We start from the raw sequence: 71,026 nt of genomic DNA on the forward strand, positions 1-71,026 counted from the left end.
CCCGCTCCCGCCCGCCGCACAGGTAAGCGGCGCCCTGCGGGGGGCGGCCAATGGCGCGGCGCGGCCGCTGCCGCCAGCCAATGGAAGCGCGCTTGGCGGCGGCCCCATGGAAATGTGCCTGGTGGGGAGCCAATGGGGCGCGGCCGGGCCGCGGGCGGCGCTTTATCAGCTGCCAGGGCCGGCGGCGGCGGTCGCGGCCGCCCGTCCCTGCCTTGTCCGCGCCCCGCTGTGCAGCATGGCCGGGCTGGGCGGTGGCCCCGCCGCCTTCGGGCGCTGCACGCACGCCGTGGTGCGGGCGCTGCCTGAGTCGCTGTGCCGGCAGGCGCTGCGCAGCGCGGCGGGCCCCGAGGTGGACTTCGCCCGCGCGGAGCGGGAGCACCAGCTGTACGTGGGAGTGCTGCGGAGCAAGCTGGGGCTGCAGGTGATGGAGCTGCCGGCCGACGAGAGCCTCCCCGACTGCGTCTTCGTGGAGGACGCGGCCGTGGTCTACGAGGAGACGGCGCTCCTCACCCGCCCGGGCGCGCCCAGCCGCAGGAAGGAGGTGCGGTAGGGGCCGGGCCGGGGCCGGCTGGAGCGGTGTCCCCGCCGGGCAGGTGGGCTCGGGGCGGCCGCGCCGCCGGGCGTGTCCCCCGGCCAGCCCCGGCGGGCGTGGTGGGGGGCGGCGGCGGCAGCAGGGATTGCTCGCGGAGCGTAGCGGGCCCCGGGCAGCGGCTCTTGCCCGGCCTCCCGCTGCCGCCCCGGCGGCTCCGGCTGGCAGCCCCTGGTGCCGCGGAGCGCGGCTGCGCTGGGGGTTTATCGGAGAGCGGTGTTCTCCTGCTCCTGAAAACAAGGGGACGGCGTAAACTGTGACTATCCTTTCTGGGGAGCGCGGGGTCCCGCTCCGTGCGAACTTGCCCAGCTCGGTCCTGCGGGATGGATCGCCAGTCGGGTGTGCAGGTTTGCGTCCATGCTGCAGCCCTGCTTAGTCCAAACCCTGTTTTCGTTGCATGTTCAACTTGAGCTCTGTTTCAGGCAGCACATTACTGATACCTCCGGTAATTGTACCCACTGGCCTGTGCGCAAGAGCTGGTGTTGGTTTTGGTGCACTCAGTGTTAGCCTGAATGCCCTTGAACCTGATGTCACCTTCCATGTGCAGCCACTGGAGGCCCGGTGGGCTAGAGGTGTGTGGACGTACAGGAGACACAGGCCGTCTCGTTGGAGAGAGGTGTGAAGGATGTGCAGCTGCCGGAGCCTTACTTCAGATATTCTTGGGACTTTTTTTAACATGCCTAGCCCATTCATAAAGGAGTTCATTAGGCATTGCATGCATTGAAGTGCCATCCAGTTATCTCCTTCTCAGTGAGTTGTGAGTAGCAAATTAAACAAACCTTACCCCCTTTGAAGCTGCAACACTACTACACTGGCAACCTGCCTTCCTGTAAGCATGTTGTAACATAACCTTCTTCCCATCTCTGCCAGTTCCCATCTTCTCTGGTACCATAGCTCATCTTGTGACCCGCAAGCATGTCCTGCTGTGCCTGTGGGACAGGGCTGGGCCACTAGCTGTGGTATACCAGTAGCTGCTCTTGGCCATTGAGTGCAATGGATGAGTGTCTCCACTTGGTATTTTTGATATAGTGCCCTTCTTCTAGCAATAAAAAAGCTTACTTGAATTTTGTCCAACAGTGTAACAGTCTGAGATACTGCACAGATCTTGTACATGTGCAATTCCTTGTGCGTACCCATGTGTATTTATTCTTTGAAGCCCATCTGAATGCTCTTAAAGGTGACAGCATCAGAGTAAAGTGTGTTTGCCATATGCTGCTCTCAGAAGCAGCTGTTTCTCAGCCAGAGTCCAAGTGAGTTTTCAGTGGTCCTTCCCATGACGCACTGGTATGTAGCTATGTGACTCCCATTGCCATTTGCACAATTTTCCCCTGTGGGAGAAATATCTCAAAGTGCAAATTCAGTAACTGAGATTTCTCCCAAAGCAGAAATTGTGCAAATTCACAAGTGTGTGTATGTGGGGAATCAGGTCTGGCTCAGTATGGGTTTTTTCCATTTTGAGGTCTCAAACTGTGCCAACACACAGTGAATTACAAGAGACAAAATACAGCAGCAAAGCTGAATGTGAGAGTGGCTGTAACTATTTGCTGTCCCATTTGAGGTGCCATGAGGAAACTAAAAAGCATGAAATAAGGAAGCAAAGGCTGTGGGGTACCTTTTACTCTCTACAAAGAAGGTTACTTTTTCTTCCTCCCTTCAGTGTCTCTAGTTGTTCTGGCTCAGCAAAGGTAGTGGACAAAGAGACATAACCCAAGGTTGCAGGAGTAATGGAGGAGAGTTAGTGATGTGTGAGGCAGAGAGAAAGGGCTTGCTGGACCCTTGAGCAAAACAGTGTTGGATGTGAGCACCTGACAGCATTAGCCCTTTCCTGGGGTTAAAAATAGCAAATTAAGCACCAAATTATTTGATCCTGCCTGTTATAAGTATCAGTCAGGTAAAGCAAACCTTTCTTCTTTTAACAAAAACCCACAAGAAGTCATATTTACTTTTGTCATCTTAAATATGTTAAATTGTTTTAAACCATAATTAGATGTTATTTCCCAGCCCAGCATCCACAAAAATTAAAGAATTGTGCTGCAGGGTATGTATATAGTAACAATTTATGATTGAATTACACAGTTTATTGTCAGTTTGAAAGTAATACAAAATCTGTTCAGTTTATATTGTAGGGGTTTTTTGCTTGACCCATGCCTGCTGGCCCTGAGACCAGGTTTCTTACTGGTCAGCACTCCCTATTTTGCATGAAGGAGTAGTTCAGAAGTGATTGGAAGTAAAGCCTGAACATAGTAAACTTTTACTAGAAATAGCAGAACAGATTTTCTTCTTTCCTTGGGTGACTTGTCCAGGCAGAGTCATGAATCAAGAGAAGAGAAAAAGCTTTGAAGCATAATTTGAACCTTATTAGTTTTCTGGAATGACAGAGCAATCCCTGCCCTGAGTTTTCTGTGAAGTAAAAAAGAAAAAATAATTGAACAAACATCCTCTTAAAGCTATAACAATGCATGCCACTGCAGTGTAGTGCTTCTCTGAACATGTAGCTCTTAATTATTTACAAAAACTCTTCCTCCTGCGAACGTCATTACAGCAGTGCTTTGCAGAGAGGGGGAGAAGATGCTCGTTTCTGCGGGATGATGCCTGGCTGCTCTTGGTCCCTCTTGCATCTGAGGGGCCCCCAGGGCGGCCTCCCCTCCCTGGCATGGTGACTGTGAGTCAGTTGTGTTTATACCTAGTGGGTCTGCTTCGTCTGAGTGGTTAGTGAGCAGGATGTCATCTTGAAAGCTGTAAGATGGTCAAGGCTTTGGAAAGCAGAAATGTTATATGACTACTTTGCCCAGGGCTCTGCGTGCTGTGGTGGAGGGCTTGGCATGTGCCTTGGCATCCTGGCAAACATCTGTGATAACCTTGCTTTCATAAAGAGCCCCCCAATAAGCAGCAGTGTTTCTTGTAGCTTCCTGAGAGGGTGTTTCCTGTTGTAGCCAGAGCTGCTTCTGCTCTTGCTGCCTCCAGCCCTGATTCTGGAGGTTGCAGGTGCTCAGGCAATCCAGCTGTGGCCACCCTGAGCTGAGGGAGCCCAGCACCTGCTCCTGACCCTCCGGTTCATCCTGGTGGGTGGCTGTCGGCAGCCTCCCAATGTCTCTTCTGAGGTTTATATTCAGTCTCTGAATTCCCCATTGAGATAATTCCTGGATGCTGGTGGCAAGTGAAGTTGCTGTGGGGTCTGTCCTAGCATCTGTCCTGTTAATGTCTTTATTGGTGGCCTGGAGGAGATGGGGGGGCATCTGTATCGAGCTGTGAATGGCCCCAAACTGGGATGAGGTGGGGTGAGAGTCAATACCCATGAGGTCCGGGCTGCTGTTCAGAGAGACCTCGCCAGGCTGAGGGGAAGGGGCTGACCCACGGGGACCTTATGGAGTTGAACATGGACAAACGCGAAGTCCTGCCCGAGGGAAGGAAGGGTCCCTAGGTGGGACTGAGTGCGTGGGGACAGCTCTGCAGACAAACCCCTGGAGGGGTCTGGTGGGCATCGCAGTGGCCATGAGCCGGCAGTGTGTCCCTGCAGTAAAGAAGGCCAACAGGATTCTGGGCTGTGTTAACAAGAGCAGAACCAGTAGACTGACAGAGGTGGTTACCCTCTCTACTTGGCACTTGCAGACTGCATCTTACCGAGAACATGGAGCCAGGCTGTTCAGTTGTGTGGCAGGGAGGGCAAGAGGCAACAGGCATAGCTTAAAGCATGAGGTTTTAATGGGGTATAAGGAGAAGGCTTTTCAGTGGGGACAGCCAAGCAGTGGAACGAGGGCCTGGAGAAGCTGTGCAGTTGTCATCCTTGGAGGTTTTCAAGAGCCACCTGGATAAAGCTCTGATCAACCTGGTCTGTTCTCATAGCTGGCCTTGCCTTGAGTGGGAGGTTGGCCCAGAAACCTCCTGAGGTCCCTTCCAACCTGAATTATTCTGTGAGCATGAAACCTGTTGTACGTTAGGATACATGGAGTCAGGCATTTGTCAGTTGAAGTGCCATGAAATCTTCACTGTCGGGACAGCAGATAGTCATTAAATCTGGATGGCTTCTGGTCTGATGGATCTACTGCTAGAAAATCAGAAGGATGAAGCCCTGTGAAACCAGTTTCTTCATGCTGCCTCTGAAAGGCAGTACTCCTGCCTCAGCTGGCTTGGTCAGCCTGGTGTGAAAGTGAACCAAGGCTGTTGTAGGGCATTGTCACTCGTACAGTCAACTGGGTGACAAAGGGAAAGAGGGTGGATGCAGTCTATGTACAGCACCAGTTTCTCAAAGTGCAATCCCTTATTCTTTTTATGTAATGTAAGTGCAAACGCATGAATATTTTAGCAGTACAGTTGCTGTACGCTTGGCTTAACCCAGTTAATGTAAAGCCCAGCTCCTGAGCATGCACTCCTGACCTGAGCTTCCCTGTAAGGCAGGACTCAGCCAGGCTTGTCTTGCTGATTGCTTAACTGTTTAATGGACTTCTGTAGAGAGTGGGCAGGAGCAGTGGAGGAAGGAAGGGATGGGAGAAACAGGGTTGTAGGGTACCATTTCTGCAAAGAATTAATAGAGGGAGAGCTTGTGTCCAGGAGACCTGCCAAGAGGCATGTGGTAGGTCAGACTTTGAAGCCTCATCAGACCAATGAAAGCTGAAGGGCACAGGGGCTGCCAAGGTGCATCCCAAAGACAACAGCCTGGTTGAATATGCAGCTGGAGCCGTGCTGTTTCAGGTGCATTGTGCCTCCTGATAAACTGTCTACCAGATGTGTGAACTGAGCAGCACTGTCTCCATCTCCCCTGTTTCATGCTACTGAAAACCCATAATGCAATATTTAAGAACTGATGCAGCATGTTCTTTCACTGACTAGACTCCTTATTAAGAAGGCTTGTCATCAATTACTGTAACACTGTATGCAGCAGGCAAATTTCTGCAGTAGTTTAATAGCATTGGTTAAGCTTTCGGGCTTTATAGACACTATTGCTTACCCCTCCTGCACAATGGGATTCCTTACTGGTTGTCTGTCTGGAATAAAACAAAATAAAACCTAGGGTTATGTCTGTTCTTGCTCCAAGTTATTGTAGGGAGAAAAAAGAGTTGAATTAAATTTGGTCATGTTCAGTCAGTACTGGGAAAGAGCCCAGTATTTTTTTAGTAAAGTAGAAAAATTAGTCATGCATGTAACAATTTGTTTGCAAGGTCAGACTTACTTCAAGGCATTATGTTTCTGTGTTATCAACTTCTGAACTTATTTTAAAATTCATAGTTTCTGGCGAGTTTTGGATTTGGCAGAAAGGTAAAGGCTTTTGAACTAAGCCAGAGGTAGATAGCTAATGCGGCTAAGCTGGTGTTTTGTTTAGCTGTGTGCAGTCACCAGTGTGCTTGATGTTTAAGTTGAGTAACTCAAATGGAAATGTTGTGATCGCTGATCAGATTGCCAGTTCCAGCACCTTTTGTTCCAGCAGTATGTTCTCAGTTGTTTATTCCTCTAGTATAAACTCTTCAAGTCACCTTCTGAACACAACAGGGTTAGTGGCTGAGAAGAGCCCTCATCAGCACATTGCTCCTACTGCCTAAGTTGTTTGAATATGCTTGGGATAGCACAAAACAGCATTTCCACTATTTCTGTGCTTATGCACAGATGGAAACCCAAAAGCTCAGCAGAATGCACCCACAGTGACCTGGCCTCCTCTTAGCTGCTGCATAGGCAAGGGAGAATAGCTGGTGCTGGGAAAGCTTCAGGAGCTGCTGCAGAAGGGATCACTGTGGTTCATTCCTTGGTTGTGAAGAGGAAACTTCTACCCAAGAGTATTGTTATTCCCCACCCCCCCCAATACCCACTGGGGACAACTTGTGGGGCTGCATTCCTGTGGTGTAGGAGGATAGACAGTCCTTCAGCAGTGAGGACAGGGGATGAGCAGCAAAGGAGTATGCTTGTCAAATCCCATCCTCTCAACAAGCATTGAAGAAGCCTCTTAATTGCCTTTGAGCATCTCTGGGTGCCTCTTCCTGAATCTGCTTGCTGGGTGCCAGGCCTTTGTCCACAGCAGTGCTTCGGTAGAGCTTCCAGCTGTGCTGGGCCAGGTAACCTGCTCCTCAGTGCTGAGCACCCTCAGCTGCCACCGCCCTCCCACCCTGTACAGCTTCTGCAGGGCCGTACAGCCATATGTGAACTAGAGCTTGCACCCTGTGCTGGGCTGCAGTCCCAGATGCAGCTCACTGCTTGCAGGAATTATTCTTAGGCCAGTTGGCAGAGGTTTCTGAGACAACAGAAGGCAAAAAGAGTTTAGTAAGGTATGTATTGCATAGTCTCAGGTAATACTACATAGCTACTGCTAAATGCTAGACACTTCTTCCACTCCCTCTGTAGACCCAGACAGTTCTGTAGGATAATGATGTCTGTTGCAGAGTAATAGAAAAGCTTGGCTCAGGAGAAACAGATTCAAGGCTCTGCTAGCTCCTGAGCCTAATTAGGTTATGGGATTTTTATTTTATAGCACATACTAGTACAAAAGAACCTGTATTTGCTGACTAATCACTTAAACCAGCATCTCTCTGCACAATGGGCAAAGATCTGTTTCATTTCCATGTAGGATTAGTGCTTGCTGATCACTAGAGAGGCAAGAGATTAAACACTTTATTACTTAAAAGAATTCATAGTTCTTTAAACTGTCACAACAAAATGTGGAGGTCTTGTACGTTTGCACTGATGCCTTTGTGTGTCTTTACTGTGCTTTACCCTTGATGTTACAGACTAACTTTGGTGTTCTGCCTAGAACGCTTATGATAGAAAGCACAGAGGTTACCACTGTGTCATTGCTTAGCGCTTAAAACAGCAGGTGAGTAAATATGGGCAAAAGCTTTACATGAAGGTTGACAAAAACTAGGAATGGCACTAGGTACCTTTCCATTCTCTTGTCAGATGGTTTTTCTTGAATACCTTCCCCATTCTACACTGAGCAATATACATTCTCCTTTAGCCTATCCTTTTCACCATCTTCTCAGTCTAACCTCAAAATTAGAGTAAAAGTGTGTAAGATACTGTCAGTGTGTTACTTTCAACTTGAAAACAAGTCAAGAAATACTGGTCAGACGTCAGATAAGATGTATACCTGAGTTTTAACATGGTTCTTAGTTGTCTTTTGCAGAGCATATAATTGGCAGAACCAAATGCAATGATCTTCCACAAAGCATGTGTCACTTCGAGGTTTTCTCCAGGAGCAAACGGGTGATGCCCATCATGGGGTACAGAAGGCATCAGTGTTTCCTTTAATATGTTTCATTAGCTTTTATTTTCAGTGTTTTGGTAGTAGCATATAAATTAACTGAAAAGCACACAGTAGAGGAGAAGAGTTTCTTAAACAGTACTTTGTTCTTAAACAGTATTGAGAGGTTTAAAAAACAATTCTTCAGCCACTATCAGGTAGAGCTGTATCAGGAGTCTGTGTAATGGTAGTTATCAGTAGACACGAGAAGGGATGTTTTAGCCTCCTAAAGCAGACTATTTCAAAAGCAGTTTGATTTGTTTCTGTGGCTCTGCTGCTTCCATCTGCTTTGCAGTTTAAGTGCTGCCTCTTGGTTCAGGTAGGTGGTTCTTCAGTCTTAAAGTTCGTTGCTGATGTAGCTCTGACCCTACGTTAATAGGACTGACACTTTGGGCGAATTATCTATGCCAAAAACTGTATTTTTTCATTTTCAATTTTGCTTCTGTGATCACAGATTTAATGAAAATGTTAGGAAGTAGCTTCTAGTCAGATCAATATAAGTGGACTATATTCATTGTAATTGGTTTCTATCTATAGAACTGTAAAACAATCTTTAAGGACAGTCTAGGAGCAACTTGAGTTTCATGCTTTTCTAGCAGAGGCAATATTTAGACCTTGTTATTAAATTGCAATGTCAAGTTTCTCAGGAATATCCAAGTTGCTGACCAGAAGATTAAAAAAGGGCAGAACCCAAATTAAATGCCTGTTGTTTAATCTCCTGTGGATACTGTTTTATTATTGTGCAAGCCTGATATCAGCTTTTGTACTCTGTTAATCACTGTTCCTTTAGCTGTGATAAATAGCCCTTGGTGAGCTTACGGTTCAGTGCAAATGCTAAGTGGTTAAAGGTTCCAAATAACCATAAGCATTTCCACAAAAAAGTCAAAAGAGCCTTTTCTGCTGCTCTGTTATAAGGCTTGGAGCTACTCTGCTCCTTCCCCAAGAGATTTCTGCCCAGACTTTCAAATTGAACCTAAATGTTTGGTAACTGCTTCACTTAAAAACATTGTAAAAAATAGTTTACCACAGTCACTGCTGGAATTTTGATTTTGAGATTCAAAGGTGGGTTCGTAACATCCCCAGTGTAGGTTGCCGGATAGTTTTTTAATCCCATGCGCCATACAAGCCTGCAACTCCCTACACACTTTGCAGAAGAGAGGGTTGGTATGTAGACTGCAGTGCTGGATCTGACAGCATCTCCAGAGTGGTGGAGCAGAGCATGTGACGCAGAAGAACTCCTGCGTGCTCTGCTTCTGCCTGTTGGCTTCTGAGATGCTCTGGTACAGAGAGCAAAGTCCCCAGCTGAGGTTTACCACGCTGTACCAATGGCACAAGCAGCAGCTGCTCCCAGTTCTGTGCCAGGACACACACACGCATGGAAGCACATATCTTCATTTTCCTTCCTCTGCCTCCCACCTGCTTCTACTTGCAAACTCATCTCTAGTCCCATGTCTCTCCAGTTGAGCCCCTCTCTTGCCCTCTATGTCTCCGGATTGGTGTCCCATAGCCCCTGTGTACTGGTCACCCAGGCCAGGATCCTGATGTGCCCTGCCCACCATGCTCCCATGCAGAGCGCAGGCTGTAGTGCTGCTGGGCTGTACTGCACTTCCCATGGGAAGAATGGGAGCTGGGATGGCATCTCCACTGGCAGGGCACACCTCTGACAGCACCTATGGCAGGGCTGTGCTGTGGTTGAGGCAAGTGCAGCTGCTTGCTGGGTAATACAATGTGTGCAGGTGTCCGTCTGTCACTTCAATTATTTCCCTTTCCACTAAACTCTTCAGTAACTAATGCATTATAGGTTTATATAGCAATCTAGCATTTCTTCTGAGCAGTGTGATGCCAGGTCTTTTAGCTAACATACAGCTTTTATTGTAAAGCAGTCTGTCTTGAAAAGAGATGCAATGCTTATTTCAAGGTCCTTTACTCCACTTTCTAGGAGGAGACATGTCTCATGTTTTTACACAATGCTATTTGTCTAGCTACGTATATAACAGAGTGGAACAGATATTCCTTCATCTTTTATTCCCATTATCTTTTAAATGTTTGTGTTTCTTTGCAGGACCTTCTGGCAGTTGGCTTTAAGGACAGTACTTTCCACATTCTGGTGCCAAGTTCATTGTGCTTACTTGTTGCCCCAATGCTGTATCTTGTCAAGTTTCCTCCAGTTCTAGGGTCCTGATTATTTTATACAAAATGCCTAATGCTGCATTTAAAAGCAGTGTGGTTACCTTGATGCTAATTCAAGAACATGTGTCCTTAAACTCACTGCCTCCAATTGTCCCTCTTGGTGAGGTGACCAGGGCGTGCAACTCTTCAGCAAGCGTGCCTGGTCTAAACACTGACTTTTTTATTAAAATAAGCACATGCAGTTTTTAATTTGTACCAATATTACTGGTTATTCTTCCCTTGCTTGGTTCTCTGGAGGAGGTACTTGGCCTCTGCTGCAGACACAGCATGACTCCACTGAGGATGCTGTGGGAAGTGACCATATAGCAAGCTTTAACTTGCAATACTCCACTTACGCTGAGTATTTTGTGAGCTTAGCAGCTCAGATTAGCCCGGGCAAACAGTGTCTATGCTTCTGAATCTGGGCAGTCACAGTTCTAGGGTGAAGATAAATGATGCACCCACAGCATCAGGTGACAATCTCTTTTCTTGCCTCCTCTTTTCTAGCAGTATTAGTAATTTTTCTTTCAGAAAAAAATTAAAATGAAATGTTTTATGGCCAAGATGCACCTGAGTCAGGTCTTGCATTCACTCAAGGCCACTGATCACATATAAGTCAGCTGATCACACTGTAATGTGCCATTTTTCCTCTCATTTTCAGCCAATAGCAAAACTGAACAAGTATTTCAAAAATAGCTTGTTCAAGACTTGCAGAACTCATTTTCATCTCAGTAGAGTTCAGTATTTGGCACTATCTTTAAAATAATTGTGATAATTTGTTTCTGGAAGGTTTATCTATGTTAATAGTAAAGGAACTGGCGAGCCATGTCTGTCTCCGGATGCCAACTGAAGTTCTCTGGCAGGATGAAATCATCTGTCTCAGCTCAGTCCCAGCTGGCTGCTGAAGCAAACTGAAACAAGACTGCCACATAATTGGACACTATTGGCAGTGTTGTGATTGATTTTTGCATTTCTCTCTTCTTTTTCTGAGGCTTAATGTAAGAACTGTCAGGGAAGCTGACTCCCATACCTCACAAAGGGTGATCTTACAGGGTAAGAATCCGACTTGTGCGTATGTCTCTGCACTTCAGTATTGTTGATGTCCTTTGAGCCACAGACCAGCAGCTGTGGTGATGGTCATCTCCATGCAAACCCAAGCTAGAAAGACAAATATTTTAGAGATGGAGCTAGTTTTTTGCCTGCTCTCCAGAAATAGCAAGCTATGTTTTTTAAAATACTTCAAAAGTTTAGCAGTAAACTCCAGACCATGCCTCTCCGTAAAGGTGAGAAACATTTAGCAGTTCTACAGGAGTTAATTTTGCAAACAGTACAACTGCTTTGGAGAATTTCACCTACCCAGATGGCTGAGTGCGCCTGTCATGACTGTGCTTAAAACAGTAAAAGTGATGAATCTCAAGTATCTCATGTTCTTCTAGCACTGTACAGAGGAGAGATGGTGGGGCTGTTCTAATCACTAGGTATTCACTGAAGTTTAATGCACCAGTTCAAGGCTTGATATCTGTTACAAGCCTCTGATGGGAATACTAGTGCCTGTGCTAGTGAAGTGTGGTAGCAAGAGCTGAAATGAGCAGTGCTGTTGAGAGGCAAATAGAAGCTGATAGAAACAATAGATACTGATGGAGGATGATATGAATTGGATACCTGCATTTTTCCAGTAAACACTGAAGTCTTCTACAAGTTTGCCTGGTTTTTTTGCAAGGTGATATGGGGTGACTCTTGTAGCCACATGTATTCAGAAACTTCCAAATGTGCTCTCCTGGAGTAGAGGGTGTTAGAGGAGGAGATGGCAGCGGCACAGGGTTGTGATAGACACTTTTCCACATTCCTCCTGGCTGCAGCAGCTCAAAATGTGTGCGAAGAACTGGGTTTAGTGTAGTTTCTGAAGAAATCAGGCAGATATTACTCAGCTGTTGGCCTTACTGATATTTGTCTAGTAATTCTTGATCCCTTTGACTGATCTGAACTGGTTTTAAGGAAGGAAACTGTCTGAAAGGTAAAACCCCACCAATGCAGGAAGAGTAGTCAGGGCAGGAGTTGGGCTAGAAGAGATACGCAGTCAAAGCTGGTATGAAGAAAAGGCGGGGGGGGGGTGACCTGACATTCTATGTAGGGGAGAGCACTTGTCAGCACTTTATGCATCATGCTGGATGCCACATCTTCACTGATGCTGGCAAGTCCAACTGTGAAACTCCAATCCATATAAAATGGAGCTTCAGTAGTCCCATCTAGCAGTCTCATTTTTATGATCCTTAAATCAAGCATTTCTGTTAATCCTCCTGTTCTGGGATGTGACCTTATTGTTACACAGTAAAACAACCAGCTTGCTGTGACCACAGGGCTCTGGGTTAGGACAGTCCCTTCTAGATGAGCACTTCCAAAACTGTTTTAAATGCTATATACCTCCAGTGTTGCTGAAAGGCCACTTTTTTTTGACTGGGCTGAACTTGATTATTCATCTGGACCTGAAATGCTGTGTGAGGTTCGGGTTACCCATTCTGGAAATGCAGTGTAGGCAGAAAAGGTAAGGGTGGACAAGAGACCTTGCTGCAGTGTAGGGCTGCTTCTGTATGAAGTGATGCTAATTAGATGAATGCCTTCAGCTCAAAGTTATTTTGGGCAAGGGAGGGGAGAAATAGGAGAGCTCTACAATATCTCAAATGGTACAGAGAAAATGAACTGGGAACGATAGTATCAAACTTGATGACATCCAGAGAAATACGCAGGCAGCAAATTCAGGCAGAAGGAAGTACTTTGTCATGCAATGCACAACTGAACTGTCAGATTCATTGCCAGGATGTTGCAGGGGCCAAAAGTACAGTTGGGCATCAACTAATGAAAGAGATCCATCAACAGCTGTTTAACACTTTGATCCAGATGCAATATCTGGCTTTGAAAATAGGTACACTGCTTCTTACAATATGATGGGGAAAATGTACTGGAGACAGCAGCACTCTACTTGTCCTCTTTCTGTTATTCTTTCCTTAAGCTGTCAGTACTGACCACTGTTGGAGTCAGGCTGCTTGGATATACAGGTCTCTGTGACCTGCTTAAGCTGTTCATATATTATGAATAAGCTGTAATACTGATAGCTGTTTAGCAGACTCAAAGGAGTCACTTGCTGTGATCCTGAAGGTCATGAGTTGTCCAAGGACTGCAGTTTGGGAGGCAGCTGCCCTGCCTTAACCTTGTAGAGATCTTGCAGGTGTTTCCATCCCCTGGGGCAAGGGCAACCTGCATTCAGGCTTAATCAGGGTGTCCAGTGGCATAAGGTGGGCCATCACTAGCACCAGAAATGGGTGCTCTGAGGTCAGATGTTGATTTATTTTTTCTTCCCTGCCTCAGTATATCCGTCCTAGAACAGATAGTAGAAAATGGAATGATTCCACCATTAAGACAGTCAGAGATATTTTATGTCAACAGTATAAATGGATTTTTTTTTTCCCCCTTAGCAAGTCAGATTAACCCTAAAAAACAGTGCACACTTTGTAAAGCAGAGATTTCTCATTGGGAAATGTTGCTTCTAGCTTTTCCACATCAGCTGTGAAAACATATTGCCATCCAAGCTTTGCAAAATGATTCTTAGAAAGGCCTAGCAATGAATACTTGGCATACAGAGGTTTGATATATTGAGAGCTAGGCTTAAGAGAGTGTGTCCTAGAAGAGCCTTTGCAGAAAGGTGCTGGGGGAGGACAGTCTCCTGTGGGCCCTGGAGTCTGTGTTGTTGTGGGACAGTCAATGGCAGCTGATAACCTGCCAGTTTGTGCTGTGGAGATGGACAGGCTTTTCCTGAATAGCCTGATTTACATTGAGCCTGAAAATACCAGCACTGGTGATAGGAAATAGTTGTTTATTTTCAGAGTGCAAGGAGCGTTTTGGAAAAGGCGCCACTCTGTTCTGCCCTTGGACCCCTGCTTCACAGCTAGCTCAATCACTGAAAATTTGCAAAGCAGGACTGCTGGTCTTTTTATGCCTGCAAACAGCAGAAGCGGGAGCCATTTCTAGGTGGGTTTGATGAATGGCAGGCTGCCAGGAGTGGCATCCATCTTGTTGTCTGAGATAATGCCACAAGCAGCCTGAAAGCCATTTCTGGCAGAAGAGCATTAAACCAGCTGTGCATCATGTCGGGCTGACTGTAGAGCTTTTACAGGAGCAGGGCTAGAACTGGTGTGGCTGGGGCTGGATGGTAAGCACTCTTCTGTGGCCGTGTTTCCAAAAGTCCTCCCAACCATCCGCCCTTTGCATGGAAGGCTGGTGTAGATCGACGGCATTGGTGATGCCCTGATCAAACAGGCTGTGAAAGCCTGGGACCTGTAGGCGTTTCAGCCTGCTGGGCAGGGAAGAAGGGCTCTTGTGCTGCATCTGTTTGCTTTGGTGCCGGTCACTTGGCTGCAGTAACACTCCCAATGGGTTTGCCTGACCTAGTAGCTGGAGCTGTGGCTTCCCTGCAGCCCAGATTGCTGTGGCACTGTGTCCTTGCCATGGAGGATGACTGGAAAGTAGCAAAAGTAAACACCAGGGAAGGTGAAACTAATACAAAGAAGGGTGACTGCTATCCAGGCTCTGACAAAGGCAGCTGGGTTTGTGGTACTGGTGGGGAAAATACTCCTGTGACTGACCCCTCTGCTAGCTGTGAGTGTGTCCTGTCCCTCCCGGGGCTTGCTGTTTCATGTCCTCGCTTTGATATTTCCCAGGCATGGCTTTATCTTTCTCATTTTTCCATCCTTAGGGGAACATTGGCACAGATGTCAGCAGCCACCAGAAACCGCCAAAAGCTTTTGTGCAGTTGAAATGTGCTCTGTCTGCGCTTCATCTTAAGGACTAAAGGCACTGCTTGTAATTCTGCACCAGGCTTCTCTGAATTTAACCCAGTTTCCACTTTGCTTAGTTTCCTTACCCTCTTTACAAGATTGCTGCACAACCAGCAGCCTAATAGGAGCTCCTAAAGGTCTGCCAACCCTGCAACGCGCAGCAGTATTCCCAAAACTTTAAGAAACAGGTTTGTATTTCTCCAGAATGGAATGTAAGCAAAGGGCTGCTAATAAAGCAGTGTGTAAGGTCTTATTCAGATTTATATAAATCCTGAGACCGTGTCTAAAAATAGTGCCCTGCTTTGCATTCCTGAAAGCAGATTCACTGCATACCTACATCTGCCATGAAGTGCTATGCTGGTAACAAACAGGATTTCTCAAGAGTGGTATGAAAAGTACTGAAAACCCATTTTAATTTTATTAGCCTTACAAAATACATATTGACAGTCAAGTTAAATACTTAAACACATGGAATGGGCTGTAGCCTTGTTACTAGCAGGAGGCGTGCAGTATGGGAAATGGCCTAGAGATGTCCATCAGAGATGTGCAAGCATTGGCTGCCTGCTCTGAAGCTGATGGGATCTGGAGCAGGGAGGAGTTGGGGGGAGCTGGATGTAGATCTAACTGGTTGTTTCAGTCCAGGAAGGAGTGAAATTATAAAGACAGGCAATTGCTGTGCATTCTATACATTATGTTAGGATTCAAGGGGAGGGGCTTTTATCTTTAAGGCTTGTGCCTGTGACGCAAGTGTATAAGTAGCTGGGGCTCAATCCTGTAAGGTGCCAGTGCTTAACACAGAGCCTGTAATCAGTTGTCTTAGTTTAAAGCACTTAAACTCTTTCCTGCCCTCTGTATGCTTACTTACCATCTCTCTGAGCTGATCTCATGATCATGTTTTTCAATAGTGGAAAGTCTGATGTCATGCAGTTTGTCAAGATGATATGGCTTTAGCTTTAAAGAGTTTCTTAGTCTTAAATATTGGCTAGGAGATTCCAGACTGCAGTGTGGTGCCCATGACAGCGAGTGGTTAATAGCGCAATAGAACTTGCATGCATAGTAATAATAAATACAGTGTGTAGCAATATTAAATATATCCTGCAATGAGTTTTAAGAACCAGCTAAATCCATGTGGAACATGGATCTTTAAAGAATGCTTAATCTTTGTGCCTTGCTTTCTGCATGCTCCTCCAGGGCTGGGAAAGCTGCCTCTTCATTGTTGATGCATAAAGCATCTGACATGCCTCCCTATGTGCTGACTGCTCTAGTAATGAGATTTTCTGTAGGTTTGCCCCTTTACACCTTACAGAAAATAGATGCGCTCATTTTGCTTTTTGGGAAGGTACTCCAGAGAAGCTGAGGATGAGGAGGAGGCTGCCATCGAAGTCAGCTTTCCTTGTCATGTGTACCCTGTCTGGTGCAAGGCATTAACCCCAACCCTGCATGGACACCGGCATAGGTGATAACTCCTGTAGATGAGATCAGCAGCAGAATCTTTTTAAAGTATTTTAACATGCCTGAATAACTGCTTGCATCGTGGTATGTGTCCTCTGACCCCTGGCCAAAGCCCTAAATGGGAAGTACAGGCTCAGCATCTCTGAAAGGCAGGCTTTTTCCTCCTGAGCCTATGCGTGATTTAGAAGCCCAACCCAGCATAGGCACTTGTACTGAGAAGCTTGGGCTTTGTTTCTAAACTCATCCGTAAAACTTCAGCTGCTTATATGCTAGGAGTGCGGGTTTTGTTTTTAACAAAAGGTGTTCTTGCGCCCACTTCCCCTGCTTTTGCTGCTGTAAGAAAGCTGAGCATGAGGCAGAGGAGTATGCCATTGCGCACAGATCAGCACAGGCTGTAAGAAGCTGCGTTTCCACTAGAAGAATGTCTGAGGATCACCCCTCTTGAAAGGAGCCAGGACCCTCCACAGTGTCCAGTGTGGTCCTTACTTCATGCCAGCAGTATGGGCATGCATTCAGCATTTGTCTGAGTGCGTCTGTATGCAGCCCAAATTCTGAATTTCCAGCAAGGCTTTTTCCCAAGCTGATCTGTCAGTGGGAATTGTATTGACCCAGCAGTGATGCCTGGAAAGATGCTCCCTGAAGTACAGGTGTGAGCTGTAGCAGCCTACAAGTATCTGAAGTATTTACTGTGAGACATTAGTCACACTGAGAAATGGCCTTGTCCAGCTGTAGTGCAGGCTTCCATGATAATTCAATAGACACGGGAAAACATAGAAAATCTGGCTTCCTCATCCGTGAGTTGTACTTTTAGGAACATGCATGAAAGATCTATAGATCTTGCCTGAGGCGCTTATGTGGAGTTTTCACCAGCTAGGTCATCTTGATAGAAGCGCTTGCTGGAAGTACCCCAGGACTCATGGAAAACCTAATTTGGCATACTTGGAGGGTCAGTTGTTTGTTCTTTCCATAACGCTTGCTTCTCTGGAGTGAACTGCTCTGACAGCCTACTGTGGTGGTGTCTTACCAAGCTGTTTTCTGGGAACCCAACTTTGTGGTGGTACCTTCAGCACTGTACTTTCCAAATTCAGTTAATCTCAGTGGAAGCAGTCTTTTAGCATGGAAGCCAACCAGACACCCCCGGCAGCAGAGGGAAGAACTGAGTTATTTTAAAATTCTAAAAATTAAAAAGTGTTTTTTTACTTGCATTCCTGGGTCTTGGCCTGAACAAGGAGTGGAGGTGCCAAAATACTGCGAGAGTGTCTGTTGTTGCAGTGTGTCTGGCCGAACCAGAAGCAGGAAATTCTTGTGAGAGCCTGTCTCATGAGATTGCCAGCCAGCTCTGAGCTTTGCTGGTTGCTCATTGTGAGTGTGAGCTGGTGAGGTGGGAATGTGGTTGAGAAATATTTGAAGGTGGGTAAAATGGTTCATTAGAAGTGATAGCAGAGTATGTGTGCATGGGAGTGGTGGTTTTCTGTTTTGAACATAAAAGCAAGAAGTGAATACATGAAGCAAACTTGCATCACCCTCCTTCCTCCAGTGGAGGAGGAAATAGGGAAAACTCACTGTATGGATTGAGCGCTCCTCTGCCAGAGCTGGTCTGCCTCTGTGCTCTGCCTTTGGGTCTCCCTCTGATTTGAAGGGGGGCAAATCCAGCCCCCTGGTTCATAACATACTTTTTAAAACTTGTAGGTCAGGAATTTTTTCTTACCCTAGGCTAGACTCTGCTCTAAAACTTTCCATGTTGTCGTGTGCAGAGCTGCCTTGGCAGGAGCAGGGATGCAGGCGCTGCAATAAGAGCCCTGGTGCTTTAACCCCCCTGTCCATAGACTTATTCCACCTTGGCTCCATTTCAAGACTATTTAAAAAGCTCTAGCCAGTCTATGCTGCTGTTTTCAGCATTATTGCTCCTGGTGGAGCTGTAACAGTGGGAAACTTTAAAGGAAAAGGACATAATGGAAACTGATTAGAAAAGTGGAGAAAGTCTTGGGGTACAATAAAGCATTGCCTAAAGAAAGGAGCGGGGGTAAGGTGAGGCCTTAAAAGGCATGTATTCGATCACAGCAGGGCAGGAAATAGCTTTAGGAGAATTTTTTCTTTGGTCCATTCATAACCTGGTTTGTACCTCATTAACTTTCTGTTAGTGCTTTTTTCTTCTGAAATCTAGGGTAGCTTATTCCCACTGACGTCAGTGTGAAGAGTCATTCAGCACTGAGTGCATGAATCCTCTTGTGCAGATTAAACAAGAGAAGCTCCCAGTGTTGCTCTCATCCTAAAGGGATGAGAAGCATGTTGAGGATGCGCTGATGATGCATGCTTTATTTACTCCATTTCCATGGAACTACAGTAAGCTTGCCAGAGGTGCCTTTTTGAGCGTGCTTGCACCATTTTTTCTGTAATACGTTGGATGTGCAAATGGCAGCTCCTGTGAAACCAGTTGTACTCTTGCTACTGGTTGCATTAAGCCTGTTAGATTGTTAGAAGCTCCTGATTTATGACAGAATTGTCATAAAAGCTGCATGGCTTCAAATGTGCCTGATTACTTGAGATCTTGGAGATTTTTCTTTCAGCCATTCCCTGCTTACCTAACAAATGCTCATTTTGTGAACTGTTGTTCTGTAGTGCTAAAATTGGATTCCAGGTATTTTAAACTGTGCTTCTTTATATCCTTTAGGAAAGACGCTGGGGTTTTGTCTTGCTGATGAAGCCTAGTTTGAATGACTTTCCTCATCGAGCCCATTTAATTAAAGATTCATTACATTCTGTATAGTGTAACAGTGAAAATGCAGAAGTGTCCCCTGGGCAGCCAGCTGACAAAAGGGAGGGATTAGCTATGGCAGATAGGGTAAGAAGTCGTGGGATTAAACTGCAGTGAGCAAGATGCAGGTTTAATACTAGGGGAAAATGGGAGTGATAGTGAAGTGTTAGAACAGGTTGTGTGGGTGTCTGGGAGCTTTCCAGTCCTGGAGAACAGGGTAGGTGTGCATCTGTGGGATGCACTTATCCTGCCTGTGGGTAGGAGGGTAGACCTCTCACTGTCCTCTGCTGCTCTCTAAGAAGGTTTAGTGTAGACAGCACAAAAGATAGAGGATGGAGTCTTGCAAACTTTTTGCAAAGCCTGTATGGTTTGCAGTTACATGAGTCTCATTGGGGAATGAGGAAACAACAACCCAGAAGACAGAGAATGGAAAACCATAAAATGATGGACCGGGTTTGAGACAGGAGCAAGGGTTATAGCCCATCTGCTTGGCTTAGTTTTTGTCCCTGTATCGCAACTGTGTGTATGGGGAGAGGAGGGGTTTCTCAAGTAGCTGTTCAGTAACAAACACTTCCAAAGACCCACTGAAAACCTTTTGAGTGAGGGTCCTTGGTGGTGGTCAGCTCTGCACTGGACAAATGCTTCTGTGATTCCCCCAAGTGGTGTGGCCTTGCCACTGGAGCATCTGTACAGGCCATTAAGTTGTAGATCCAACTTCTGCTTCAAGGCAGGGATGAAGAGTTGTGTATTGGGTTTTTGGGGGTTTAGGGTTTTCTCTTGAAGTGAGAGAAGATTTGATGGGTCTTATTTGTATTTGAAATTTGTATTTGAAAAGAGGAATGACTTAAATGAAGAGGGGCATTTCAGTATAAATCTCATAAGCCTGGAATTTCTTCTTCTTTAAAGCTTCTTTAAAAAGCTTGTTTGTGCTCTTTCCAAAGTGCCTGTAGATATTGTTTGCTCCAATTGAGAGGGAGAATCTTAAATGAACAGATAAACCATCAGAAAGCCTAGCATCGCTGGTCAGACCTGCTGTTCTGCAAGGAGCCTACTGAAAACCCACGCTTATTTCTTCTGGTCCCAGTTCTTCCTGTCTGTTCAGGTTTGATTTTTGCTTAATTGGGTAGGGTTTTCTGTATTCAGAGCAACAAAACGGCAGGTGCAGGTTCTTCTCTAGCATGAGTTTTGTGGCTCTCACTCGCTTGGTTCCTTAGCATTTGAAGGCATTTAGGTTCTCTACCTGCTGCAGCCACGGGTCGGTGGCCAGGCTTCCCCTTGCCAGCTCTGCTCAAGCAGAGCTGTGCCACCAGGGACTTGTGCCCTGGCAGTGCCGTGCTGTGTGCCAGGACCCCAGGCGGTGGCAAAGCACTGGTCAGGAGCTGGGAGTTCCCCTGCTCCCGAAGGGGCTCCCAGGAGCACCTGTAGCTTCCCTTGGCAGAGCCAGCTCGGCAGAGACACCATTTTCTGTCGAACCACAGAAGATAATGAACCCGCTGAGCTGCAGAGGTGTGGGAAGGAGACATTAATTTCTGTAAGAGCACTTGAAAGCTGTTGTTTTATGTGCCAAGTGTTTGTTGATGTGACTGCAGGTCTCAGCTGCAAGTGGGAATGGAAAGACGCAATTACATCTTGGTTCTGTAATCTGAGCCTTCCATGGATGGCTCTGTCAGGGCTCCTCTCTTTTCAGTATTTCCACCCTTCTGGGAGGTGTACCTGCACATGAGATTTATTAGGTTGATTTGTCTGGTTTTGCAGTTAATCCAGAGGGGTCCTAAGTTATGGTAGTCTGCGTGGCTTCCTGCACAACAGGGCTTTGTGAGGCATTGCCCCCTCCGCTGAGCCGGACTGCATCCAAGCACATTCACAAATCTGAATACTACAGGGCCTGTTTCTGCTATCCTGTTACATTAGCAAAATGCTTTAAATAATCATGTGGGGGGGATGATACAAGTGCTGAGCTCCTGTGCTCTCCTAGGTCCAAGTCCCCTTTGCAGGAGAGCTTGATGCACCAGGATTAAAGTGTTTAAATCCTCTGTGTGATACATGGAAATAAATGTACTCCAGGTTTGGGTTTGCTTCCCGTTGGATCCAAGGTTTAGAGCAGCTCTGTTGTACCCAGGTTCTCTGGCTGAGCTGAGGGTGTGCACAGGTTCTTCAGGGGCCTTAGGATCTTTTGGACACTGGTGGCTGACAGTGTGCAGGGAGCTCCACGCTGTTTTTAATGCTGCAGTAGTTGGTATGTGGGGTCCGATTTGCTGTAGCAGGAGCCCCAGTAACTCTGACAGAGGGCAGAGCTTGAGCTTGTCCAAACACAGCAACTCTTTTTTCTTTTGAGGAAAAACCATGTAGCATTTCATAGCCAACACTGAAAATACTGTGTTGGAAGTTTAAACCTCCATACATTTTAAGTGATATTTTCTTCACTTCATTTCTAACCATATGCATGGAGATCGCTGGTGTCCCAGGCACAAGTGCTGCTCCCTGGCAGAGAGGACAGGTGGAAAATAAGGTATCCGAGACTTTGCAGAATGTGATCTGAACTTACATATTTCAGTAAGAGACAAAGGAAACACAAAAATAGTGGTTTTCTGTGGGAGGCTCTAGTGTGGTACAATGAGCCAGGTAGTGTCCTGTGGAGCATCTCTGCTAGCACAGGGTTACATCAGTTCTTCTCTGCGCTGGGCAGTTTCTTACAGACCTGTCTGTTGTGTGTGGTGGAAACTGCTATTTCAGGAGATATTGAAAATTATGAGAGATCTCCCTTAGATTGCAAAAGTTCACTAAGCATTCCCATCCCCAGCTGCAAGATTCACAAATATGTGTAGATGTGCATGTATATACATAGTATGTATTTATATGTACAATTACTTGTTCATTGTGAATGATACTGCAGTTTTTATTACTGCAGGGAACTGCTCTTATGTGGTAATGTCTGCTGAAAGTTAAGTCCATCGTTGAGAAATATTTTTCAGTCTTGATCTTAGGCAGGTCTTAAACCTGGGACCCAGAGGTAGGAAGAAGTGTCCTAAATGATGACCCTAGCTAACTCTCTGAAATAGCATGGTGTTCTTGCCGCCCACCTTTCTCTTTTGCTCTCCTTCTCCCTGACTCTATTTCAGGACATCTTGTGGAAAAAGGAAAAGTCGTTTCCTTTAGAACTGGCTGGTTTTCTTCTTCCCATAGATAGTGGTTCCCCCCCCCCCCCCCCCCCAGTCAAGTTAAATGGGAAAACAAAGTATGCAGTATTTCTGCTGCAGAGTTAAATATTGATGAAGATTAAGATGCATTAAAAGACTGAGGAAATCCAATGGACAGGAATAAAAATAAACAAACCCTAGAAAATTAAAAATGTTCAAGTGTATGAATAGCCCTTTATCTTTCTACCTTCCTGCATGACTTCCAATAAAATGTTTCAGCATCTTGATGCAAACATTCCAGTTTCACTGAGCTGGGGACAAGGAAGTGCTGTACAGTAGTAGTTATGGGGGGAGAAATGTTCTGTGCTGTGTTGGTCTTGGACTTCCTCAGAGTATTTTTGTTCCAGATGTTAAACTGTTATTTTTTCAGAAGCCTTGTTAAGTTGCCAGAACACTAGATTTTTCGAAGGATTTTCCGAACCCCAGCTGATTATCACAACATGCAAGAATCCAAACTTGGGCTTGGCTTCGCTGCACTGCAGCAGCTGCAGAAAATCTGTGCAAAGGCACAGGTTTGTAGTGCCATCATTGAATGCCCTTATAGGGTAAAACAGGGAGTGAGGGAATTCTGCTCTGCTGCCTCATACAACATGGGGATTCACGTCAGCTGTTGAGTAACGTCGAGCTCCCCAAAGCAGAAATACCACCACGCGTGCTCTGTTGCCGAAGAGGTAGCAGAGCTCCCAAAAGAGCTGCAGTGGAGCAACGCGGGGATGGAAAAAATGACATCCCATTTGCCTCCATCCAGGCAAAGGACAGCCTGCTTGGAGCAGAGGTGAAATCAGTCCCTGGTGTATTTTGTTTCTAGATATAACTGTGCTTTTTTAGCTGGTGGTATGTGATGATGCTGGTAGTACATGGCACAGGTCACACATTGCTGCTTGATGGAAGTCAAATGCCAGATCCCGCTCCCCCCTGTGGCTCCCTCCCTGACCAAGGTGCCTGTGCCCCAGCTTCCTGCAGCCCCACTGCTCACATTCTTTTCAGCCTTTTGATCTAAGCCTTATGGAAATAGATGGAAAAACCTCCTGGGCTCTGGTTTGTCTATTGAGAGTGTTGTCAATAGGAAGCTTCTCTTTACAAAAGCAATAAATGTATAAGCACCTTCTACTTTGTACCTGCTCCTCTCTTTACCTGCTGAATTTTTGTCTTTGTGCATTTACAGAAACTCAGCTATGGCATTTTTGCACTTAATGCATCTTCCCGACACTTGCTGTACCTCCCCTGCTGCCTTTGTTTTGCTTTGCAGGGTCATCAGCCCATACGAGCAGAAACCTGTGACAATCCTAATATTAAAGACAGCGTGGAGCTCAATGTGTTCAAATTCCTTTCCCTGACCACAACCCTCTTTTCAGAGGCAAAGTCGGCCAACCGACTCAAGCGCCCTGCTCTTCCGTGCCAAAGCAAGCTACTTATTTAGCCAAGAGTATCTGCTTTACCTGGAAAAGGGCTGCTCGAGGCTGCCTGAGTGAGGCTCCTGCCTGCAATAGGAGAGATCCCCAGGCTGCTGGTGGCTGGGGCAGTGCGGGGCTGCCAGGGTGTGTTGCCGAAATGGTAAACAGCTTTAGCATGCTGCAGCTTTTCGTTGTCTTGGGTCTGCGCCCAGTCTGTAAGGACCACGGTGTTCTTTCCCGGGAGTGATGCGGGGTCAGAGCACTTGTGTGGTGCCTGAATAGAGCTAAGGGTGGGTCTCCCACTGGGTGCCACTGAGTCGTCCCCCACCTCGAGAGAGAGCTGGAGGACAAGACCTACTGAAAAGATGGCAGAGAAAGATGGTGAAGATGTCTATTTTTTTAAATAGGGTTTGGTTCAGTTGGGTACCAAGTGAGCAGTGGCTTGGGGCAGTTGAAGTAGACAGGACAATAGTGTCAGCTGTCTTCTGCTGTGAATGTTCATGTCTTGGGGAAGGGAAGATGAAAAAAAGAGTCCAAAATGTGAGGTATGAGCAGATGCGACAGATAAACCACCATAAAATAGAGTAAAAAGCTTTTCAGACCCCTGGAGCTGAAGTTCGTGCTGGAGATGCAAAGGGACTCGTCACTGTAATGACATTAAGATGAGGCTGGGATGCTGGGGAAGGGCTGTCCCTGTCTCCTGGGACCAGGCCCTGTTACTCACGAGGGGTTTCACTCTGGTGTGCAGTGTGCCACAGGAAAAGCTCCAGTCATGATTCATGGTTGTAGCTGAAAGGGAAGGTTCTGTGAACTTAGTGTCATTTGGTGCCCTTGCAGTGTGGGACTAATCCCAGCAGTGCTTTTCTGGTTTTGTTTATTTTTTAATAGTATTTTGTAAAGGATTTGCTCCAGTCTGTTTTTGTGTATGAAGATATCCACATGGAGAACATAGAGGAAACTCTTCCAAAGCAAAATCTGAAGCTTGGAGTGAAACTGGTCAATGAAGGCAGAAATTTGGCTGTAGAAATACAAATAAGCTTGTCTGTAGCCTGGTCCTCAACTAGGCTTTGGAGGGCGATAAAGAGAGTATAGCAATGCGTCAGGATGGATATTTGCACGCTCTCATTCTGCTTCCTGCTGTTCCCCTCTGACTCACGGATTGCACAGAGATCTCTAAATATTTTAAATGCCAGTGGGCCCTGCAGCAGTAGGTGTGACATTAAGCCCATCTTTTAATCAATGTGACTCTGGATAGACTACCCCCATTAGCATCCTCCAAACTCTTCCTTTTCCCATTTCAGAGCAACAGAAACGGAAGAAGTCATCCCTTATTTACACGAACTGATGGATTTTAGCAGTTTCCCTTGAAAGGTACCATTATCGTAATTAAGTGAAAATAACCACTGAAAAGTCTTGGTTATCATAAAATTGAGATGTTGCAGTTCAATTGTATTTCCAGACTCGGGCAAGCTGCTGGAATGCATGCAGTTTAACTTTCCTCTATGATATAATAGTTTAAAAGAGATCAGGGTACATTTTACCATAGTGTCTAGCAATGTGAGTTTATTCAGACTTTTGGCAGGCAGTTCTGCACACTCTTGCTAGAACTGTGAATCATCCATTGTTGGCTGATTGCACTCTAGTTGCTAAGAGATCTGTCAAGTGCATACTGAGGCTTATACTACATTTGCTCTAAGAAGGGCTAAATGTATTAAATTGGAACATGTCACATCCTTCCTAAACAAGTAATTAAGGCGCTGCTATGAGCCTGTCTGATGGAGAGAAGGAGCCGGGAACAGCTGGAAGATTTAACTTGGGTTGAGGTTGGTCTTCTCTGTCTGGGAACACTAGACTTAGTGCATGTTGAATTTTCACAACCTGATGCATAGTGGAAATAGAAAGGGGAGGGAGACATTAAAAAAATAGAATTTGCAAAAGGACTTGTTTTTCAGTGTCCTTATATAAACCTCTTAAAATGATCTAATGCTATTTCACAAAGTGTAATTTTTAGTAATGGAAAGACAATACGTCAGTGTTTCCCAAGCTGCCTTGCCCTCTACCCCCTCCCAAGTGAACTCTAGCATTCACACTGTTCCTCCCTAGTTATCCCATCGCTTGGATGTGCTGCAATACGTATTGCAGATGCTGTGTGCTCTCATTCAAGATCGTGCTGTTTAATGTTCCTGTTTGCTAAGTACACCAGCAGAAGTGGCAAGTAAGTGGTACTGTAAGATATGTTTAACCACCTTGTCTGTCCTAAATAGCCACAGGCTTTTCCAGGGAGGCCTTTTGCTACCTGCAGGGACAAAATTGATCCGTTTGTCAGTAATAAACTGAGTACATCATCTGTTTCTGTGAGCGTACCCTTGCCCGTGTGGGGATGTGTGGCAGCAATTAAAAAGTAAAAGAAAAAAAGTTCTTTAGTCAAGATTTTCAGACTCATCTGTTCCTAAAATTACATCATTTGCACTGGTATTAGCCACTGTCTGAAAAGTGCCTTAGTTTCTCAACAGGCTCTGTCACTTCTTCCCCTTCACTGAACAAGGAGGAAAAGTTGTGAGGTCACAGTTTGTCCGCTGTCGGTGTTTTCTGGTGCCCGGACTAGCAGTAGGCTCCCGGGTTCAGCCTTTCACCCATCATCACCTCCCAGACTCACGCTGTCCGCACTGGGGGTGGGCTGCTCGCTGCCGAGCCATGGGTGCCCTCCGCTCAGGCTGCAAAGAAGAGAGAGTTTAACACAATCCTTGCTAAGTTATCTAAATGATAAATTATCTTCCTTCTAAAAATAAAAACCTTATCCCAGCATCAACCATGGCTCCTGGTTTGGATTCAGCTTCTAGGCGCTATATTTTGTCAGAGCTTGTTACTGAGTTTCTATTCCTTCTGTAGGTCTTTGCAGACATGATGGAAGGCCTTTATAATCCTCTCTTTGATCAGTGAAACAGATTGAGCTCTGGGAGTGCTGCTTTGATTGAGGTTTTGGAAATGATGCTTTCCTCCTGGTGGCTCCTTTCCGAGCCCTTTGACTTGGCATTCTCCGTGCAGCGGATGCAGTACTGGAGAGCAGCTCTGGCAAAGACACGCACTGGGATGGTGGCTCTCGCTGCTCCTGTGCAGTGTTCCCCTGCTTGTCTGTCCGAAGGCGTCTCTTTGGCTCCAGGGTCATGGTTAGAGCCCACGATGATCCTTTGTGGTGGCTTGGTTACAGAACTGCGCAGATGGCCCATCCTCTGGCTGCGGCCTGAGGTTCTCCTGCCAGCCGAGCAGGCCATATGGCCGTGTGCGTTGGTCGCTTGTACCTCTTATGCGGTCCTGCCTGCAACCTGTTTTGCTCGTGGTTTGGCGCTCCTTTGGTTGCTGACCAGTGATGATTTTGTGCTCTCAGGCTATTTGTGTGAAACTTGAGTGACCTTGCACTGGGGGGTTTCTGTTTGAAACGCATCTACCCAGCAACGATTTCCAGTCTCACTACATCTTGAGACATGTATGAAAACATTTTATCTGCATACAGGCAGCAATATCCACTTGTATACACCTTAACCTGGTGCATCAACACTATCACTGCTGCTGACTGGAGTTATCCTTTCATTCAAAGCTCTATAAAACTAGTCAAGATTGACTTTCTGTAAACACATGCTGATTGGTTTAAGTATTTTATCCTTCAATTCCTTATTACTCCTGTCAGTCATTTTGCACATTTTTCTGGCATCCCCATTAGACTGTGAAGGATTATGAACACTACAGAACTCTTCCTTAGGTGGAAATCATCCTGACCTGCTGTTTTGAAAGTGCTTTTTAATAACTGCTGTTTAATGTCCTCCTGTGTTATGGTTGGGATGAAAATTACTCTCTGTAATGCAATGTAAATATTTTACTGGCTTTTTCCCTATGCAGAGCAAAAGTATTTATTCAGTACTTCTACCTTTTTGGTGTGATTATTGAAAATATCATCCTTTCCAGGTAATAATGAATCAGCACCACTGGTGCTATTCCTGTTGTTTTTAAGATAGGGAAGCAAAGAAGGAAAAAAAAGGCCCTTGTGGATCTTGATTCTGCTATACAGAGATTTTCACTAGGACCTTTTATAAGTTCTCTTAATTTCTGATCTATTGCACTAAAACATGTTAGAATTGTTTTGGCTTTTATATCTCTACACCAATTAACTTATCCGTTATCTTTGATCCTTAATCTAGTACAGTGTTCTTTCTCACATGTGAGAGCGGGCTTTCTGGACATTTAATAACATTTTCTTAAAACTGCTCCTGGGCATCACTTATTTTTAGCATATGAATTAGCTGCTTAATGATTTGGCTCAACTATTTCAGCTTTGTGAAAATAAGGGTTTGGGAAATTATTAATTCTGTGTGTTCGTTATGTAACTGCTTTTACTTATGAGGGACATCCATCTTGTCTATGAAATCTGTCACTTGTTTGGTGCATTTTAGCTTCACCGCTTTATCTGTAACTGAAAGAGCATGGAGTGTTATCTGTATTCTGAACAAATTATCGTGCCTTTATAAATCAATATACTCTAACCGTGCATTAGGTTTTTCTGGAGCATCATCCTTCTGGTAATGAGTGGTCTCTGAAGGAGAAGCTGTATTTCTCACTTCAGAGCGAAGTGAGCATTTAAAAGACTTGGTGTATTCTAGCGTGTTGGAGACTTGCTTCCTACTTTCGCCCTCTTTTCACCCTGATACTCTGCTGAAGTGGAAGACGAATGTGGAACAGGCCAAACAAAATATCATACTCCTTCTGCTCCGATCGTGCAGACTGTATTCGTTTCTGCAGCTTCTCCTCACTGTTGTGTAACTACACTTAAAACTGTCTTTCACCAGCCAGAACAGGTAGGAAAACAGGCTTCCTACATTTACCCTTGAGTTCTTACCACTTGTAGGGCATCAAAAGCATTCAGCAGTAGAGAGAAGTTTTAAGAACAACGCTAACATCTACGAAGAATATAGCAGTCATTATTTTCCCAAGTTTCCACTTCGTTGCTTGACCCACGGATCTGTAAGTGTGTGCAGTGTAGAGTGAGGCCAGCCGGCAGAAGACCCTTCCTACTGAAGAAGCTGAAAAGCTTGTTGTACAATATATGCTTGTCTCTGGTCTTCCGAAATGTAGCCCAGTGATGGTGAGGGAGGAGCTCTTGAGCTCTCTTCCTTACACGGCGGTACATAGCTGGCAAGTTTTAGGGCACCTTCATTTTCTCCAGGATGCTTGCGGGAGACGCACTAAGGGTTGATGCTGCGGTCAGGGAGGTCATCCTTAGGCTGGGTGCTCCTGGCGGTTCCCCCCTGCCTGCCACATGGTGCAGGTGTCACTTCCCTCCTCCCAGGCTGGACAACATGGCATGTCTGCAACTGAGCCCTCTCGGTAGGGCTGGGGCTGGCCTGGCGGGGACTGTGGTCCTCGGGGCGGCTCAGCCACCCTGTGCGGCAGTGACGTCCTCCCCAGTGGGGCAGGAGCCCTCAGCAGCTGAAACAAAAAACAGCTGCCAAGGAAATGCACCGTTCAGCTCCTCAATGGCAGGAGCGCATTAAGTTGTTTTCATTTAACTTTTCCACAAGTGACCCCTGTTCCGGCCCAAAGCCTTTTGTTTGCAGCAGGTCCTGCAGGTACCTGCAGGCTCTTGCATCACCTTTGTCTGGGAGCGCTGCAGTTACAAGCTGTCAGGTTACTTCTACACCTCTGATGGTGTTGATAGCATCTGGTGAGGTAATAGTTTCCACTTGGTTATAATTTTATAAATTTAAGTATTTCCCTTTATTTCTATATGGCAGTGAAGTTATGTAGTACTGTGTGGAGAAAGGAAAAACCATTAGGCTGACTATAAAGTAATACTGGAGTCTGCTGTATCATAGACTCTTGGCTGTTATTCCAGCAGACGTGCTCCCTGTTCCCATGTGAGTCTGGAAACAGGCTGCTGTTGCCTTGCATCCATCAGTTGTGCTGCTGCCATTTGCTCTGTGCAGCGGTGGGTTTGGGCCAGGCTCCTGCGAGGCAGGTATCGCTCTGAACAGGGGACCTGTTGTGGCATCACCGCATCCCCCCGAAGCGGTGCCTTGTGCAGGCGGAGCTGGCAGCGGGTGGGAGGGCAGGGCTCCTCGGATGCTGTGGTAGGTAACCCCTCGGGAGCATCGCTGCTGCTCTGCGAAGGACACTGGCTTGGATGCGGTGAAACACAGGCATGTGCTGCCTCAGACACAGGAGGTGTAATTAGGAAATGTAGGTCATCAAATTCAATTAACCTAGTGCAGTGTGGCTAGGAAGAGTTCTTAATGGATTTACTCCTCCTTCAGAGTAGCTCTTATTAAATAATACCTTAAACAAAACCCTAATTTCTAAGGTGCATTTAAAAGCCTGCAGAGATATTTCCCTTCCCAAAGTAACTGTTTGCGAGACAAAGTAGTAGATACCGAAGAATCTGTGTCCCTGGCAAAGTGCCTGATGAGTGGGGTAGGTGAGTGAAGGGGAGACGGCTCAGTTTGCAAAAGCGCATCTCGCTAAAGGAGTACCAAAAAAACAAGAGTAATATTCTCATCTAGGTTTTGGTTTTGAACTTGATGAGTACTCATCTGTTGTTAAGTATTATAAGGATGCGTGTTGCTGTGCTGCATCTTTACAAAATGTTTTAAATTCTCTATCCTTGTGTCTGTATTGCAGAAATTGTTGGGGGGTGGGGGTAAATGTCCATGCACTGAAAGTCATGTAGACTTCAAGGTGATTAAACCCAGGGAGGGCGTAAAGGAGTTCCTTTGGCTTGTACTTCGTTAATATTTGTTGCATAGATCAGGGCTTTGTAGATCAGATTTTGTACGTGTGCCCATCCTGGGTTAAACATCACTGCATGAAAGGCAGGTGGCTATTTCCTTTTTCCAAGCATTTAGATGTCCACCATAAAGAAATTCACAATTTTTCAGGATTTTTGGTGATGTATCGCCTATATCTGAAGCTGGTGCTTGACCATGGGGCAGATGGGCGCCTTTCACAGCAGTTCTGATGGCAAGGGTCTGGAGCTACTTTGGGAAACCCCCCATGCTCCCTCCTCGGGGCCAAGGGCATGGTTCTGCCTCTGGTGGGTTGTTGTCTCCTCTTGGGCAGTAGGACTCAATGCTGTTATGCAAGAGGTTTGATTGCCATAAACTTCCCGTTCCATAACTCTCCGGTCTTGTAATTTTCTAAGCGACAGTGTCCTGAGTACCCTGAGATGTTAGTGAGGGAAGGAGGGGGAAGCAGGGTGTGAGCGGGCTGGTGTAAAAGTGGGAGCTGTGTTTTGTTAGTATGGTGTTAATGTAATGTACATGGCAATGAAGGTAGTCTGCCTACAGTTGTTGATGGTTTTAAATGAAATATTGCATGTGTGTGTTGTGGCTTGAAAATGCAAAAGGCGAGAAGAGAGCTTGTCCTGCAATCCTTCTGTCACTAGAGGCACAGGAGGGTGAGGGGTGTCCTGGCAAAGCAGCCCGAGAGGCGGCACCGTCCCTCTCCGCGTTTGCGGGGTGTGCAGCAAGCGTCTTCGGAGGATAGAGGCTCTTCTCAGCCCAGCGCTGCAGGCAGTTGCCTGAACACTTGGTGAGCTTGGAAGGAAAGGCAGAGCACTGCATATACAAGTGTCTACCTCTTAATGTGTGGTTATAGAGAGCCTGCACCAATTCCTGTATCTTGCATGTGCTCTTCATGTTTTAGTGCTTGCTGCTTTATTCTCGTTTCCTCCCTCTGACTGTACGCCTCACATGAAGTCCTGCAGAAGCAGTACTTGCAAAGCTAGCTCTTTCTTTGCCTTTGTCAGTTTGAGTTCAAGGAACAGTAACCAGAGACTGATAATTGCTTATGTTTACTGGATAATTTTCTTTAGAGCTTAAGAATGTATCAAAACTTGTCATTATAGTATTAGACTGCTAAAGGTTATTTTTGGGTTGAAATGTTCCACCTACCATTGTGATGGCCAATTTGTTCAATAGATGACTCTCAGTTTGCTTATTGGTATTGAGATGTATTTTTGACTACTTAAAATTGCTGGTGTGCCTTCAAGGATTTAATCCCATTTCATGTGTACCAGCAAACTTCTGTAATCCTACTGGGATCACCCTTTTTTTACCTGGCAGTAGAAAACTTACTGGAACTAGTTGGGAGATGGAAAATAGTCAGAATTCACATTTTTTGCCATTATTGTTGTTATATATATCTAGACACTTCAGGGCACTCTTGCAGGATGTGTTAGCTTAGTTAAAATAAGACAGACAAGTCAAATTTTCTGAAAGCATGAATGAAACCTATTATTAGAGGGGGAAAAAATGCTGTGTTAATATAACCTCTGCCCGTGGGGCCCGTGTTAGAACACAGGAGCAACCGGATGCTCCTCAGTGACAAGCCAGTTATTGAATGAATTCAGTGTGAAGAAAAATATTCCTTTTGCTGCCTGTGACGATGGTCATTGCTCCTCGAGCTGGTCTGGTTTTGAGGGGGGCCCTGGGCCAGGTGCCTGCGGGAGCAATTGCCTCTCCTCTCTGCCCATCCTCAGTATGGGGCAGTGGGGACCTGGTGGCAAATACTGGGTCTTGTCTGTGGCTCCCCAGCAGGCAGACTAGGTGGGGCCAAATCTTCCCGGTGGTGGTGGTCCTTGGCCACTTTGCACAGCTGAAATCTGCAGGTTGGTTCCCACATGCCTCAGAGAGGTGATGGGAAGAGTTCAGAGCTGGGTGGTGATGATAGCTCCTGGGGTCCTGCTGGGGCAGGGCTGGGTGGGAGCTGCTTTTCTGCAGTATTGGGTTAGTTAATATAAAATTAAAGCTCTTAAATCTCCTTCCAAGAAGGAGATTGACATGCTTTTCAGTGTTTGAAATTACAAAATTTGGAGTCCTCTTGGCACAGTGACATGTGCATACAGTAAGATCAGAAGGCGACAGCAGGTGTGCCAGCAGCAAAATCCATTTTAATGCAAAATAGGTTTTTATATTTAATTTGGTTGATAAAACTAGGATTTGGTGGAGGGAGGAGGAAATGAGTTGCTGAACTGCAGACTCAACTGAAAATTCAGACCAGACCAAGCTTGCCTGGGTGCTAGGAAGCTGGGAGGTGCTCGTACCATTTACCACTACATTCAAATTGTGAGCAACCCTGTTCAAGAAGTTGCAAAACTCCAAAAATCCCAGTTGAAGTATAATTATTTTTCACTTCTTTAGCATAGATTTTCCTTTGAAAAGAGTCCTCTACCTTAAAATAAGCGGAGTATTATCCTTGCCAAAGATCTTTCAGCTGCTTTAGAATAAGGCATTTAGATTACTGGGGACAGAGTGAGTATCTTGAATGCTCTGTGTCAAGGCACAAACAAACGGCACAGAAACAGTAGTACAGTACAGAGTGAAACCTGACAACTCGCTGTTAAAGGAAAGGAATGCTACTGTATAGTTTGATTGTGATCAACTTATCTTCAAGTGGGTTTATTAGCAATTTAATGGAATATTGGTTATTCAAGAGCCATAATAGCCCCGGTTGAAATGTCCCTTCTGCGCAGTTTTCCCATACTCTGTGGAATGAGCAGAATGTGACAGTCGAGCTTTCAACAGGCTTCATGAATTTTAAATACTTTTCAGCTGTGAAATGGGACACATGGCGTGTGGTCAAGGGTGGACAAGGAGCTGGCAGCCACTGGGGGTATTATGGGATATTGAGTGTCTGGGAGATAATGAATGCTTGGCTTATCCAGGTGCATTCTTGGCCTGCTGTGCATGTCCAGGCAGAATGGAATATATTTCTCTGTCTAACACTTAACAATTGATCATTTTGTAATTGTAAGCAGAAAGTATTTAGAATGTTACTTTCTCAGCATGCCTGTGTACAACTTAAATTTCATGTCATCGTCTTTATCCAGCAAAATCTTCACTGTTTCTCTGTAACAATGCATTCATGCCGCTTAAACTTTTCCACTAACCTGATTTTATGCTTAGTGGATCTGAATTTGCCTTTTCTTCTAGCAACTTTAAATCTCCATCTTTTTAAGCATCCTTTTATCCTGTGATTTTTTTGATACCTGATTGAAATTATTTCCAGTTGCTGAGGGTTGAAATTTCAGCCCAACTTTTTGTAGCAAGTGAGCAGGTTGCTGGCTCCTGTTTTGTGGGAAATAGTGTCCCTGCATTTTAAAGGCTAAGTGGTGGAAGAGAGGAAGGGGAAGCCCAGGTGTGGTTTACTGCTGGTGAGCCGTGTAGAGTTGTTCTAGTGTGCTTTGGTTCTGCTTAGCTATTAAAACACAACATGCTGCAAGGACATCCAGATTAATTGTGGTTTTTAACTGCATGTACCTGGAAAAGGAGATTGCTGCTTGACCTCCTGAGACCTGCCAGGCTGGAGCTCCCCTCCTGTGTGGCCGAGAAGCTTTTCTGGGACAAGAAGCGCTGGAGGCCACCTGCCACTTTCTGCTCCTCTTCCATGTGCCAGTCCCTCTCTGTGCTGCTCCTCGGCCAGCTCTTTCCATGTTTCCCCTTCCCCATTAATCTCTAGTGGTGCTGTGCTCACCCTGACCTGGGGTCATTCTCTGGGGACAGTGGACGTTCGGCATCGGGTGCATCAGCTCTAGGAACACAGTTTGCAACTATTTCAGTAGTGGGGCAGTAAGTGGGTTTGGATCCATAATTAGCAGTGTGTGGGCAATAACGAAGGGGGTAACTATCCGCATGGCCCTTTCTGAACAGCGTAGTTCATAAGCTACCCAAACTCTGGCAAAAGCTGTACCTGCTTGGTACAAGCTTTGGGTAAGGGTGAAACTGTCTCAGAGCTGAAAGCGTAGGTGTGGGCTCTGTGTATTGGGAGCAACTAGCAAGTTCTCTTCTGCTTGGGGACATGGCTTGGGAGTACCTTGGTGTTCCTTCTTGGCCCTCCCATGGCCTTGTTTGATGAAAAAGGGTTGAGGATGAGCTGCGTGCATGCTGGATGGTATGTCTGGCTGAGCGGGGTGGAAGGAGCACCATGTCTGCCAGGAGAGAGCAGTGCCGGCTGTGTGCTGGTGGGTACTCTGGCACAGCCACTGGGGGACTGCAAGTCTGACTGATGCTACTGTGCAACTGCCCACCATTTGGGTAAGGACCTGGCCCTGGAGCTCCATGTCTGCAAAAGGCCGCAGGGTAGGATCAACTGAAACTGCCAGAAAGGGTTTTCTGCGTGTTCTGCCATAACACTGTTTTTAACAAGTCATGTTGCACAGTCTAGTTTGATGCAGTCATGCTCGGATCACTCTGAACTGAGCAGTCTGGATGAGATTTGTCCGGGTGCCCTGAGAGCAGCCTGTCTACCCAAGCCATCCAGGAGCGTGCTGCCAAGCAGCTGGACATTCGCTTTGGGGCCGGGCTGCTGCCGGTCTTCACCTTCTCTCCCCTTCCTGAAAGAGGCAGTGGGATGGACACAGAGGCCCTGTGTAGGTGGAAAGGGGGATCGAATGCCAAAGCAAACTGTGGTCCATCAGCTGGCGGGGGCAGGAATGGCAGGCACAGGCTGTCGTTACCAGGCTGTGCTGGCGGCTGTTTGTGGGATAGAGCTGATCTTACTTGTCTTGCACTTAACACTCTTACAGCGTGATCTGCATCGAATAGCAGGGCTGGAGCATCTTGTTTTTTCCGCTGCTTCCCTGCTGACCTCTTGAGCCAGGGCCCTTTCTGGTATCAACACTGGGAGCAGGAGTCAAACTCTGCCACAGCCCACATCCCACAAATTTCTGAGATCGATATACATGAGGGTGTGTATCTGACCTACTTAAAGCAAGAAAACAACTAGTAGTGGGGTTTTGCTCTCAAAAACCTTAAAACTATTACAGTGCTGCTTTACTTTCTTTGAAGCCTCTGCAGGCCCAGAAGGGCAATGCTTATCGCCAAGAGACAGACTTTCGTCGTCTCCAAATGGAGCGGATTCAGACAGGCAAGAACCTGGATCATGACCAACACTGGTATCTGGTTTTGCAAAACTGAAGTCTACCCTTTCCTGGCCACGGATTTGTCTATTTATAGCTTTCACTCGGAGCCTTGCTGAAAAATACATTATATATTGACAGTGGCACTTTGAACTCAGAGCTAATGGCTCTAGAAATAGTCACCTCAGAGATACCGTAGTCTGACTTTTGCATATATTAAGTCTGACATTTGCTTTGCACAGCTATAGATGACAGTTTAAAACACAATGAAGTGGAGAGTGAAACCCAATAATTGTGATTTACCACGCTGGAGAAATTGGTGGTGGATGTAAAATTTCAGGAGACAGTGTGGTAGTGTCTTGGCCTGAGAGTCCTTTTTAAGGCTGTGGTCAATCTCCAGAGAACTGAGCTGTTAGCACTTAGAGCAGAGCTCTGCTGATTTAGAAACCTCATTTAATCTCCAGCCCATTGGATGGTCTTCTGTTCTCTGAATCTCTCTGCATCCTTTCACTTGGAACAGGTCTGCAGACATCTTCCCTCTTTCACCAAGAGGTTGGAGACGAAGGCAGATGGGCAATTGCAGTCATTAGGGGATTCCTGATTTGGTACCTTCCACAACTTCTGCTGAGCCCCAGCTGTGCCCCTGCCCATGGGGCATTTGGGAACCTCGGTGATGCCTTGCCTGTGCCCAGCCCTAGCACCCCAGGGGAAAAGCTGCCCTGTTCTTGGCAGGGATGAGCCCATGGCTTGTGAAATCATTTTCCTGTTTCCACTGTCTTTTGAAAAGATAATTTCCTTCTTACTGTCAATAACGTAAATCCCATAACATGGTTAGTGCACAGAAGACCAGTAAATAATTTAGGAAGCAGCCTCTGTTTATAGTGCATCAAATACTAATATAGAGAAGGAAAAATCTCCGCACATCAGTTACAGTAATTGGTGGAAGGCACTAGTCTGAAGGGTAATGAGCTCCATTTTTAAAGCACGAGGAAATTAGATTCTTATAAATGTCAAACGCAGTTATTGTCCTCTTTCCTTGAAACAGAGCTGAGCTGGCTGGAGCCCATTGTCTCTCAATCAGCTTTGCTATGGATTAGACACATCCCGTCTCACACCAGGAATGTGCTTATTAGAAAAAATATCACTACACAAAGCATACAAGGTTTAACACTCAACCGATGTACTAATGGGTGGTAGGCTTACAATAAAACCCAATATTGTGTTACAAACCTTAAGCTGACCTGAGATAATACGATACAGAAATCTTAAAGGATACAGATGAGCGTTTTCTTTGTGTGCTACAATTCTGACTACCTGGGGTTTTAGTTTTGAAAAAAAGGAGATAGAGGGAAGGTGACTTTTCCTCTTGGCTACTTAGGAGAAAAGCAAGCAGTAAGTAATCAGGTTATTAACAAATACTTTGTGTATTTTACTGGTGTCTCCTGGGTGACTGTGGCTTCACAGAGGACTTTCTCCATCCACCGTTTTTCAGTTCTCTCCTGGAAAAAAAAAACGAGGTGGTTTTTTGTTCATACATCAAAGCTAGCTCTGTGAATTAGTCTTTCATTCATTATACAAATCTCACCAGTACGTGTTAAGACTCCACACTTCAGAAAAATGGATATCAGTTGTTTGGGGAGAATAAAATGTGAGGAGAATAGAGAGCTTTGTAAAATCAAACCAGTTTGCTGCATCCCTATTTTTAACTTCTTTCTTGAGAATAACAGTCACTTGTGCCTCCTTAGCTAGAGATTGCATCTAGTTTTCTCTCCAGGGTAGGAGCTATGTTGGGAAGTGGCACAATCCTTAGTGATGGGGGAGGGCTTAAAGAATGGAGCCAAGCTCTTGATTCCCTTTTGCAATGATGAGATACAGAGTTAAGCTACTTGTGTGGACTTTACCACATACTAACCCAAACTCTGAATGATGCAGTACGCTGTTTCCAAGATGATCGTGTGTCAAACACGTACTGTGGACATGCTGTGTTGGAGACCCTTCTCAGGATTGCCGCAGGATGGCATAAAGATGATGTGGTGGGGGTAATGCGAGTCTGTGCTATTGCCTGTGCAGGAAACACAACTATATGCAAAAGCAGATGGGCTATTCATTTTTGGTTTTGTTTTTCCAGAATACTGTCTTTACAAGTTCTTTTTTTCCGGTTGCCCTTTTTAACAATGTCAGGTCTTCCCTCCAATCTTCTCCATCTCCATTTGTGCTCCTTTTTTCATTTCTGCTTCTACTGAATGAAGTTCCTGGTGTTGCCCACAGAAAACAAACAGTAACTCGAGACTTCTATTTTACACAAGCGATGGTTATTGAAAGATATTCCTAGCATATGTCACCAGAAGTGTGAACAGCACTTTCCAATTAAAACTCTAGGAATTTCTACTGGTTGTTTAAAAACCCTGCAAAACATTGAACTGTAGACTTGAATCCATTAACACCCATCATGGAAAAAAGATTCAGCTATTTATATGGCAGTCATTTTATTTATTTAAATTTGGCTTCATAAGCTAAAATGAGCTCAACTGTTGGGGGAAAAACATCTTGAGCATCTTAGAAATATCTCCAAAGCCTGGAACAGTCACGAAGCAAATTAAACTAGTTTTCTGTGATTTTGGACAATTTTTAGTTCTGATAACTTTCCTTAATGTTTGTGCTACAACTGCATCAATCCCTGTAAATTACATAAACAATTGGAGGCATCTCTGACATAGCCTGGTGGTTAAAGGGTAATCAGCAGCTAGTGATTGAAACACACATATGACTCAAATCACAAATCCTAAGTCAGCATTTACTTTCCACTATTCTCGTTAGCTAGGCACTTAATTGGTACTCTAGCGCAAGTGTTACTAATTGGCTATTCTGGACCAGGGATGTGAAGTGCTGCCACCCCCCTGCCTGCCTTTCCCTGGGAAGCTCCATGGCCCTTTGCCGACTGCATTGGAGTTGCTTCTGAGGACAGCACAAGTATTTTGCGTGGTTGCAATGCTCAGGTAAAAAATAGGTTTCCCACCTGCTGGAGGGAGCCCACATCCACCTCCATGACTGGTGCGTGTTTGCTCTGGTCACAGGCACGTTCTTCTCGCAGGCAGATCCACCTTCAGGATTTTGTACCGCCTCAACCTTCCTCGCATAGCCAAGATGCATGCTGCTTTTCTTTTCCCTTCAGTAACATGCCTCCTTCCGACCATTAAGTTTATTAAACCATTAACAGACACAAATTTTCTAGCCAGCATGCCTAGCTTGCTTGCAATGTTTGTTGCACACTTCCCGGCCCCGTTGGGTCTGCAGGCAGCCTGGCAACACACGGAGGCACCTTCACGTCTTCTCTGTAGGCTGCCCAGGTTTTACATGTTACCCCTCTCGGGTGGTCTTCTGTGGTGCAGAGCAGCTTTTGGCTCTCCCTGCAGAGAGCGGGTAGGGTGGTCCTCTGCCACTGTTACATCTGCAGCTCTGCTGATGCTCCAGACTGGTGGGGACACAGTGTCAGTGAGGAGGACAGGGGCAGAGCAGGTGCTTGGCAGGGGCAGCCGCTGGCTCGGCTTCTTCTGCAAGCCCAGACAGCTCCCCGGGAGCACCCGATCAGCAGCACGTCTCCTGAAAGGGCTTTCTCTTCTTGGTGTTTTGGTTTTGGAAGCTGCTGGAGGCGGGGTGGATTAACTGGAGATAGGTGACCACACAACAGGCTGGGTAATCCTGTGTTTTCCTGTGGTTTGGCCTTCTGCCTTAAATAACCGCATCTGATGAGTATATTTATTTATTCCAACTAGTGTACTTGTGTGTCAGGCTGTCCTTATGCCTAGTCATGAGTTTGCTTGTCTGCTTCACGCCAGCACAAAACAGCGAGTCTACGTGCTCTTGGATTGGGAACCTTTTTATATAATGCCACAACTGTATTACTCCATATTAAGCAATGGTTTTCTTCTTTGAGGTCTGATGGCTCTTAAGCACATAGCACCTGCACGATAAAAACCACTGGGCTTCTCAGGCAAAAGAAATCATTCTGCTATCAGCACATGTATGTTACAAAGTGTTTCTGTGTTTGTACAACAGTCAGTTTTCTGATATTAACTCAGCTGTTTCCCACTTATTTTTAAAATACCACATGGGTCCAGTCCTCCTTATAAACCTAATTTTAAAGATCACTGGAGGTAGAGCAACAAGGCTAAGAAAGAGGAAGCCTTACTACTAAGCCTAGAGACTCGAGTGCCAAGTTTTAGCCTGAAATGATTTTAGCATCAAATGAAAGACAGAGGAGCAAAAAGAAGTGTTAATCATTGTAAAGGGCATGCTCCAGGCTCGCTCCAGTTTGTGTGCCAAAGTCTTAGATGGGATTTTATGTGGGAGGATGAGTCCCTTGGTCTCAGGAAGCTCCCGGGTACAGTACTGTGTTGCAGTGTAATACATCAGCATTCTCCAGGTGGCACAAAGACCTGCCTTCATCCCGCTCAACTTTAAACTGATTTTAGCAGTGTTTTTCTGTAAAGTGACTGGAGACCGAGGACATGCTAGAGAGAAAGAAGCAGCTCCAGAGAGCAGATCAGTCTTGGATAAGATGATGCCCCCAGTGTATCCATTATAGACCTACATCAGCTGTCCTGGCAGCCCAGGGAGACCTGCTCTGGCCTTTTGGGCCTGGGCTTTGGGGTTAATGGGGTGACTCACAAATGCTACACAGCCGAGTCACTGAAAATGAGCAGAAAAAGTGGGCTTAGGTGGATCACGTCTGCCCCCTCCCTTATTCCCTGAAGCCAGCACTGCTCTTAGGAAGGTATGACAGCCAAAGCATGTGCTGCTATTGCTCTGAAGCTGCTGCAGGGAGGGTGAAGGACTAATCATCATCATGTCGCCTTTCTCTGCTGTGGCAGGTATAGTTTGGCAGAGCCCAAGAGCAGGGCTGCTAGAGTTGCATCTATTGGTATATGGTGCTGGAAGACAAGTACCGTGTTACCTGCTTTAGCTTCCTGTGTTTTTTCTAGAAATGCATAATTTGTCACATTAAATAGATAAATGACCTGTGGGATATGCAAAAATCAGAGCTGTCTAACAGGTCTTCACTGTGTCTTCCGTGTTCGTTAATGCTTGCTGGGCACCTCTGGTTAACCACGGTGAGGAGGTTTCGCCAAACACGAAGGTGCTGCTGTGTGGGATTAGGTTCACAGGTTTCTGTGGGTGAGCTCATCTTTATATTGACATTCTGCAAGCTGTAGTCGTAAGCTTTTGGTGAGCAGTTGGTTGGGTGTAGGTGCTTCTTTTGGCTTACAAGGCACTAAGACAATGGTAGTTGACCACAGCGAGCGTTAGCCCCTCTTATGGATGGCTGATGGTGTGAGCCTCTATAGAAAGAGGTTCTGCTCTAGGCATCCTCAGCAGCCCTCACTGGGAAAGAGGAAACCTACTGAAGCTGTATCCCCCACTCCTGTTACGAGCTTCTTTCAGCAGGAAAAGGGCTCGGCAGCCCCAGGCTTCCGGCCCCGGGCTCCCTGCCATGCGTGCGGCGCTCTGCGCATAACATATGGACATGAAAGGTCTTGTAATTCTGTAGCAAGGTAGCTGAAAAATGCAAGGAGACCTAGTGCTCAGTAAAGTTGCAAAACTATGAAGAAAATGAACATTTACAGATTTGGGGATTATTTTTTTTCCCCCCTGACAGAAGAGGGGCCTGGGTAGAGCTGCCGTCTCCGTGGCTGGTAGAGCCATGTCTTCTCTTTGAGCAGTGTGGAAGGAGAGAATGTCACTCCTTCTGGTCCTTTTTCCTGCTCAAATCCAAGGGGCAGGATTTGCAAGAGAGAATATTACTGTGCAGAGGGAACAGACTTAACATGTGTTTTGGACTCCTCATCGGTCTCTTCTGAATGCTGTATGGTTCCCGTGCAAAGGCAAGAGCCTGATCACTGGCCCTTGACACCCCATCCCCTCCAGACCACAAAGGCCTCTGGAGAGAGTTGGGGAACTGCGATGGGCAGGGACACAAAGGACCCTGCCATCCGTCTCGCTAAAGGACTTCAATTCTTATTAACAATATGTGTTTCTGGTAGGTTTTTTTAAGTTTTTAAATGATACAATATATTCTAGACAACTTTCTTTTGAACAGGTTGAAGCCATGAAGAGAGTACTAGAAAGTCTCAACCTCAATATAGTAGAGATGGTAGATGAAAATGCAACCTTGGAAGGTGGAGACGTCTTATTTACAGGTATAGTGGTAGTGAATTTGCTGTTTATATATTCTGACTGCCTCAAAGACGGCATGTTATCTGTTTTCTGCATAATAAAATGTCATTCATGTGGTTTGTTAAATCAGTTGTTTACTAAATGTCACAAAGGTAGCTGAGAGATGAATTTTCAATGCAACCCTCAATGTCCTGCCTAATGCCTAAATAAGCGAAGTAGCAGTACACACAGAACAAAGAGCAGCACTGTGCATACAAATTTTATTTTAGCTTGTAAAGTGCCAATAAGAAAAATGCTTTCAGTAGTCAACTGCCTGCAGTTGTCTCGTATTTCTTACTACAAGCAGCTGCGTTCACCAGACTCATTTTCAGGACTTGTAAAAGCTTGATGCAGACAATTGTCACTAGTTCAGTGAATCAAATGCAAAAAATGCATTTTTAGTTTATGGAGAAAGTGGTGGAGTTGCCTACCAGATGTCATGTGCTAGACAACTACTATGCATGGTTGACTTCAAAGATGAAGATACTGACTGTGTTTTTTATGTCATTAAACCCATTAGGCATTTTCTCACATCGGCTGCATACACGCTTGCTCCTCGCCTGTGCTGAATGAGTCTGTTTATTTTGATCAGCATCACAGTAGACTGGCTGCTTGCCTTAGTTCACCAAGGGGAAAGAAGGGTCTCAAAAGAGGCAGACTGGGAAGGGAGGCCTTTCTAACGCAGTGCAGATCCAGCACTGATTTCCTCTGGAGCTGGAGGATGCCAGTGGCTGCAGAGCTGCCTTCCAGACCAGAGGAAATCTCCAAGGGAGGGGGAAATGGTCAATCAGTGCTGTACTAATCCAGCCCAGCTGTACTCTTCCCTGACTCAATGACTGTTGCAGAGCTTTAGAAGAGGAAGCTATTTATACTTCTGGTGAAATACGTCTTCTGGAAAAAGATAATTGCTTTAAATTATCTTTTATTATATGCAGGTTGCATTCTTCTAAGCTGAATTTTCAGTTTTACTATTCAGCTTGAGAAAAGAAAGATAGAAAATTATATCCATGAGAGATTGCTTCAGAATGTCTCTAAAGCTGGCCTGTTTTTAAAATGTGTATGTTCTGATGAAGGAGTTGATGTGGTGATTTTTTTGGATGGTTTAAAAAGAAAAAAAGCCGTAATTTTTTTGCCCTTCATTTTTTCATTCCAGGCAGAGAATTTTTTGTGGGTCTTTCCAGGCGGACAAATCAACGTGGTGCAGAAATTCTGGCTGACACATTTAAGGTTTGTAGATTCATTCATGCCACAGGAAATATAAGCTATCATCCACTGAACCAATTTAATAATTTTACTGGCCAAGATATTTCTCATACTCAAGTGCTTTATTTAGGACTTATTTAAAAAAAAAACTAAAAAAAGGTACAAGTTACTGAGAAGGTTTGAGCATCCTGTAAAGTGACAGATGCTGAAGTTGGATCTGAAATGTGAGATAGCTGCATAAAAGTAACTTGGACAGTGGAAGGCTGTTATTATTTGAGAGCATATCAACACTCACGTTCTTAATGTTCTCATGTATCGGCAATGTGTCCTTATTGCTGGTTCGTGGAGTGGTTTTTTGTACATACTGCTTAATTATGCATTTTAATGTATTTCTTTACAGTTGCAGCAATAGTAATATTTGAAACATGTTCTGGATTTTACTCCACTGCACCAGACAAGACAAGCTGGTCCAGAGGGGTATGTCATACTTAAACAGTTGACACTGTGCCCTGGGATATGTTGCTGTTGTTAATTTGCAGAGAGTAAAATTAATTATGGATTGTGTCATTATGGAACTAGGACAATTTAAAAATATTTATAGCAACCATTCTTTACTTCCATACAGGATTATGCTGTCTCCACAGTCCCTGTTCATGATTCTTTGCATCTGAAGAGCTTTTGCAGCATGGCTGGACCAAACTTGATTGCTATTGGATCAAGTGAAGCTGCACAGAAAGCCCTCAAGGTAAAGCACATAAGAAAATTTTCTAAACAACAAACTTGGGGTTTTTGTTTTTAACCTCTGCTCAAGGATGCTGCAATTTTAAAATAGGTATAGATCAATGAAAGAGGAAATCAGTACATCTCAGGGTCTCCTGTATGTACAAACCATAAAGAATGTTTATATCAGGCAAGAGAACAGTGATGTTAATTTAGTTCTAGCTGTCTTCAGGAAATAAATGGATTATACAGGTTAAAATGGATTATGCAGGTTATTGCTTACAGCTTTGTTGACTAAAAAGGTGATAATTTGGTGATAGGAGAGAGGAAGGAGATATCATCAGAGCAGTAGGAGATGTTTACTTCAGCTGTTGTCATGAGGAAATGTGGATTTTAAAATTGCCAGTGGGGAGGTAAAGGTTTTGGTGTGAAGGAGGAGGGAGAAGGGTTGGACCCCTGTTGCGGAGATGACCTGTCTACACATTTTGCAGTGAAGACTTTCTGGATAAAATAAGTAACTCCAGCTGCCGCGACCAGAGTCCAGGACTCCCCATCCCTCCTTCCTCCAGCCCCTGGCTGCAAAGTCAAGTTCCTTCCTGGTCACGCTTTTTCCTCTCTGGTCCTATGAGGGGTCTCATAACAGCGTGGCTTCAGCAGAAAGGAGGGAGAGTATTCTTACCCCAGCCTTGCCGGTAGTTTGAGACTCTGAACATTTTCCTTCAAAGTGGGAGGTGTGGGTTTGAACGCTCAGGCTAAGAGGCCTCGTGAATCTGGGTCTCTCTTTGCTGACAGACTTGCGAACCAGTAATCCGTCATGTAGCAGGTCAATGCTGTACTACCACCATCATCCTCAATGGAAATGTTTATTGCTCCTGTGATTTGCACCGGGCTTAGTGGCTTTCCTACCTGCTGGGTGTGTTCCGAGCAAATCTACCAAATTAAGCTATTTCGGAGATGTGGGCACAGAGATGCTTGAGGCCGTGAATCTCATTACACATGTAGGCAACGAGACAGCTCACCCAAGAGATCAGCATCTCTGCTCCTGCACGGCACTGATGCTTTGCAGCAGAAACTTTGGCTGGAGCACCAAAAGAAGCAAAGTGCAACTGAGACTTTACCTGAAGTGGAGCTTGAAAGTTTGTCCCACTTGATAAATTAGGACCTACCATCCTGCATGGTTTGGTTTGAGATGCAGGTAAGCCAGAGCATGTCTGAAAGCATTACAGCTAAGTGTCTTACGCATTTTTATCAGGACTTGCCTTTGAACATTATACCAAAGTCTACTTTTCAGTGATGGCAGCAAGTCCCAAATTCTCAGCTTATGATTATACTGATTCTTTTGCCAATAAATAAGAACCTAAGTGCAGGCTTTGGCTTTGCAGAAGCCTCCTTGATGCAACATGATCACTAGTGCATGGAGGAAGCCAGCTGTGTGTCCTTGATAGTAAATGAGGAGGGGTGGAGATAGCTCTGCTTAACTAGTGAGAAAGATCTCTGAAATCTGCTCAATTTAAATCCAACTTACACAACCTGACTTGTATCTCTTGCCCTGATTCTAAAGCATGAATTATTTTAAAGAACAGCACTATTATCAGCGCCCAAAGCTACTGATCTGAATCTGTGCCAGGCAGAACGTTTACAATAGAAATAGTATGTGACTCTGAAATCAACATCCCTGGCCCCCAAAGAGCTTGGGAACCCATCCTGCATGTCTTGTACACCTCCTCGGCTTCAGTAAGCTAGTGATATTTATTACTTTAAAACATCCTTAAGTATTTGCAAGGCAGAGGCCTGAGAGACTTCTTGTCCTTACTGCCATGCTGCGATATTTCATTGCACGTTTGCTTTTCAGATCTCATAGATTTTCCTCATGGGCATAATCCTAGGATTTTTCATTTCCCAGCAGCATAATTTTTATTATCAGAGCTTGGCAGAGATTTGGTGGTTTTTCTTCCTTTTTTATCTTGTGACAGTTCAAGATTTAAAATGTTTCAGTCCCCAGCTAAGATAAAACCAACATTTCAAATCTCAGAATCTCCCCTGCTGGACACGGGTTGAATTACGGAGGCCAGGAAAGTGCAGTCTTGGCTGGCTTATACTTGCAGCCTGGCAACAATTAAGGGAATAGGATAGCAGCCTGATTGCTCCGCCTGAGCTTAGGGCAGCCCTTAAGAGGACTGTCCCTTGGCTTCCCACATAGTTTGGAGTGGCTTTAAGTTTGCTCATTCATTTGAACAAGCTGTCGAAGTTACTCTCTTATTAGAAATCACTACGTGAAGCTCTGGGAGCACATTCCCAGTTTATCATCCGTGTCTTCACCCCTGAGAAACTTAGGACAAATGGGTTTGGCTGTAAAGGTCTGATGTTCCTGATGCTGTGAGATTGATTTAGTCTGGGATGGAAAGTGCCCTGCATCTTTCCCTGTGAAATATGCAGTATGCCAAATACCCAGGCTCAAACTCGAAACGTGTTGTGAGCAGCAGCCTGATGAAGTTTGCAGATATCCAGACAGCCCTACACTTATATAGAGTGTTTATAAACATGAGCAAAATTCAAGTACAATACTGGTTGCTTAGAGCTGCAATTTGAACTTGAGCCAGGACTAATCCGAGAACTCATCAGTTTGATTAAAGCCTTTTGCACAGCTCGGCTAATCGTGTTGCAGTGCATCAATTTAGCTATTGTAACAAAAAATATTTTTTGGATAAGCTGATTAAATGTTGCTGGTAACTAGCTATCAAGTAAATACCAGCATTAATCAAGGTACAGTAAAAAGCAGATACATTTTTAAAAGAAAATTACCATTAACAAGATAATCTAGCAGTCTTTGACTGTTCATGGATATCTTTTAAAAAATAAATCAACTATGTCAGTTTTCAGTGTGTTTCACTGCGTCGGAAGTTTAGCAGCACATTTACATGTGTGGGATGGTCATGTTTGCTCGCAACCTGCCAGCTGAGGTTAGGGACTCTGACCCAGATCAGCGGTTCTGTGCCATAGCACGTGCCCTTCTTGTGCTTCCAGCAAGCTGACAGGTTACATCAGACAACCATGTCGCAGCCAGAGCTACGTATGAAGTTACCCAGAGTGTGTCTCTTGCTCAGTGTATGGGATCCAGCTCCACTCTTATTCTGGGCAACCTCTAGCTGTTCCTCCAGGAGTCTAAATCTCTTCAGAGAAATTACTGGAAAACAAATAGGTAAAGCGTCTGTCTCTGAAATGGCAGAGTTGGTAGTGCTGCTTATACCTAGCTTCCTCTGACGTTTGAATTCTTGCTTTTTGACCTCAGTGATTTCTTTGCATTTGTTCACTTACCTCTGAAGAAAAAAATTTCGGTTGATAATCAGCTTCTTACAGACTTGTGGAAATGCAGTTGCAATAGGATCTCTATGAGGCACTGATACTCAGAATTAAAAGCTGCTCCCTGGATTTCACCAGATTGACTGAGCTGTAGCAGTGCTGTCAGCTGCTCCTCTCATTACCCATCGCAGCCTGTGTGGCAGTACGGTCCCCTGAGCTTCTACTGAGTCATTTGCCTGGCACAGCCCAGCATGCCACTCCTTTATTGTGGTAGCTTGTTATTTTAAACCTCTCCTTTGTTGTTGCCATTTTTCATGTCTGCTCTGGAAATGCAGTCATACAAGCAAGATGATTAAGCTGTCTTTAACCATCTCTGGTAGTTGAGTTGTTTTCATTACGTAGCGTGTCTTGTTAGGCAGCAAGTGAACTGCTATGTCACGCTATGCTAACATTTTCTATTTAAAATAGGGTTTATCTTCCTACTAACAATCTTGTTTGAAAGAGAATTTTTTTCTTGATTGTTCTTACTGGTGCAACTTGCGTATCTTTACAATACTTTAAAAACAGAAAAAGAAATTGCATCTGTGGCAGAGTGCAATTGATCATGAGTTTAGTGCTCTGTGTGTAATGTAAAGCGCTGCAAGTGAGCTAGTAAATGAGTGCACAGAGTTTAGGATTATAGAGCACATACTAGAAGCAGATAATAAATCAGAAGTGATATTTTAACCATGAAATCCTCTTCAGGCTCTGGCAAGTATAGAATATTTATTTGGGCTGCAGCTGAAAAGTGGCACTCCAGGAAACTGGGTGAAAGAGAGAGACAGATTAACTGCAGAAGGTATCAGGGCCCGTAGTGGCTATCGCATCTGAAACTTTAACTTCCCTCTGCTGTTTTCAGAATGCATTTAATTCCTTCTTGTAGTTAAACCCATTCATAATTCCATACCTGTAATTCCATAGTTGAACATTGGCCATGGCTGTTGAGCTGGTAAGCCTGGGATTATTTTTCTGTTCCCTCACTGAGGCCAGGATTTCCTCCAAACATGTCACCTTGGGGCTCTGATCCTGCCCTGTTGGAGTTGCTGACGTTTACTGTGAGCGTGAATGAGGACAAATTCAGGCTGTGATGGTGCAGGCCCCGGCATAGGGAGGTGACGGGGCAGGAGTCCAGGCGAACACTCTGCACCACTTTTTCCACAACAAGGGCCACAGCCCTCGGGTCTTGCTGGAACAGCAGATGAGCAGGAACTGGCCCGGGACGTAATCCAGTTCAGGTTCCAGCAGCAAAGGCAAATGCTAGGCAAGATGACAATGGGAACCATAACACAGCATCTGTTACACACTCCTTTCTGTACTCTCTCGCTGTATACTAAATCCTGAAAAGCCGCGTTTCTGTCCTTTGGCTGTTTGTGTTGGTTGGTACAGAGCACAAATCCCCTCTGCTTTTTGTGATGAGTGAAGACTTGGACACCGGCAGATGGTGGTGGGCATCAGTCCTGCGTTTAAGCAGCTTTGTCTGCAGTCAGACCGTTCTCTGTCACCCTGTGGATAACTCAGTAGCAATCCCAAAGGATCTGAGGGTTACGTATGTTGTTCCCAGCTTTGGCAAGCTCAACTATCCCCTTGCAAGCAGTACACATTGTATTTGTAGCTCGTGCCTGCTAATGAAGTTGTTCTCTCACCCATTGGGAAACAAGGGTTGTCCTTTGGGTACGCTCTGATGTCGGGCACTCTCCAAAGGACTAACCCCAGGGTCTCCCCACGGGACTGGTAGAGAAAGCCTCCAGCTGACCCTGCTGCTCCGGGGTGATGCCGAGTGCCTGGTGGTTGCTGATGGATCTCAGAAGGGAGCAGAGGTCTTGGAAGGTGGGAAACCTGTCATGGTGCCTAGGGGTGAGGGCTGCGACATGGAGAGCGCTCATCCCACAATATAGGATCATAGAATAATTTGGGTCAGAAGGGACCTTTAAAGGACATTTAGTCCAACAATGCCTGCAATGAGCAAGGACATCTTCAACTAGATAAGGCTGCTCAGAGCCCCGTCCAACCTGACCTTGAATGTTTCCAGGGATGAGGCATCTACCACCTCTCTGGGCAAACTTTTCCAGTGTTTCACCACCCTAATTGTAAAAATTTTCTTCCTTATATCTAGTCTAAATCTACCCTCTTTTAGTTTAAAACTATTACCCCTTGTCCTATCGCAACAGGCCCTACTAAAAAGTTTGTCCCCATCTTTCTTATAAGCCCCCTTTAAGTACTGAAAGGCTGCAATAAGGTCTCCCCAGACCCTTCTCTTCTCCAGGCTGAACAACCTCAATTCTCTCAGCCTTTCTTATGGCCTGAGCTTAATCCCTGTGGCCGCTGTATCTGGGGTATTCCCTCCAAGATCTGGGATAACAGAGCACTTCCCAGTTTCATGTGAAACATCTGGGACTTCACCTCGTTGTTTCAGAGGAACAGATGCTAATTACAGAGGCAGCATGGCCATGGCAGATGTCAGGGCTGAGTGCCATTGCCAGGAGAGGTGCGAGGCAGAGCGAGTAATGCAGCTGAGCTTGTAACCCTTCATGTCTCCTGGACAGACCTGGCCCAGCGGGACCCAGAGCGGTGGTGACATCTGCACTTCTGAGCTCGTCCTTCGTATCCCAGGCTCTGACCTCATTAGTCGATGGGATTTCATTATGGTCAGGAGTGTATTGGAATATGTACAGTAGTGCAATTCCACGACTTCAGCAAATACCTTTCTTTTTTTTCCCGCTTTCAGTAAAAGGTTGGACATGATTGCTCTGCCTTGTACTTGACTCTCCCATTCAGTATCTTCTATTGGGAGTGGAGCTGCTCATTCATCCCCTAAATTATTCCCTGAAGGACGCTATTGCAAATGCAGCCCTGTACGCTGTTTTGACAGAGGTCAAGGGAGACTTATCGAAACCACATCTTAAGGATAAAATAGAAAGGGTCTCTTTTGGGCAACTAGGCCCTTGGTCTGTATCCAAAGCTATGATCAGAGCACTGCTTTTAAAGACTTGGGCGCAAGGAGTTACTCTGGCATTGGCAGTTGCCCCTATTCCTGTGATTAAATGCCTTTTGTTCTTATTCTGTCTTGTATAACTGAAGTCTCTGCAGTGTGCCAGCTTTAAAAAGCCGAGTACTGTTTCCCTGCATGAATGCGGGGTTATAGTGCCTGCGTAAAGCTGAGGGGTTTCCAGCTCTGCCACAGAAGCGCCTCCAGAACGGGCACCTAAGGGAAAACTTCATCTATCTGGTGTTCTGAGAAAGCAGCCCATACCCCCCAGCAGCATGAAAAGGCTCATCTAAATCTGCTCTTCCTATTGTCTGTATAGTGTCTGTCTTTTCTAGTAATGCACAAGTTTGCATGAAAACGTTATCTCTTCTTCCTTAAGAATTCATCATTTGTGCCTCTGCTTATTCCCTGCATGAAGTCATAATCCTCTATTTGGGATATCACAATGGGTTGCTGTGGAAATGATTACTAATATTAATAACCCAAAGAGGATGACATCAGGTAGGGAATTAGCAGAAAGTGCAGATGAATGCTGACTTTTCTGTAATGCAGCAACAAAGAAAGGTTAGTGAAATCCAGAGAACAATTGACAGCTTGCCCATAAAAATAAAAATAGAAAAATGAGACTTTGCTGCTCTCAGCCTTATAGATAGGAAAATTAGTCAATTTGTAAAATTCTGTGCACTTTCCTTTAGCTCATGTTTGCTTGCTCTGGGTTAGATCCTATGAGATATTGCATACTTTCAGCTCCTTCTAATTTTCCATTACTTTATGAATTAGGGGCGTACAGCATCTCAGAGGACACAGGTCTTCACTGAGTACCAGATGACCTGCTACCTTAAATAGGCAACCAGTTGTGTCTTCCTTTTAATTAAAAGTTAGATGTTGTAATAAACATACTGTGCTTGGCGGTGTGTCAGTGCTGTTCAGTTTGCATATATGCAGGAGAATCTAGTCTTTTGGAAGATACAGACTCAAAAGTATGTATTTATAGAATAGAGACTGTTATATTAATCAATTTATATATATTTTTTTGTAAAGGGTGATGAAAGTGTCCCTGTCAATACGTATTTGTCGTCACCAGTAAGGCTGTCAGCCACAGGAGCTGGGTCAGAGGCTGACTGAGAAGATGTCATTTGACTCGCGTAAATGGGGACTCATGTTTCTATTCCTTTGCTGTTTTTTTTTCTTTGACTGTTCTCTCCCTGGGTTCCTGTTCCAAAAAGGCAGGACATTCGTCCTCTCACCTTCTCGACAACAACAAATGTAAGTTGCTTCCTTTACCCCTGCTAAGGTCATGGATTCCCTTTGCAGCGGTCCTTGGGCAGAGCTGGCAGGCAGGTGACAGTATGGCCATGATGCAAGGTGGTTCAGAGGGGCAGAGCAACACAGGTGTGCACGTGAATGGCACGTGGTATCCATCACATCTGGGGTGATGCAAAAGGTGCCCTGTGCCAGGAAAAGTCGAGGAACGAGGTGGGAGAAGTTGCTTAAAGAACTCTGCCATCTGGAAAATGTGACTGAGAGGGTGCAACAGGGAAGAAAAGCCCAAAGCCCAGCCACTGAGAACATGGGTGGTAGGTGGGAATTACAGTAACACTCTGGCTGTGTATGGGCTAAGAAATTTGGCATATTGACCGTGGCATTGGTGGTTTCGAAGAGATCTAGAGGGCAGTTGTTCTGTTGTACTTCTGGGATCCTGCAGTTGCATCCATAGGGCCTATCCTATCTTATATCCCTAGCAGACTTTTCAATACCTGACAAGAAGCCTTAGGTCATTCTACTGTCATTTATGCTGCTTAAAGTGGCTGTCTTGTCCCCTTCCTACTGAGTCTACCCTGCTGTTATCTCTCCCACCTGTCTGCATTTCTGGGGTGACACTCCTGACAGGTCTTGACATTCAAGCAAGATAGCTGGCTTTTCCAGCTCTGTTTTTCTGTCCCCTCTGGTCAGCCTGGCCAACTGTTTATGGTCACTGTTGGCACTGCTGCATTTCAAGGAGACTCTGAGAAGCTGTTGAGTAGCGTAGTTTGTATGGCAGGCTGAGTCCCTGCACCCAGGTGCATAGCACCGTGGCATAGCTCTCCAGCCCCGCTCTGTCCTGCACTTGTGTTCAGCCCGAAGGCTGCTGCTTTCTCTCTCCGGTGCCAATTGTTTCTCCAAATACGAAGAAGCGAGGGAGGGAGGAACTTAATAGACAAGAGACAGGGCAATAAAACAATGAATGAAATTCAGTGTAGATAACTGTAAAGTGATGTGTAGCAGGGACAGGGAGAATGACAATGTGAACATCACATATGAAATAATGTGCTCTGACTGATCTTTACCACAGAAATAAGATCCTGGGCTTGTTGAAATTGCCAGCTCAGCTGAAAACCAAATGGAGAACATCATTAGGCCACTGATTAAAGCTGTGGTGCATCTGCATGTTGGCTGTTGTGTGCACTTTGCATGCACGATCATTTTGTTCCAAAAAAGATAGAGTAGAACTAGCAAGATTCGGAAAAGTACAATAAGGATGGACAGATATCTGGAACAGCTTGCCTAAGGAGACAACCTAAGCAAGGTATGACTATAACCTGAAAAAGAGACAACTAAGATGGGATGATAGGTGCCTATAAAATCAGGAATGATGTGGAAAAGGGGACCAGGGATCAATTGTTCGCTGTCTTTTCCAGTGCAAGAACCAGGGGAACTCTAAAGGCAAGGGGCAAGTTCACAAAAGAAAGGAAAAGGAACACTTCCTCACACAGTACATGTCTGAACTCTGAATGAACCTTGCTACAGGTTCAAAAGCCAACTGGACAGACTCCTGGGGCAGTGCTGTGGGGTGTATCGCTCTGTATGACAGCTGATGAGTTGAGGTTCCCGGGAAACACACACCAAATCTTGGTCGCCTCCAGTCCCGGTCTTAGGATCCAGAAGTGGGATATCGTCACCTCTCACGTGGGGCTGGGGACCCCCATCATGCAGCACTAAAAAAGAAGCTCTTCTGGGTTCTGCAAGCATTAAAAAATGGCAGGTTTGATAATTAGCAGTATTTTCCAGGTAGCAAGCAATAATTTACCTTTCTCTCTCAGTCCTCCCTCCAGATGGCAATGTACTGGCCAGGTGCCTGTCCTCATCTTTTGCCTTAAGTGTGTAAGGGCATAAGCCTGATGTTGTTCCCAGACAAGTGGTTCTTCCTCCAAGCAGAAGAGAAGCACGCTGTCATTCCAAAATCCCAGCCAACCCAGGGGGATGTGGCTGCATATTCCTGAGTTATTCTTCTCAGCAGTGTTAGCTGCCTTGCACCACACAAATACTTCATTTTCATCATTGTAGGCAAAATCTTAATGTAGCTTAATCTGTTCTCACAACTTCCAATCTCTTGGATTAAAATATTCCAATTTGCTCTGTATCCCAGGCCAAATGTTACTTAAGCATCAGTGTAAAACAGGCCAAACTTCAATGTGCTTGGAAAGAAGGAAAAGAGATGGGATGGAAAACATATCTTAAATAGTTTTAAGTGAATAATTTTCTTTTAAGAATACTGTGACTTGAAGGATTTAGGAAAGGGTAGCTGAAATCTGGTGAGAGAATGATCCTGTGGGTATAGAGTTACATGCATTTGACTTGGGCTTAGGTTTGATTGTTCTTTTAAATGTTGGGGGCCAGGGGAGCAGGGGCTAATAAAAACAAAAATCAGGCTCTGAAAACCTGTGCTTCTGCTTCTCTGTCAACATGACATGGGCATTTTTAAGTGCAGTGTTTGTTGCCACGTTAGCAAGAGGAACATTCACTGTATGTTTGGTTTTGCTCGTGGGGTGTTGGAGATACAAAGGCGCATTGCAGGTCTGGTGGGTTTGGTCTGTCCCGCAGCAATCTGGATGCGAGTAGGTCCTGGATGGCAGCAGGGCTCAGAGTGCGGCCTTCCTCATGGAAGGGGAAAATTTGTAACTAGGCTTGGCCTGTTTTAAAAGTATATGCGGTCATTGTAACTTTGTCAGTGATAATAGGCCCTAAACACATACGCATTTTTCCTTCATGCATAATGCTGCTTCATATTTAGGATTATTTAGCTTATCCATTACCTCAGTTGTCTGAGGACATACTGTAAAAAAATACAGAAAAGGCATTTTAGGCTACGTAAATGACTTCAACGTAAGGAAAGCATGACTAAGGGCTGAGAGAATGCACAATGAAAATTACCCTCTTCAGGCTGAAGAAAATTCCCAGAAAAACTAGGCATGCGGGAAATGCCTGGCTCTTAACGTAGCTGGTCATACAGCATTTGTGGGCAGGAAGCCAGCCCTCTGCAAATGCATTGTGCAAGCGCTATAGTCTTTGTAAACTTGTCATTAAAAAAAAAAGATATTTTTTTGGGTTGTATCTAATAGAAAATACAATTAAAGGACCTTGCTTTTATCTCTTTCTCTGGCCTGAAGTCCTATCTGGCCAGGCACACGTGCTCAATGACTTTACGTAATAGAAATGTGGAAAACCCCATGGGGCTTTAAAATAACCTGACTGCGTCGCGTCGGTGTATTTCCACTGCATCCAGAGCCTCCTGTGGGGCAGGTTTGGGGCGTTACTGCCTGGGCATGCTCTCAAGAAGGTGTTTTTTGAAATTTTACTTCAACATGCAGGCGTAGTTATAACAGCGGTGAAAGCTTGCAAATACGATTTCCTTCTTAACCTAAGAGCCGAGGAAGAGAGTAGTCTTGTATTGTTAAACCTCCAGTTACTAACAAAGCTTTCTTGCGATGTTGTTCAAGCTAGCTGAGATCCCATTCCCACTGTGGCAGTGAGTACTCAAACTCCCGTGCTGCTTCATCTCACTTTCCCACTCATTTTCCTCATTCATTTGTAAATTAATTCAGCCACCACGTCTATGCTTTTTAATCTTGAAAACAATCCTCCTAACGTGCCCTCGCCATCATCTCCCAGGCTCCCCAAAGCTGGTTCCTGAGGCACAGCTAGAGCCCTGCCACTTATTCTTCATTTCTGCTTGCTGCTGCGGTTCTCACTTTAGCATTTTGCAGAAGCGGATGAAGGGGAGATGTGTCCATACCCTTCTGCTTAAGAATTCATTCATAATTTCATATGGAAGTGTCTCACAGTGATTCACAATGTATTTCTGATGAATGAGCTGTTCCTACAGAAAACCTACAATATCGAGATTCTGTTTGCAGCAAGGACTGGAGAAAGCAGAATTGTTTGGGAGCTGAGTGAAATCCAGGCGCAGTGGCTTTTCCTCTACTGATACATGCATTTCAGTGCAGATTTAATAAATATATTTCCTTAATCAAGACTTAAAAAGATTATGTAGGGAAGAAAACAGAAGCTGCAGGTAGAGGATGAGTCTGCTGGCTCTGGTTACCAGGGAGAAGAGTTGCACTGGGTTCAGGCATGTCACCTGCTGCTAGATGTCTGCAGCATCAAGGAAAGCATAACAAAATACATCTTGGCAACATAACAGAAACAAAATTGTAAATAGGAAAGTCAACCATGGTAAGCACAGTAATAAAAATACATCCGGTGAAGTAAAGGTGTAAGGATTTTTTCCCCAGAAAAACACATTAACCTTTTATGGAGGTAGATGTGACCCTGGGAACTTGGGAAAGTTTCGTAACTTCAGAAGGAACAAGAAATGACAATCTGGTAACACTTCCTCAAGAATGCGTGGTATTCTTCGTTGTGAGTTTCATGTTCTCCTGATGTGGAGATGTAGGATGTGGATGACTCAGCCTACAACACGAAAAATGTATCCAGACTTATAAAGGAATTACTTACTGTAGGTGTGTGCAAGCATGAGTTGCTTTGTTGCTTCCTAATACATTGTAGATCCTCGTTATAATTCAGTTCCATATAATATTTTTCAATGAATGAGAAGTAGTACAAATGAACTTGCAAATAATTTAAACATTAATTTAACTCTGCCTAAAAATCAAAGTCTGCTCTCTGCTATGCGATGTAAATCTGTGTGGGGTTTCCCTGAGAAGGGAATTTAGTTGAAAAATTTTGTAATCAGAATACCAGTTTATTTTTAAGATAATATTAGTGTGAGTATTTTTAAGCTGAAAAAACGCCTTTCTTTTTGCATCTTTGCAGTGTATGTGGGAACACAGAGGGGCTAGGAAAGAAACTGAAACACTTGATTTTGCTTAGGCCTTCAGTAGGACCAAAATTTTTGACTTTGAGCTTTGTTCACTTCTGCGTTATTCTAGGTCTCTGTCAGGGTGAAGCTGATGTAAAGCTGCAACAGTAAAATGGGGAGTCAGGCATCTTGTCTCCAGGCTTTTCCCATCTTTATTAAAAAGTTGAGCCTGATCCAAAACATGGGATCTCAGGCTTCTCATGCGCTGAAAGTCTCTGTGTCTGAAATTCCAGCCAGGTTCCAAATTTGTGTATGAGCCTTATATTTATAAACCAAACCTCTGAAACCCACCAGCTCTACTATTCTGAGGACGTTATTGTGTTGGCCCCTTGGGAACGAGGATTAGCACAGACGTGCCTTCTCGCTCCCCAGCACAGGTGCTTAGTGAAAGAGTAACTGCTTGGAAAGCAGAAAGGAGGTCCTTGAAAAGAATTAAGATTGGGCTGATATCCAAGCTGGGAACTGTGTCTGTCCTGTTTGTGTTAATTCACGCTCATTTTATAAATATTGAATGATGGCTGCTTTTTTTTGAAGGTGCTGAGCACCTATAGTTTCCATCAATGCAAGCAGGAATTTTGCATACTCAATGCGCATTCCTTACGGAAAAGACCTGACAGACTATGCTTACTGAGTGCCCTGCTTAATCCTGCTGCTTGCAGGAACCATTTCACAAAGGTTTTCTATTGCTCATTTCAGTTAGGGTTAGTAGATTCTTCCCTGAAGGACAAAGATGAAAAGAGATCTCCTTACTTGTTGCATAGAAAAATGGCTCTTGGCTGACTTGGCAATCGCAATTAGCTATTTTTTGAAGGTTCTGTTCTCCCATTTGTTTGGGGCTGCTAATGTGTTTGGTCTAAATAGCTGCTCTTTGTGCCTCTTGGCAGACCATGCAACAGATGAGTGACCACCGCTACGACAAGCTGACAGTGCCCGACGATGCTGCAGCGAACTGCATCTACTTAAACATTCCCAGCAAAGGCCACGTCCTGCTTCACCGAGCCCCTGAGGAGTACCCGGAGAGCGCGAAGGTGAGAGTCCTGCTGAGGGTGCCTGGGAGACCCCCAGCATCCTGGCCTTGATGGGAAGTCAGTGGGAATTGAAATCGGGTGCCTTCCAGAATGGGCTGTTGTATCCTGTCGTGGAAATACCAGATGGTGAAAGGTGGGAGGCCTGGGCTCTGTTTTCATCTGCACTACTCATTTAATTACTTTGTCTCTTGGGCCCCTGGTGCTTCTTCTGCATAACTGGACATAGCAACAGTTCCCTTCACTGCAGTATTGATGTGCGTGAATCCCATAGCCAGAAGGCCATGTACACTGTAAATGTTAGTGTTGATTACAAATGATGAGATGGCTTAGCACACGCTGATAAATCCATGCATGTTCGTTCTGTAAATACTTAGAGAAGAGGGAAAATAGAGAGACGTAAAACGTAACGATTTCTGTTCCGTTTTCTTTCCTTAACAGGTGTTTGAAAAACTGAAGGACCACATGCTGATCCCAATAGCCAACACAGAACTGGAGAAAGTAGACGGGGCACTCACCTGTTGCTCTGTGCTTATTAACAAAACTTCAGAATTATGAGTTTACAGAGTCCTTCCCTTGTAACTGGCAATAATGTTACACACAAGGTAGACGAATCTGTATCCACACTTTTATTGGTTTTATTGACAATCTACTGTACCACTGTGCTACTAACCCTTGTTTACAAATTTTTTGCTTTGTGTATTTTTATTATGTCCTTGCAGATGGTATTTAAGGTGGATGTACTGTTTGTTGGGGGGCATGTAACTAGGAAGTATGTTAGTCCCATGGGCTAGCAGAAGACAATTACAATGGCTAACCCCTAGCTTTAGTGATTTAACATATCTGTGTGAAAATTTTATGAAAACCAACTAATTCTAAACATTTCAATCACTTCTATTGTCTTTACACTGTTCCTTTCTCCTGTCTTTTTTCTATTGCTTCCTTGCTCTGCATCTTTTTTTCCTTCCTCGGTCCCCTTTACTTTCAGTAATGCAAGGTATTGGGGGGGACTGAAGAAAACTCAATGGGCTTATGAACTCGATATCTTGTGTGGTAGGGAAGCTTTCTGGACAGTAGCTGGAACAGTGGGCAATGGACTGTGCTCACTGTCTCGGCCATATCACGTTGCTGCTGCTGGGCAGAGTTGTGGCTGGAATCAGTTTCAGACACCAGATAGCAACTTCGGAAAAAGCGTCCTCCGACGGGAGTGTTCAAGGGCAATGTCTGCCTGGGAAACTTGAATGACAAAAAAAGAGAGAGTAGTGCAGCCACACAAGATACATCCTGCAAGTTCAGGTCCCAGTTTGCTGCTAATGTCTTGACTTCCAATTTGGTGAGAATGGAAGAAGAGTTTTTAAAAAGGCCAGATCCCAGGGAGCACCCGGACCACAAAAATGAAAGACTGAGATGCTTTTGGAAAAGTTAAACCTACAAAAGTAATCTAAAATACGGGGGCTTTTAATTCCCTTTCTTTCCTGTTTTTTTATTTATTTCTGTCTCTCCTTTCTGTTTTCTCCTCTTTTGGAGGCCACTTACTAGCAAAATTCAAAACAAAAGGGTGATAGAAGGAGTTGAAGGACAGCTATTCCTGAATCGTGCTCATGAATAAGGGAAGCTATTTTTTCCTGTAAGATTGGCATTTGTATTTTATCTGCCCTTGGAGCAGTTTTCCTTGGAACAATAACCATCTTATTCTTTTAATTGCATGAATATTTACTGTGGTATTCAGTTAAAACAAATATAATTTTTGTAGCAAATTCCACAACATGTTTACCCACTGAGTCATACTTTTTTTTCACCACAGTAAAGTGAAGCATACCCCATTGTATTCACATGCTTCTTGTTAAATCATTTGTAAACTAAGGATGGAGAAATTCCCAAACAGAGGCAGTAGTGGGAACTCTCCAGACACTGACAAATAGTCTGAACATGTTATCAACTTCCTAGACACCTCGTCCACCTTTCCTGAACCAGTTGTGGTGTGTTGCTAAGGTACAGTAGGAAGCAAGCAGAGGGGGCTCAGGAAAGCAAACAGTATTAACCGAGCGCACACTTGGATATCCTTTGGCAACCTGTGTGCTTTTTTGTGCAGTTATAAGGGAGGAAACACAAGTACTCATATCCGTAGGTACTCCTCAGCATATCTCTCACTTCATCTCGGCGGCTAATGAGGAGGAAACCTCCTGGCAGCTGCCAGAATACATCTGATGCTTTGTGGGCACACTGTGTGTTGTGATGACATGAGGTATCATGAGGGAGAGAGCAATGACGAGCAAATATAATGTATGTGAAAAGAGAGCATGTCCCAAAGGAAGTATTTAGCCAGCCAAACAGCAAGTGCTGTTTTTATGGCTCTGTGCTGTCCCAAAGGGTTCTCCTAATGTTTCCCCTTTGTCTCCTCCATTCCCATGCTCCATCATTTAAGCCTGACTCAGGTGATCAGGCTCTAAGGATATAAACATTGCAGTGGGGAATCTCTTTTTCTACCTTCCCTTGGTGCTTTTTAAATATCTGATAAAGCATCTTGCATTTTAAAATGATTTGACATTAAACAAAGATGTTGTGCCAAAAAGTGACCCTGTAGTATTTAACTGTGACCTTCTGGAGGCAAGCTGTACTCTGCTAAAAACCTATGCAGCCGTGGGAGCTGTCATACAAAGCTGGTACAGAATCCCCCTGACCAGTCCGTGTACCTCCTGGGGCCTGGCCCCCATCCATGTCCTTCAGTCCCTCTTCCCTCCTGTTGCTAGGGAGCCAGAGCATCCAGCTACACTGGGACAGCGTTAGGCTGTGGCATTTCTATTCAATTTCTCTCTCAAACTTTCTGTTGTGTTTTTTTTTCTTCTACCCTCTCACAACTTTCACCTGTCTCTCTCTTCCTCATACTTTTGTTTCTAGTTTATGGCATGATGAGCACTTTTCTCTTTTAACCCCAAGTGATTTTTGCCTTCTGTTGCCTCAGTTCTCCTACCTGAGTCGTCTTTTTCTGTACTCCTCCCTCTTCGCTGTTCACCCCAAAGTACCCCAACCCATGGTGGACTATCTCCCTCACTCCCTCCTTGAGTAGGTGCCAGGAGGGAGGAGAAACTGAGGGGTCCACTTTGGCTCTCAGCAACTTCTTTTGAGCTGGAAGGATGACTGTCAACAGAAGCTATCGATCCGAAGAATGACAAGGGTGACTCCTCTTCTTTAGGATTACTCCAGAAAAGAGAAACATTTGTGGTGAACACTGTTGATATCTTGTGTCCCAGAAAGCGATAGAATAGTGACAATGAATTCCCCTGGCTCCCCAAGGGAGGGAGAGGGGGAGTCTTGATCTCAGAGCTGAGAAACAATCTGCGTTGACAGAGAGGTTGGTCTTTCATCTGTTGCCATTTACATTTCCTTGCCTTCAAGGCTGCATTTTGATGTACAGAAAGAGCAAGGGAGTGGCTGAGGGACGTGAATTCCCTCAGGTGATGATTTTGGGTTGTATTCAAACTGTCTAACTTGAGGCACAGAATTTAGGTGCTCTGAATCACACCTCCTTACTCTTTGTTGGTCTCAGTAGGTATCATAGCCTCGTAACATAGATGCTGTAAATTACATCTTAGCCTGATGCCAAAAGTTACCTAAGCTGGTTAGTGGGATTTCCCTCATCTCTCCGCTTTTAGCATTAGTCTTTATTCTGGCATTATAAAGCAAAAACATTAAAAGTACTTCAGTTTGTGCATTTGCAGTATGGTACTAAGAACTAAAATCATACCAAATGCTTCTTGTTCTTGCTGTTTGCTAATTTTTCTGTTGCCCAAATGAAGAATTCAGTTGTGAGGACATTTCTGCTGTGATACATATGCATCTAATGGCCATCCTGTACATCTTGTTACCGGAACATTTCTCAGATGCCTGATATAAATCATCATCCTTGATTAATATAAATAATAAAATAAAATCCCAAACCAAAAAAGGAGATGAGACACTGAAGACTAATAGCTTCCCACATAAAACACTTGATAACAATTGTCGGGCTATATGACATAGCAGGCCAGTGCAGAAGTTCTTGTGATTAATAGTTCAGCAATGGGGCTTGAATTACTCATCAAAGTTTTTTTTTTCCTTTGAGCAATCAGTTTAGCTCAGTTCAAATGAAGGAGCTGCAATGTGCATTATAGATCTTTCACGGATGTTATCTTTGCTAGGAGTTTAGGGAGAGCTGTGATTTGTGGATTTCTTTCTTCACCAGAATGTGAATACAGTGTCTCTCTCTGCAATGAAAATGTGAATGCATACTGTACCTTATAAGATAAACTTGAATCCTTCTATTTCTGCATTTTTGTCTTTTCCACGCTAATATACTCCTTTTCGGTCTTAAATAGATGCCACTGTATGAAGCTATGCTCTGATTTTTTTGGTGATTTCCATGTGATAGGTACGGAGCTCACAGGCAACACTATGTCCAGTTTTAAAAATAAGGAATCAGTGCACAGAATGCTGTTTGTTCACAGCCAATTGGGGATGAAATATGGAAAAAAAAAGTGTTTCTGATTTCATTCAGCTTCTTATCCATTATATCAATGAAGTCAGAGCCAAATCACTTTGATAGAAAACTTCAGCATTCACATGGAACCATTTGGGGAAAATAATTTACTATTTAAGATTCTCTATTTTTGCTTTTATCAATAAGGAAGCTGAAAAGATGAGACTGCTTAAAGAATGGTATTTGTTAAGTGATTGTGAACAAAGTATCATTGGACCTCATGTATTTTCAGAAAAGTTTTAACTGGACGTATGATGTAACTTGCATAGAGTTGCATGTGAATCGTGTTAGTCACTGGTTTACATTGTATTGTTCTGCAGTGCACAAATATGACTACTGAACACAGAAGTGTTACATTTCATTAAACTTAAAATCTTGTTGCAGTATATAGTTCCCCACTTTTTGTGCCAAAAACATCAATACATTCCATAATCTGTTCTAATAGAGGTTTGCACTTTGATTTTTTTTTTTTTGGTGACTCTTGCAGTTTCAATACTATATATCCCCATCACAAAGGAATAAAGCGTCAGTTGTACTGTGCACTGTGTAGTTTTTGCCTCTTGTTTTGAAACTGAAAGCATATGCATTTAATACTGCTTCATGCCATCTTTTTCTTTGGAAGCTTGTTACATACCTAGAAATAAAGCCAATTATAGACACTAGTGCTAAAACCTTTAAGCCTGTTAGAACAAATCTTGACTCTTTAAAAACAAATCATGATTTTAGACTCTACATTTAAGAATAATGTATAGAGAGGGGATATTGCCTATGTGTTCTAGATATAATGGTTGTGACTAAATTTTATTATTGTCCAAGATAACTAAACAGATGTCACTGTAGCACAGTATTTTCTCTGTAGTTCCTGTATTTACTATAAGTTATACAAGGTGAAATTACAAAGGTTTAGTGGCATGACCATTACGGTTAAATTATTCACATAGGATGTCAAGAGAGGTGACTACATTTCAGACATTGCTTTGTGGTAACATGACAAGTGGTCGCATGTTTTATGTCTAAATACTACTTGTTGTGTGCTACAAATAGTGCATGTGGGATTAATCTCTGCTTCTACCCTTGTGCTCTAAGGTACATATCTAGGTTATGATACTAGGAATAACGATCTCGGGAGACAATGCAGTTACTCCAGGCTTCATGGACATGTGTGTAAGTGCTCATGGGCCTTCAGTGCCACCTCGTGGCAATCCAAGATTCGACTGTTCAAGGCCTCAATACTGTTGCTTCAACTTTTTCAGAAACCCGACATAAATTAACAATACTGTAGCAAAAGAATTACATCACTTCCAAACTGTACAGCTTTGCTAGTAACAGGACTTTTAAACAAACCATAATTTAATACTCTTCTTGCCAGAGAAGCAGGGACAAGGAAAGATTTCATTAGGGCTGATCCAAATACAGCCTTTGTACTAATTTAACTATACAGGTTAAAAGTATGATTTTTATACTAATATATTTGAATCAGTGCTACATCTAATGTGGATACATTTAGCTTGGTGAAATTAAATACAGTAAACTACAGCATTTTCATGCATCTTTGTGTACCCATATCTGCAGGGGAGAGTTGGTACCAATTTACTTGAATTTGTTTCTAAATGGCAATAATTAAAAATAATAAAAGCTATACAAGCCACTCCTACTTGCCACACTAAGAAGCTCCTCACAGAATATCAAAACCTTCAAAAGCAAAAGCATAATAGACGTTTAAAAAGGAGTGTCCTTTGCAAAATTTAGCTGTAGAATTATTACTTCAGCAAGTAAAGACTTCTGCACTTGGGTGTACGAATTTGCTCTCCACTGTTAAGTACATCCTGCTGAAAAAGTATCAGCCACAGTCTCCTGCATCATAAAGTCCACACATTCTGATGCTCTCGGCAACCTCACCCCCAAAAATTCATGAGCTGTAGGTTGATTGCTGTGGGTTTGTAGTTGAAAACTTGCCATTGGCAACTCCACTCAGTTTGGGCAAGGCCCTCAATCTCTATCTGTAACTGAATTAAACTCTCTTTGCCTTCTCTCTGCCTGGCAGCTTTACTTCTCCTCCCTAGGGAATTGTGAGTGCATTCTAGATGGATGTTACATATGTACATACTCATAAAACCAATGCAGTGTCCAAAATCTTCCCAGCTCCCTTGAAAGAAATTATCTCCAACTCACTCCTCGTTGAGGCTCCCTTCTTAATATTGAACTGATGCTAACCTGAAATGAATTTCATGCTGAGAGTAGTCTTCGTCCAGCTGCCTGGACCATTAAATCCTGGACCATTAAATCCTGTTAGGGTTTATCAGCATTAAGTCTGCTAAAATGTATTCTATACTTGTATTCTCTAACCACATGCTCTTTTCCTGATTGCTGAAGTTAATTAATTTTGGTTTCTCTCATGCGTGGCTCAGGAATCCAGAAGCATAACCCTCCAGACATCGCGTGGCTTTGAACTGCACCTCTCACTGAGCAAGGTTATTAACAAATACTCTAAATCCAGCTATTTTTATCAGCAGCATTGTATAGAGCCAGCAAAGTCTTCAGCAGAATTCACCTTGAAGAGGAGAAGCTGGAGGGCACGTGGTTTAACGAACAAGGATAGGAGTTGGGAGCTGGGAAGATGCCTGGCTCTGTCTCAGAAGCACCACAATGAGCTCACTGGAAGCATCAGAGAATCTGAAACCTTTCCATGCATTTGGGTGCCTAGCACAGATTAGGGATGATCAATATAGGCACTTGGACTTGAAAAAAATGGGCTGCCCTGCAGCCCTCTGAGCAGGAAAACAGGAGATAAATAGTCCTTTGCCTTGTATTTCAGATGTTTAATCCAGAGATACACAGACAGCTTTGAGAAATTCAAATGCACTACAGCAAACAAAGGCTTCTTGAGGTGGGAATAACACCACAGAAGGATTTGAGTTGTGAGCAGATGTGTGCTGCCAAATTACCAGTGATGAGGGCTGGGCAGTGAGGGCAAGTCTGAAGAAGTTTTCACTGGGCAGAAGTGTCCTTCACAGCAGCAGCAGGGAGCAGGTTGTTTTCTGGCAACCAGTTTGGGGACTGACTGTGATTTTAACACCTAGGTCTACAGAAATCAGCCCTGTCACCAGGTAAGAACAGTGACTAGTCCTTTATTTTTTAAATGTTCTGGGCAGGACCTTTGCTATCCAATGGGTTTATTGGGAATGCGAGCACCGTAAAATAGGTACCATTGCAGTTAATATTTGAAGCACGATTGCATTAACAAGCCATATCAAGCAAAAGGACTTTGCAAAATGTAGAAGTGGTACTTCTGCCTTACTGACAGCAAAACCCAGTATTGCTTGCTTCTACTTCTGTACGCTTTCATGTTTAATTGCTGGAGACGGAAGTTTTCAAGACTGCGGCAATAACCTGAGTTTTACCTTTGACAGCTGAAAAAATACCTATTAATTACGTTTTGTCTCCCGTCCTCCGTCTGTAAGAGTTTGCTCCTGCGCCGGGCAGGGCCGGGACCGGCAGCAGCACCCCCCGGTGGGGAGCCCGAGGGCGTGGGGCTGCCCGGCCTCCGGGGGGGTACGGCGGGAGTACTGACCGCGCCCCTGCGCGCAGCTCGGCTGGTCCTCAGACGCGCAGCAGCCTGGAAGGCAGCCCTGTACCGCAGTGGGTTGTCGCCGCTGGCCGTCCCTGACATCTGCTGTAAATCCCCAAGTCCTCCTCGATCATTTACCTGAAAAACGCTGTAAAGAGCACGTCATCACGCAGATAAACCGCAGCCTTTCAGTGCGGCGCGGCTGAACGCTGGTAACCCCGGGAGCCACCGGCCTGAGGCACCCGCACCCCCTCATCATCTCCAAACACCTGTTTTAACGGAGGGGGCGTTAGAACGCCCTGGGGACGCAGCTGCAAGCTGCACACACAGACGACTGCCACAGCGCGGTGACAGCTTCGGAGAAGGGCAGGGTTTAAGCGCGAAGGGACCCGCTCCCTGCGCCAGGCCCCGCGGTTGGTCGCTCCCTGCGCCGCCGACGGCCGCGGGCTCGGCCCGCGGGAAGGAAGCCCTTGCCCAGGGTGGCTCTGCGGTGCGGTGCGGTGCGGCCCGGCCCGTCCGCCTCAGGCGAAGGCGGGGAGGCCGGCGCGGCCCCGCTCAGCTCAAGCTCCCGGCAGAGCAAGACCGCCGCGACACGGGTGCGGCGACACGGGTGCGACGCCCCTCCGCGCACGCGCCGGTGGGCGGTGCCACCGCGGGGGCGGAGTGCCTTTCCTGAGGGCGCATTGGTGGGTGGGCGCGCACGGGGCGGGGTCGGGCAGGCGTGGGCGGGGCCCCGGCCGGAAGCGCTGCCCTGAGCGGTTTTCCCCCAGCGGCGGCGGCAGCGGCGGAGGGTTTTCCGCAATGGAAGACCCGGGCCCGGGGTCGGAGTCGGGGTCGGGCTCGGGGGCTGCGGGGCGGCTGCTAACGGAGGACGAGATGGCCGAGGTGAAGAAGGATGTAAGTGGGGGGGCCGGGCCGAGAGGCCGGAGTGGCCGGGGCGCGGAGCGGCGGGGCGGGGCGGGGCTAGGGCCCGGGCGGGGGAAGCGGAAGCCCTGTCAGAGCGGGCGTCCGAGGGGGGAGGCCGGCGCGGGGGCGGTGGGCCGCCGGCGGCCGCCGGGCCGGGCCCCTGCCGCGTCGCCCGGAATTCCCCGCCGCCCTGGCGGAGGCAGCCCGCGGGGGCGGCAGGTCGCCGTGCGGCGCGGCAAGGCGGGGGCGGCGGGCCCGGCCCTGGGCTCCGCGGCGCCGGGCTGGGGCCCCGGGCCGCCGTGCCCGCAGCTCGCCGGGAGCGGCAGCCCGCGGCTCTGGCCTCCGGGGGGCTTCCCGGCATAAGGCTGATAACGGCTTGCAAAAACTTAACCCTGCGGCCTGAAGGTTCCATTTTCCTTTGTTTTCCTCTAAGCGGTCTACTCCTTTGCGGCGTGTTAAGGGCAGAGTAGCAAGGGGCTGGTTTTCCTGGGGTCTCTGTGTGCCACCGGAGGCACAGGAGACAGAGGAGAAGTGATGAGTAGTTGATATGGTGTCCAAAGGTTAGCTGCAAGTATAGATGCTTCTCTCGGTGTTAACAAGATTCTCTCCTATAAAGCATGAATATTTGAATTAAATATTGATATCTCTGCTAGATTGGGAAGCAAGCAATGTGCTAACCAACCTCAACAAGTGATTGGTTAATTTAAAAAAAAAATTAAAAAATCACGGTTTATCAGTTATTTATTGACCATCCATGTTTCTGTTTGTAATTTACAGTGTCTTATGTTTGGCTTGTTTGGGGGTTTTATGTTCCTTTAAAGTACAATAAAGAATGTTTGGAGTTTGGTCTTGGTTTCTTAGTAGGCTTATGCATACATAATTTTCTTTATATGCTTTGTCATAGTTTTGTGAGGCATGTTTTTCAAGTTGTTACTTGCTTCTGTGGAACCACAGGGTAATACTGCAATAGTCAGCATCCGGTAGTTACACCAAAAAATATAAGAACGACTTAAATCAGACTATATATATAACATGATATATATGTTAGTCTGTATCAGTGACTGAATTCACTGGTGCATCTCACAGAAGTGCATGTATGTCGCTCCAGCTGTTAATCTTACAGGGTCTCCCATAGTAGTTGGAGGACTTGATGGAAACCTAATAAGTAAAAGAGATAAGATTAGTTCTATCATCAAAATACAATCCAATAAATCTGACTTTAGAGCTGCTTCTCTCAGATTTTAAATGTTGCATCTTCATGATACAAAGTGCTGGTTCAGTGTAAACGCACTTAGCTGTTTCAAAGCTGTTCAAGTAACTTTGATAGGATCACTTCAAATAGAAATGCTGCATTACCAGAAGTTGTGTGTATATTATGTGACAGCATACCTCAGAAGCCTAACTTGTGAGGATAACTTGGCCTGGGTAAGCTTGGCTTGAGGAGGAATTATAAAGGTTGGAGTCTTACATTTGAGAGCTGGGAAGGAGGCAGTGAGCCATACAAAATAATCGATACAGAGCAAAGTGTATTTAAAGCTTCTGTTCTAATGTGTTTTCTCTTTCTGTCCCTCATAAACTAACTTATGAGGACACTGCGGAGGGGAATTCAGAACTGACATACTTCACACAGTGAAAGACTCATTTCAGGAAGATGTTAGTCAAAACACAATAGTCTTTCTATTCAGTAACAACTCACTCTATTCTTTTAATGCTGAAACATTGACTGACTTATGTTCAGAGTTTGTTGATTGATCCTTCTGGTGGTAGGGTGAGATTTCCATAAGAACTGAAGAAATCTGTATTGCCTGCTACATTCGTAACCATGCAGGAATGGGCTTGTTGCAGTTGGACACTTGAGATGCATTCCAGAGCCACCTAAATTGATATAAGCTGTACTGTTGCACTTTTCTGCTCTTATCATAGTTGTTTTGCCACTGCCAGTGCCAATGTGACTGCACATTAAACTGGATTGGGTAGTTAATCTGGCTGGGGGGGGAAGCACCAATTCAGTTTCTTGACTAGGTCTTCTTATCTACCAGTACAAGGGAAAGGGAAGGGGCATGAAGTTGCCATGCGGGGTGGGGGGGTGTTCCTTGCACTTAAATTGGCCACCATGGAGCTGCACCCTTACATTTTCGGTTTTACGCTGTATTCGATCTAGTGGTGATAGTCTACTGCCAAAACCCTTCCTTTATCTTCCATGCATGCTCATCTGATGTTTTCTTTAACAACTGTGCAAACACGGGCTGCTTATTGATAGCTTAGTATTTGTTGGATCCTAAAGAGAAACTAGAAGAACACATTTATCTTCTGCTATACTTAGTGGAGCAGTCCAGGAAGTTTTTTCTTTAAGAGTTATTGGTGCTTCCCCTAGCACCAGTATGCCAGACAGTACTTTGCTGTTTGAAATAATCTGTCTTAAAGTGTGTCTTTATATCTGGCTTTTCCTCTGCTTCTATTTACTGAGCTAGTAAATGGCTGTAAGGCAAACAGTCATTTTCAAATTTTGTTTTTAGAATGCTGCTGTTATGGAATCTAATCTCAAACAGCAGGAGGATATTTGAAAACTTTCTTCAGGAAAGAAGTTTTGATTCTTTCCACCTCTTCACATGTAAAGGTGCTTTTATATCTGTCTCTCAAATCTTTTTTTTTTTCTTTGAATCAAATGAGACTTGGGGGGGATGTTAGTTTTTTTGCATCAGTAATATTCAGCTAGTGGGTATCTGACTACTTGTGTAATTCTGTAGTGAAAAACGTTGGCAGGAGAAACTGCCGATTTTGTAGTATTACATAAAAGGAGAGCTTGTTTTTCAAGCACAGAGATGTCATTTGTGACTCTCATCTTCATAGAGTAGTGGATACTGAAACCAGAGAGTTGTGAACACATGCATTAATTCTGTTTCGATGTTGATATCAAGCAGGCTTGTTAATGTACAGATTGAAATAAGATGAATATGATTTACATTTTGGCAATGTTTGTGCTTGTATGTACCCTCTGAACAAGGTGGAGGAAGATTGTTTTTTGGTTTGGTAACTGTAAAAATAAACTGGTCTGTATAGGAGGGGACACTTGATCTTCCAAGGAGGAAATCAAAGTAGTGACATGGCAGTCTCTAGTTCTTCCGAAATAAATTGGTAGTCAGGTTAGAATTTAATACGGTTACAAAAGATAGCGTGTTTCCCCAGGAGGGTCTCTGAGGGAATGTGATCTGATACTAGTTGTTACAGTTCCTGAAGATGCAAAGTGGCACTACTGCTGAAATGCTGAAGACAGATGTCTCTGCTTCATCGTACCCAATGTTAACTGACTGCATGTTAGGGTCTTTAGATGATGGATGGAGTCCCCTCCCATGGGCAGATTGTTCCACCTCTTTCTTTTTGCTGGTTGTGGAGAGGACTTAAGCAACCAGTTTACACTTGTAAACTGAAGTTATGCTGCAGAGAGTAGAGTCATTTTGCTTTTGCCAGAGTCATCAGAGTTGCACTAACTCTCAGTGGTCTGTGCAGCATGTTAGAGGTGTGCAAGTTGCTTCAGGTGTTTAATATAAAATCTTAAACCAAAAGAAAGCAGCTTGATGAAGACAAAAAGCAGCCAGTGAAGTTGTTGAGAGTAGGTATATCTGTGGATGAGAGTGCATGAATTTTGGATGCCAGTAATCTGCTGAACTTGTAAATAGTGGTGTTAATTTATCAAACCTTTTAAACAGTGAGTATATTCATGCTGTTGCTCTGAGACTGCTTTTACTCAATATACAGAAAACATCAATAATTGCAATATTTTGGAGTTGTGCCTCACGGATACAAATGGTATGGAAATGTGGCAGTCGGGTAGTCAGTGAGAATGAGTTTGTCTGTAGGCAAAGTGAGTAGGTGCTGTTGTGTTTTGTTGGTGTAATTTCTTTTCATTTTTACTTGGTGAATGTTCTGAAATGTGATAACCACAGACTTGATGTAACTAACATTTTCAGTAAGTATTCACTTTATTACTTAACATGCATTTAAATTCCCGAGTTCAGTCAAAGAAAACTAATGAAAGGGATAAGTAAATTAGATAACGGTTTTAAAAAATATATGTTTTTTTTACACTGAGAAAAATATCTGCTAGGTATCACGGTGGCAGAGTTAAAAATTGTTTCATTAACCTGTATCAAAATCGTATGGGTTTCGAATACAGGCTTCTAAATAAATTGCAAGATTGGCTAATAGTGGTTTGTTTTGTTTTTCAGGCTTTAGAAAGGATGCGTCCTTACCTGTGTGATAAAATCATAGCTGAGAGACACTTTGATTACCTACGTTCAAAGAAAATACTCACTAGAGAGGACACAGAAGAAATTTCTTCTCGATCTTCCAGTAGGAAAAAAACGGGGAAGTTATTGGACTACTTAGCAGAAAACCCAAAGGGACTAGATGCTTTGATTGAATCTATCAGACGAGAAAGAACACAAAACTTCCTGTTACAAAAGATAACTGATGTAGTGTTGAAAGTCAAAAATGAAAAACTTGAAGCTCTCAAAGGTGAGAATTTTATAATAGCATTTTGTAAGACTTTAATTTTGCAGACCCTCAAAATAAAACTTAACTCCAACAATTCTTTAAATCATGTTTCTTAGTACAGATTTTTTTCTTTTTTCTTTTTATTTTTTTTTTCTTCCTTTAGTGTTTGGGACAACATTCTTTGAAATATCATCAGTTTGGGTTTAAGATCCTAGTGCATGTATCCTGGCTTTGCCTTTTTACTATCTAAACACATCATAAATAACAAATTGCAAAGAACCCTATCATGTGTGGTTATGATGGATAAGTCTGTCTTCACATTTCAGTTTTGCTTTCTATGAGGTTCTAATTCAGAACTCAAAATAGGTGGTTATCTTCCATCTTGCATTTCTCTTGAAGCTATTTACT

The 71,026-nt window shown here is 44.8% G+C and overlaps 2 protein-coding genes across 3 annotated transcripts in view; both read left to right on the plus strand.

Annotated features, from left to right (window-relative positions):
- The first annotated feature begins 235 nt into the window (after positions 1–235).
- On the plus strand, positions 236–57,898 carry DDAH1 (dimethylarginine dimethylaminohydrolase 1). The gene is made up of 6 exons (XM_059822170.1): positions 236–541; positions 41,607–41,706; positions 42,876–42,949; positions 43,551–43,670; positions 56,994–57,137; positions 57,576–57,898. The coding sequence occupies exons 1-6, from the start codon at positions 236–238 to the stop codon at positions 57,690–57,692; spliced, it is 861 nt and encodes a 286-aa protein (XP_059678153.1). The 3' UTR covers positions 57,693–57,898.
- An 8,121-nt stretch (positions 57,899–66,019) lies between these two features.
- BCL10 (BCL10 immune signaling adaptor) overlaps positions 66,020–71,026 on the plus strand; it is an 8,111-nt gene continuing 3,104 nt past the window's right edge. The window contains exons 1-2 of one of the 2 annotated variants that reach the window (XM_059822018.1): positions 66,020–66,115; positions 70,351–70,639. In XM_059822018.1, coding sequence (XP_059678001.1) covers positions 66,020–66,115; positions 70,351–70,639 — 385 coding nt within the window. Of the gene's footprint in view, positions 66,116–66,503; positions 66,530–70,350; positions 70,640–71,026 lie in introns of those variants that run through there. The other variant, XM_059822019.1, reaches the window with a different exon arrangement.

The sequence above is a fragment of the Gavia stellata genome, chromosome 10 (genome assembly GCF_030936135.1).
Source record: "Gavia stellata isolate bGavSte3 chromosome 10, bGavSte3.hap2, whole genome shotgun sequence".
Classification (NCBI taxonomy): Eukaryota; Metazoa; Chordata; class Aves; order Gaviiformes; family Gaviidae; genus Gavia; species Gavia stellata.

What these genes read in the sequence shown, in the direction of transcription:
- DDAH1 (XM_059822170.1), top strand. Translation starts at nt 236, where the DNA reads ATGGCCGGGCTGGGCGGTGGCCCCGCCGCCTTCGGGCGCTGCACGCAC. An exon ending in CGCCCAGCCGCAGGAAGGAG is followed by an intron (nt 542 to 41,606) that starts GTGCGGTAGGGG and finishes TCTTTTGAACAG; the next exon opens with GTTGAAGCCATGAAGAGAGT. An exon ending in TGGAGACGTCTTATTTACAG is followed by an intron (nt 41,707 to 42,875) that starts GTATAGTGGTAG and finishes TTTTCATTCCAG; the next exon opens with GCAGAGAATTTTTTGTGGGT.